Consider the following 72089-nt stretch of genomic DNA (forward strand, 5'->3'; position numbering starts at 1 on the left):
AGCTATTGCAGCTGTTGGTGACTTCTAGTAGTAGTTTGCTTGATGCTCTAAGAGACCTTTTGGCTGAGTGATGTTGTACTAGGTTTTTGAGGGCAGGACACTTATTGGGGAGGTAATAGATAGAATGACAGAGGCAGACCTGATTGTAGGTTAGGAGGTTGGGCAGTTCATGCCAGTGGAGTTGTCTCAAAGCAGTACAGTGATGAGTTCTATATGAGTGATTTGCAGCAAAGCAGGCAATTCTGTTATAGCAGGCTTCCATTTTGCTTAGTTCAGTTTTGTTGAGATTAGTCAAAATGGGAGATGCATAGAGTAAGGTAGATAGAAGTTGGGAGGAAGCAATGGCTGATCTTGTGTTGTTGGTAAGAAATGGTTTGATATGGTAGAGTGATCCCAGTTTGGCATGTGCTTTTTTAATAGTTAAGTTGAGATGACTATCAAATTTTAGGTGGGAGTCTATGGTTATTCCCAATAGCTTAGCCTGTGCCACTGGAGTGATTGGAGTAGCATTTTGGAGTAGATAGTGAATTGACTGTTATAAGTGTTTTTGTTAGAACTGGTTATAATCATAAGCTGAGTTTTCTTTGGACTGAGGATAAGTTGGGCTTTGGTAAGGTAGTTTCCAATGTCAGAGAATGCTAGTTGAGTTGTTTGCAGGAGGGTGGGAATGTTTTGTGCAGCACAGATTAAGGTAGTATCATCTGCTTACTGAATGATAGATGCATGCTGTGTGGTGGTATGGAGGTCACTTGTGAAGACTGTGAATAGTAGTGGTCCTAAGATAGAACCCTGTGGGACTCCTATAGTTATGGGCAGCTGAGAAGAGAGAGAATTTTCCCATTTCACAACTAGGTACCTGTCAGTTAAGTAGCTTTGGAACCAGGTAAGAGTGGAATTTGATAGGTGATATTGGTTTAGTTTGTTTAGCAGGATTTGGTGTGAGACTGTGTCAAATGCTTTGGACATATCCAAAAAAAAAGAGTTGTCACATGCAGGCCTTCATTTTTGAGACAGTTTACTGTGTCTGTGAAGGAGAGGAGGGCTGTAGTGGTACTATGGGCAGGTCTGAAACCATGCTGAGTAGGTGACAGGATGTTGCTGTCTAGGAGATATTTTAGCACCTCGGTACGGATGTATTTTTCTAGGATTTTGGCCTGGGTGGGAGAGTAAAGCAATGGGTCTGTAGTTATTAAGTTCAGTGGAGGTCCTGCCTTTATGTATGGGTGTAACATAGGATATTTTCCAGAGTTTCAGCACATAGTTTTCAACAACTGATCTGTTTATGAGAGTGGAGATTGGGATAGCAATAGCATCTGCTGCTAGTTTCAAGAAATAGCTGGGGAGTAGGTCAGCTGCTGTTGATGAGGTTTTTAGTTTGGAGAGCATACTTTTGATTGAAGTGGTGGAAACTGTTTTGAGGGTAAAGCTTGTATTAGTGTTATTTGTGTTGGGGGGATAGTGAGGTAGGAACTGTCCTGTGATACTAAGGATAGAATTGAGTTCACAAAGTGGGAGTTGAATTGTGTTTCGATGGTAACTTTAGTGTCAGGGGTAGTTGGTTTGGGGGTAGTCTTTTGGGTGGGATTTAGTAGCTGGTTTACATTTTTCCAAAATTTTTGGGAGTTGTGTTGGTAATTAGTTTGTAATGTCATGTAGTAGGATTTTTTGTCCAGCCTAATGCATTTGTACAGTTGCACAGTTCTTGGTACTTAGTTAGGCTTTGTGTTTCTTTGATTTTTTGATAGTAAAGCCAGGCTGTGTCTCTGGACTTGAGGATTTGTTTGGTTTCTTTACTGAGCCAGGGGTTTATAGAGGTTCTAACCTTGATTTTGCGCAATGGAGTGACAGTGTCTAGGTGTTGTAGAAATGTTTTGTTGAAATTTGCTACAGCCTGGTCAAGTGGGAGGGTTTTAAGGGGCTCCAGTCACAGTTACAGAGTAAAGTACTGAGGACCTCAGCAGAAATTTTTTTTTTTTGTGTTTCTAGTGGATTTATAGTTAGTGGTTTTGCATATGCTTGCTCTACTACATATAAGGTATATTATGCTGTGGTCACTTAAGGTGTCTGGGAGACTGCCTGTGCGGGGGTACAATGTGGGGTTGTTAGTTAGGACCCAGTCAAGGATGGATTCCCTTTTAGATTTTTTTCATCACATCTAGGTGGAATTTGGACTAGCTGTTGATAGCCATTGAGATTTATTAGATTACTTGGTGGTTCTGATCTACAGGTGAACCAATCTAGGTTGTAATCCCCCAGAATAAGAGTTTTTTGTGAGCATGTGGAATAACACCAGGATAAGAAGTCTTCAAGGCTATCAGGTGTATTACCACGTGGAATATAGATCACAATTGTGGTGATGACCTTTTCAGGGTGAAGTTGAAGTTATGAGATAAGTATGTCCCAATTATTGGGGGAGGGATAGGAGTTTGGTAATTGATGTACAGTTAAGTTGGACTTATACAGTAAGGCAGTTCCACCCCCTTTACAAAGTGATCTGTCTTGTCTAATGATATTGTAGCCGGTAGAGAGAACTTCTGAGTTAGCTATGTTTTTATTTAGCCAGGTTTCTGTTAAAGCAACTATGTCTGGGGAGTAATATGCTATTGTGGCCTGGAGTTCAGGTATTTTATCTTTGATACTTCTAATATTAATATTTAGCATTAAAAGATGGTTGGTTTTGCTGCTGTTGTTGATTTGCCCAGGGATGAAGATAGTGGGAGTGTTATGTTCTGACATTTGTGTTGGAGCAGTTTGTGTTGGACAGGATGGATATGGACCTGTGTTGGGGTGGATATCTTCACTTATAGTGAGCCTGGTGTTAAAATGGTGATACAGATGTTGGAGTTTGGTGATGAGTGTGAGAAGGCATTGTTTTTGTTTTGGAGTAGGAATGAGAGCATATGTGTTTAGTTCTGAATTGGTCTGTTATGTAGTTCTTGAACAGTTGTGGGCAGATATTATTATAATGTGTGGTGTCTGTATATGAGAGTGCATAATATAGTGTTGTGCTACTATGTTTAGGGATATTGCTAGAGTGATAACTTGTGGAGTTACAAAGAATTATGAGAAGACAGACTAGACTTAGTTGTGTGATAGTCATCACTATAAAGTTTAGGTTGGTTCTAGGTGGAGGTCTGGATAGGAATTATAGGGTTGCACTATATGTGGATGGGTAAGTAGTGTGGGGTGATGTAAATAATGCCTACTGGGAATGAGAGTGGTTGGGAGTATGTTGTGGTGGAGCAAGTTGGTGTCTTGTAATGTGATCTGACTTGAGGAGCTGTGATTGGTGAAGGTAATGTGAGGTTGAGCTGTGGGTGTGGCTGTGATTACTATAAATGTAGAGGTAGCTGGGGCGGGAGGAAATTGGGGGCAGGGTAGGGGAACAGAGTGGGGCACAGCCCACCAAGACAAGAGTAATGAGAGTAGTGAGCAGCAAAAAGTAAGTGTTACTTTACAAATCTGAACACTTTAAACAAATTCCTGAGGTCTAATGGCTTACCAGCAAGCAGAATTCAATTGCTGAAGAGCACATGTGTCCTGGTGGGGGACTAGTAATTTAAAGATGGCTCCATGCTCAGCAGGATTCTAATATAGACTTAGACTTAGTATTGGGGGAGGGAGATAGCACAAAGGGTGTAAACCAGGTGAAATGCAAAGAAACCAGCTAAACTCAAGAGGCAATCAGTGGAAATCTATCAGTGAAGGCCTCAGAGGGGGTAAGTAATAATTTAAACTCTACTTGTAAAGTGAAGGAGAGAAGAGACAGCAAAGTTTATTAAGGTTGGAAGTGTCTCTTCACATTGACTTGCTTATTAGTAGCCAGTTTGTGCACAGATTAGAGTAGGGAGATACATTAGCAATGAAGGGGAATGTATACAGATGCAAATAAACAGGTGGGGCTCAAGTGATACAAACTAAGGCAGAAAGCGCTGAGATCTCTGCACTAGCTGGGGGGGGGACACAAGGCTACAACAGTCAGTTTTATTAGCATGCTGAGAACTACTAAGAAATACTGCTAATGTTATAGCTTCACTCTCATAAAACATACAAGTAGAATGCCTGGGTGGACTGACCCTGCTCTTGAGGGTCAAAATGTATATCCTTGTTTAGTTTTGCAGTACTGATTCCTTCTTATACTGTATGGGTGGGGTGGTAGCCACAGACTGCAGAGTTGCTTGAGTGTGCTCCTGCTCTTGAGGTTCAAAATGTATATCCTTGTTTAGTTTTGCAGTATCAATTCCTTCTTATACTGTATGGGTGGGGTGGTAGCCGCAGACTGCAGAGTTGCTTGAGCAAGCAGAATTCAATTGCAGAAGAGCACTTGTGTCCTGCAAGTACATAACTTCTTTATGTGAAGTTGTTCTATCTCGCCATTCATTCTTACAGATGGGTACCGTCCCAAGCACCATCTATCTCGGGTGTCTCACGGGAGTATGTTTTCCAGGACAGTAGACCCAAAGGAGGCCCTGTCAACTTTGTAATGAGTGATAAAGTTATGAGGTCTTGACCAGGTGGCTGCTGCACAAATGTTGTCTATAGGAAGTCTAGCAGAAAATGCAGATGATGTAGACACTGCTCTGGTAGAATGAGCCTTAGGTTTGTGTTGTAAGGGCATATTAGCAGCTGAATAAACAAATAAGATACAATCGAATAACCACTTAGACAGAGTTGTTTTAGCCACTGGCATACCTTTTCTGGAATCTGAAAAGGAAACAAAAAGCTGTTCTGATTTCCTAAACTCTTTTGTCCTATTCAAGTAAAATCTGAGCTGTCTATGAACATCAAGCTTGTGCATCATATACTCTGAAGTTGTTGGAGTGTTTGGGGAAGAACACTGGCAAATCAATAATTTGGTTAAGGTTACTTTCAGAACAAACTTTAGGCAAAAAAGAGGGATTAGTTCATAGTGAGACTCTGTCAGCATAGAAAATCAAATAAGGAGGCTTTATGGACAAGGCTTGAAGCTCTGGCACTCTGCGGGCAGAAGTGATAGCTACTAAAATGATAGTCTTCCATGACAAATATTTCAAATCGCATGAGGAAGCTGGTTTGAAAGGAGGGAGAATAATGCAAGAAAGCATAACATTTAGATTCCATAGGGTATAAGGGGATTTCACAGGTGGTCTGAGATGAAAAGTCCCTTTAAGAAATGCTTTGGATAGTCTCTGTGACATTATGTTCAATCCTTCAAATCCAAGGTGAAAATTAGAGATAGCAGCAAGTTGAACCTGAACTGTTGCTGCCGCAGCTCCTTGGTTGAAAATCATGGTCAATAACTCTAATATGGAGGCCATAGGGGCTTGGTAGGGATCAATGTTATTTTGAGAGGCCCATATAGAAAATCTTTTCCATTTGCTAAGGTATAGCTTCCTCATAGAGGATTTATGAGAGGATATTAGAATGTGCTGTGTTTCATTTGAAAGGTTATGGAACCTGGCTATGTTGGGAATTGGGGGCAGGGCAGGGCTGTAAGCTTCAGGGACTGAAGAGAAGTATGAAGTTCCCCCGATGAGTGCGTCAGAAGATCTGGAACTGGGTCCAGAATCCAAGAGTCCTCCAATTGATGAAGTCGAAGGAAGGGGAACCAAATCTGACAAGGCCAATAAGGGGCTATTAAAATGATGGTCCTTCCCAGGGCTTTTGCTTTCTGTAGTACTTTGGGTATCAAGGGAATTGGTGGGAATGCATAGAGGAGACCCGGAGGCCAATCATGTACAACTGTGTCCCTTGGGGCTTCTCCCAGAGGGGGAATCAGGGCAAAGTAGCTTCTGCATTTAGTGTTCATGTGGTTGGCGAAAAGGTTGCAGCAAGGCTGGCCCCACCTGCAGAATATCTTGTCTGCTATTTCTTTCTTGAGGGACTACTCGTGAAGCAACAAAATTGCTCTGCTCAGCTTGTCTGCTATGATGTTGGATTTCCCTGGGATGTGTGTTGCTAACAGAAAATGCTGGGTGGATGTAGCCCATTGCCATACTCTTAGGGTCTCATGACAAAGGGGGTGGGACCTGGTTACTCCTTGTTTGTTCAAGTACCAGACCACTGACATGTTATCCATCTGAATCGCAATTGTTCCCAGAGGAAGTACTGCAATGCTAAAAGTGCTGCTCTCATCTCCAGGACATTGATATGCAGATGTGTCTCCTGATCGGTCCATGTGCCTTGGGCTGTTCTTCCCTGAAAATGCCCCCCCATCCTATCGGGGAAGCGTCCATGGTCACTGTGGCCACTGGTGGGGGTAGAAAAAAAGGACGACCTATCGTAACATGAAGAGTGGTCACCACCACTGAAGATCCTTTTTGCATGTGTTTGTGATAATTATAAGATGAGACATTGGGAGCTCTTGGTAAGACCATTGAGTGAACAACAGCCATTGCAGAATCTGCATGTGCATGCGACCCAACGGTATGGCTAATATTGCAGCTGCCATCATGCCTAACAATTTTAGTACTTCTGATGCTGGAGCCTTGTTTTTGGATATGATATTGTGGACCTGCTGATGGAGTATTAAGACTCTTTCTGCTGGAAATCTTAAAGTGGTGGTGGTGGTGTCCAATTCTGCTCTGATAAAAATGGTATGTTGCGATGGTGACAAGGCAGATTTTTCTGTGTTTATTGTAATGCTCAGATGACTGCATAGTGAAAGAGTGGTGTCCCTGGCTTGTATGAGCTGATGCCTGGTGGTTGCGGTGAAGAGCCAATCATCTAGGTACGGAAACACTTGGAATCCTAAACATTTCAGGTGAGCTGTGACTACTGCCATACATTTGGTGAACACTCTGGGCGCTGTAGTGAGACCTAAGTTCAGGGCTCAAAACTGGTAATGATTGGCTCCCAGCCAGAAGCTCAGATGATCCCTGGGTGGTTTGCCCATTTTTATGTGATAGTACACATCCTGAAGATCTATAGAACACATCCAATTGTCTTTCCCTAAAAAGGGAAGTATCAACTGAAGCATGACCATCCGGAACTTCTCTTTCTTGCCAGATCTGTTTAGTCTGCTGAGGTCAAAAATAGGTCTCCAGTCCCCTGTCTTTTTTGGAACTAAAAAGAATTTTGAGTAAGTTCCAGATCCTATCTGGTCTTCTGGGACTGGTTGGATGACTCTTTTTCTTAGCAACGTTTGGACCTCTATTGTTGCCTGTTCCCTGTAACTGGGTGGAACATCTGGGATTTTTCTTGTCAGTGGAGGGGGTGTGGTGAAAGGAATGAAATATCCTCTGGAAATGATACTTTGTACCCAGTTGTCGTTTGTTATTTTGAGCCAGGCATCTGGATACAAAGATAAGCAACCCCTGACTGCCTCCAGACTAGGACAGTCGGGCCTCCTTTCAGGAGAGCTGGTAGGGCTTCCCAAAGAACTGATCTCTGTCGCTCTGGTTTTGCGGACCCCCTCTGCCGTGAGGGTGGCATCTTCCATTATTGCCCCTCCTCTGCCCCTGGAGGAGGGTTCATCACGTGTGTCCTGAAAGGCTCCTTGGGCTTTACGGAACCACATCTTTCCTCCCTTTTGACCTTGGGGTAGGGTCTGGTAGGGATGGAAAAACAGACTCCGATGGCAGACAGAGTCTTTCCTTCCTGTTCACACCTGGTCAAAGTTTCCTTAACATTGGGCCCGAAAAGGAATGAGCCATCAAAAGGGGTGTTGACAAAGGATGACTTAAAGGGCTCCATGAAGGAACACAAGTGCATCCAGGAGTGTCTCCTAAGAGCAATTCCTGTACCCGCTGCTATGCTCGCTCCATCAGCTGCATATGAAATGAGGCGCATGGATGAGTTTACTATAGAATTGAGGGTAGCAAGCTGGGAGGCAACTTTATCTGAAGCTCCTGCAGCTACTGTACCCTGAAGAGTATCTCTGAGCTCTTTTAGGAGATCTCCTTGCAGTCTAGTAAAATGGGTGATATAGTTGAGCGAACAGAGTGCAAAAGTCGCTGAACTGTACATGTGCTTCCCGTATCTATCCATGATCCTAGAATCTCTGTTAGGAGGATGGATAGAGGAAGAAGTTTCCAAAATTTCCTTTTTGGTGACTACCGCCACCACCATTGCATCAACTGGCACTCCCTTGGTAAGAAAAGATTTTTCCTGGGGGGCAGAAATAAATTTATTAGGCCTCCTGGGGACAGGCTCCATGGTATCCAGAGACTCCCAATCCCTTCGTGAAACCAGCTCCATAAGCTCATTGAAGGGCAGAGAGATGGAGGGCTGAGACTCGAAAGCCTTCAGGAGAACCGACTCATCTTCAGTAGGGTTGTTGGACTGCCAGTCACCCCACTGCCTAAGGATTTCTAATATCTCAGCAAAAGAGATATCCTCAGAGGGGAACTGTGGGGACCCTTCTGATTCATCCAAGTCGGTATCAGATGTCAGAGACTCCTGCGGGGAGTCTAAATGCTTCCTCTTACAGATTCTCTTCCTGGAAACCTCATCAGTGGGAACTTTTGGTGAGGTCTCGGAAGATCAGGGACCACTCAATGGGGCTTCCTGAGGCTCTGGGTCTCTACACTTAGCAAGCATCTGTGAAGCAGAAGCAGACACAGGCGCTTTTGGGGAGGAGGTAGCTGGACCTGAAGTCGAAGATGTCTTAGGAGACATAACTCTCCTCATGGCTTCGAAGGCACCTCTTCTCCAATGAGAAGGGACCGACAGATCCGAGGAAACCCTTTTGATAAAAACTCAGTACCCATGAACTACCACATAGGTGGTAGTCTACTTAACACCGAAAGTGTGATGAGACCTTGGGACACAGGTGGACAGTGGTCTCTCCTTTGATAATCACATCGCCACAGTAGTCAGGAAATCCTTCTATGTGGCACACCTCATCACAAAAGGTTTCTCATCTAGGAAAAAAAAAGGTCATTGTTCCCCTCTACTCGTCACTCATTAGACCCATTATAGAGTACAATGCCCCTTTTGGTATGTACCTCACAAGACATCTACAACAACTGGAAAGGCCACAGAAATACCTCACAAAGAGGATTACCGGCCTCAAAGAGATGCCCTATGCAGACCGTCTCAAAAAACTGCATCTTTACTCCATTGCATATCACCTACTCATAGGCGATCTCTGCCTAACACACAAAGCTATGTCAAACCCAGATCTTTTAGACATGCTCCACTTAAAGAAATCCCAATCCCTATGAGCTACATGCTCTAGGGACCTAAACCTCGTCACCACAATAAACAGAACATGCTGGAGGGATAGATTCCTGTCCTAGAGACTTCCCATACTCTGGAACAAACTACCTATCTATATCAAACAAAGCTCCTCATTAGCACTCTTCAAGAAAAATCTTGATGATTGGATGGGAGATAGGAAATTCACCCCGGGGATCACTTCTGTGGCTCTGCTCGACAGTGGCACAGGAAAATAATTTTCTTGGGAGGCAAAAGCCAGGGTACCATTGGCTAGGCTTATATAGGCCCTAGGGCCAATAGCCTAGTACCTACCTATGAACCTATGAACCCCCAGCACTGGGACTGGGACCGTGGGCTTCGAGCCAGAGGTAGGAGCCAAGCTCATTCGAGCCGAAGCCCCAAGAGGCAGAGTCGGAACCAACAAGTCGGTCCGACTATCCTCCCCGGACCTGACCAGAGAGTGTCATCTCCTAGATTCTTCCATCTGCGCCGAGGACGTTAAAGTAAATGGAGCCAAGGACACTGGAGCAGGCGTCGGCTCCGAAAGCTCAATGATCATCAAGTCCGACTCCTCTGGCTCCAAAGGACCGGTATGGCTCGGAGGAGGAAAAGTAGTAGATGGTAAAAATGTATTCAGTTCCGAAACCGTATGGGTCAGAGCTGATAAAAATTTAGCAAAGGCCGGTGCCTGTGAAAGCTTCTGCACCACACAATCCACATCCAAATCGGAAAGGCTTATCGATGACCGAGATGAGTGGATAGAAGGCAGTACAGATTGCAGGAGTGGAGAATTAGGCACTTCAGATACCGGTTCCAGGACTGGGGACCAGCTCCGAAAGGACAAGACAGTCGGCTCTGAGGGCTGTGGAGCCGATGTCAATGTTTTTTTAGATTTTTTTACTTCAGAAGAAGTAGAAGACTTTGAGGAGTTGCTAGACCTGTCCTGGTCGCTCAAAGTTTCTTGAAAATATGGTTTGACTAAACCTCTGTCTATTAACTTTCTCTTTCTCTTCTGAAGAACCCTAGAAGGGAATGAATGACAAATGGAGCAGCTTTCCTGAAGGTGCAATGTTCCCAAACAGTATACACAATTTACATGGCTGTCAGTAACAGACATTTTCTGTCCACATTTTGGACATTTCTTAAACCCTGATTTAGGGTGCCTATTCTTATCCTGGTCAGCCATACTGGAACACACAATCTCAAGAGAGGGTACTGTAATGAGTAAGAGACACCCAAAAAATTATCAAACAAGCCCTTTAAAACTATAGACTAAAAATACTATAAAGCACAAACACACACTATTTATCTAAGCACTTTAATATCTATATATCTAAATATCTAAATATATTCAAAAGCTGTGACAGAAAAGTCACTATTCCAAGGCACACAACTACTATTTAAACTACAGTAAAGATTTAACAAGGCCTAAAATAAAACAAGGCCAAGAGAGCTAATAACTAGTCAAGAAAAGGCACACCAAGAAAAGAGAATCTACACAATAATCCTTAGGAGCTTAAGCTAAGTCTAATAGAGATATATAAAAAAAATTTCTATAAATTTGTAGAAAAAAAGTTTTGTACTGGCCTGAGCTATACGAGGAACCTCCAATCTATTGCAGTGGCAAACTAGATCTGAGGTAACTCGAGGTGCATTATGGGATAGGGACTTGGCCTTGAGCTGTCTGAAAACCTTGAGCTTTGTAGTAGGTCGACTCGGAGCCGAGGATCAGCTCCGAACCCATCTGTAAGAATGAATGGCAAGATAGAACAACTTCACATCTAACCTTTCCCTCATAGCAGTCTATGGCAGAGTCTGAGTAAGCTTTTCTAATAAAGCTGTCATGGGGTATAGCCAGAAAACTGACAAAAGTTGTTGCAAAAGTTAGAATAAGCCCTGAAAATATATCAGCAAACAGATCATCCGACGATAGCAAACAGGCAGAAAACAGAATCCGATGTGGAGACCCTACAACCAGGGACACTAACTGCAGTAGAGACAAAAATAGACCAAGTCTTTACTGAATTACATAAAACAAACAATGCCCTTATACCATATGTTGCATCAAATAATAGAAGGCTTTTGGAAATTGAGGCTACCCTTTTGGAACATGCAGATCAGATCAATACACTCCATGCTTCAAAAAAGGAATTGAAAGAGTGAATGAAGGAAAATTAAGTGAATCAATATATGCTTCTTCAGAAAATCTCCTAGCTATACCTGAAAATGTGAAGAGTAGTGACTGTATGGACTTAAGCAAAAATGCTTAGTCCAGAAACTGGCATCACTGCCGAAACCTTAAAGCTTGAAAGGGTACACCAAATAATCCTTCCGCACACAGGACTATTAAGAGCTCCGAAACTCTTCTTAGTTAAATTAGGACCATTTGCACAAAAAGATGACATCCTATCTCTTCTATGAAAAAAGGGAGAATATACAAATTGGGAGATGCAAGGGTCTATGCAAACAGTGATTACTCATTACAAACTTAAATAAAAAGAACTGCATTCAAACTAGCCATGAGGCTATGCTAAGAAATCAATTTAAGATTTAAAATGATTTATCCAGAGGTAGTCCAAGTGTTTTATCCAACTGAACTTATCAGAATTCAGGACACGTGGTGAGAGATCTGGAAAGGCATTGTGATGAATGTGGGAGGATTGGCACATCTAATCTAACATCAGATGAGAAGAATAAGGACATGCAGCAGATGAGAATACCTTAGAGACTACTAGCTAAGCCATTTCCTATGTTCCAAAGGAAAATATCAGATAAATCAAGGTAAGTTAATAAACATTCTAGGAAAGCTGCAGAGACAGTGGCAGAAGAAACAGCTGAGAAGCAAGGAGCTGCCAAGGACTAAAAATAGTACAGAAGAACTCTGAATCATTCATAGTTGTATATTTTTCTGTTTCTTTTATCATACTGTGTTGGGTTCAGTGTTTGGTAAGTCACCTAAGAACAAGCTCCATGATACTTGTAAGAACTCTGAAAGTACCTTGTCTCTTATACTTAAATATAGTTTTGAATGTAGTTTTCAAACTCAGGTATAATTTAACCACACACTTTTACAGCAGCATGAGCAGAACACACTACTTTAGTAAATCTACTAATCCAGGTACCTGACTTTTTGGCTGTAAAAGTATCACTGTACACTGCATGGAAGCTCTACATACCAGAAATAACTAAATAGATGATGTTTAATAAAACACAAAATGATCACATCATTTAAAGTTCAACTCTTCATGAAGGAGATATATTAACACCCCTTACTCACAATTGAATCTTTGTCTAGACGATATCTGACAAGGCCTCTTAGAAACTTCATGGGGAGTCAAGGCAGAAAGTAAACAACGATTTATAGCAAATCATTGTATGAAATGCACCCAGGGGCTCGATAAAATACTATACAAAGCCTTTTTTGGGAGTGAGTGGGAGGTAAGTTGTACTGGTGTCTTTTTTTTCATTGCTTCTCGTCATAGCTTTCAATCTGTTAGAGGAAAAAGTCTGGACAAAGACATAAATAATGTGGGGACAAAGGCCCAAAAATAGGGACAATTGTTAAATACTGCACTTACAAATTTAGAAAGTTGATAGAATAGCAAATTTTGCACTAGCATTAATTTTCTGAAGGGTATGAATTCAGAATCTCAAATGTCTGTCATTCTTTTCTGACTTCAGTCCTCAAAGAATTGGCAATGATTTGCCAGAAAATCACAATTTTATGAGTAACAGGCCAAAAAAATATATAAGGCAAAAATCTGGACATTCTGCGAAAATCTGTACAGTTGAGAGGTATGCTCCTCGTGTTATTAGCTAGCGTGTAGCATTTGTGGTTTTAGTGGACATTAGATTGACTATGATTGTTGTTGGTGGCCAGTTTGCTGTAAATTTCTATAATAGGTTCATAGGTTCATACTAGGCTATCTGCCCGAGGGCATTTACAAGCCTAGCCCATAGTTTTGTGGCTTACGCCACCCCTTTAGTATGGGGAACTATACCCATTATTTTGCTGTGCCTCTGTTGAGCAGTGACACTGAGGTAATCCCTGGGGTATATCTGCGATCTCCCATCCATTGGTCAAGATTTCTCTTGAACAAGGCCAGCGAGGTGCTCTGCCTCACATATACCGGGATTTTATTCCACAGCATAGGGAGTCTTTGGGTGATGAATCTATCCCTCCAGCACGTCCTATTAATAGCCGTGTCGAGGTTTAAGTCTCCGCCCTTGTGGCTCTGACGGATCTAGATTATTGAGGTGAAGCATATTCATCAAATCTGGGTTTGACATGGCCTTGTATGTTAGGCAAAGGTCACCTCTGAGCAAGCGGTAAGCGACTGAATAGAGCTGGAGTTCTTTCAGTCGGGCAGCATAGGACAGATGTTTGAGACCCTTTATCCTTTTGGTGAGGAACTTTTGTGGCCTCTCCAGCTGCTGCAAGTGTCGGGTCAGATACATTCCGAATGGGGCATTGTACTCAGTCATTGGTCTGATGAGTGATGAGTATAGGGAGACTATGACCTCCCTTGATCTAGATGAGAATCCCTTCATGATAAGGTGGGCAATGTAGAAGGTCTTCCTAACTACTTTAGCTACATGGGTGTCGAATGACAGACTACTATCAACCTGGGTCCCCAGGTCCCTGATAACTTCTTCTGTACTCAGTGGATTGCCACCTATTTGGTAGCTAGGGGTAACCTTGTTTTTCCCGAAGGGTATGACTATGCATTTTTTGGCATTTAACTTTAGGCCATGGCTCTGGCACCAGTTATCCGTTTCTGTGAGACCCTTCTGAAGGATATTTGTGTCAGATGTGTTTTCTACTATGGCGCCCAGTTTGCAGTCATCTGCAAACTTTGTCAGCCATAACCGTCCTGTGTTTGCTTGTACTGCGGAAAAGTAGATGCCAAACAAGAGTGGGCCCAGGACTGAGCCCTGTGGTACACCACTTGTGACAGGCTTTGAGTCTGACATGGCGCCAGCAACTCTGACCCTGTGGGTTCTGTCACTCAGCCAGTTTTCAACCCATCTTGTGATGTATGGGTTAACATTTAAGCTGATGAGTTTTTCAATGATACCCGAGTGGGGTATTGTATCAAAGGCCTTCGCCAGATCGAGGTAGGCTGTATGGACTGCCTTTCCTCATCAATGGCTTTGGTGACTGTTTCAAAAGTCAACCAAGTTTAGAAGGCATGATCTGCCTTTGACAAAGCCAAACTGGGATGGATCCAAAGTCTGCAAATTCCCTATGTCTTTATTTATGAGGTCCATTATGATCCTCTCCATGGCTTTGCAGATAAGGCTTGTCAAGCTAATGGGCCGGTAATTTCCAGGGTCGGTGGAGGCACCGCCTTTGTGAAGTGGGACCACAGTTGCAGTGCGCCACTCCTGGGTGCGTATCCAGAGGTAAGACTATGATTAAACAGCTGTCCTAGCTGTGGGTTTAATTCCTCATTGAGTTCGTGGAGCACACAGCCGGGGACACCATCAGGTCCCATGGATGCTGTGTTTTTGCTTTGGAGAGAGCAGTTCTCACTTGGGCGTTGGAGATGTTTGGGGGCTGCAATCGCTGGTATAGATATCTCTCCTTTTGGGGAGGGGAGAAGTTTGCACTGAACCTGTCAGCCAGTATGTTGGCAATGTCTGTAGGATCAGTAATCTTCACATCATTTTGAACTAGTTCTGAGCATATCTGGGAGTTTCCTCCCAGGTTTCTAACATAGCTAAAGAAGGCCTTATGATTGTCTTTTGAGTCTTTAGCTATTTTTCTCTCAAAATTTGCTTTGGATGATTTTATGAGAGCTCTTAGTTTTTACTTATAGTGATCAAGGGTGTCTTACCTTTTAAGGATTTTGCTCTATCTTGTAGTAGCTTCCTCCTTTTGTTGTAGAGTTTGTTTATGGCTGGGGTCCACCAGAGTGGATGCTTGCCTTTGGTACAAAGAGTCTTTGTTTTGCTTGGGATTGCCTTATCCATGCAGTCCTGCAGGTGCTGGTAGAAGGCATTTGTAAGTGATTCAGCGGCTTGAGTACTGTTTTCCGTCGGCTCGGGGCCTTAAAGGAGACCACACTAGTCTTTAGAAGTGTGAAGTCGGCTTCGAGAAGTTCTTTACTGTGGTCTTTTTTTTTCAGGTGGGGGTGGGAGGAGGACCTCCAGCGAGATTAGTTTGTGATCTGATCTCACCAGTGAGGGGTATACTTCGGTGTTGAACATTGTGCTCCCATGTTCGTGATGATGAGATCAAGTATGTTTTCTCCTCTTGTGGGATGGTGACTAGTTGTTCCATGGCATTTGAGTTTATGAATTCCAGGAACTTTTGGGCTAGGGTGTTTGGGCTTGAGTAGTGTTCCCAGTCTATATTAGGGTAATTGAAGTCACCTAGTATGATGGTGTTTGGTGATACATTTATCCCCTCTAGTGTTTTCAGGAAGGCCATGTGAGGTTCCTGAGTTTGTGAGGGTGGCCTGTAACATGCTACAATTTGCAGAGCAGTCTTGCCTATGGTTAATTGCACCTGGATGGTCTCCGATGCATCGTGCGTTGCCACCAGTCTTGAGGTGTGGGTGTCTTTGATGAATATGGATACCCCCTCCTTTCTTGGTATTGTCCGGATTTTGGGGCCGGAACGCATGATAAGAGGTAAAACCTGATAGTGCTGGGGTGCTCTCAGGAGCCTTGAACCAGGTTTCTGTCACTGCACAGACATCGATGTTCTCCATACTGAGAAGGGCCTCGAGTGCGTGCATTTTGAGATTTAGACTTCTGGCATTGAGCAGCATTACCCTTAGTTTTTTCCTTTTTTGTGTTCTAGGGTGGTAGGTTTAGAATTTGGGCCTTGCCTAAAAAAGGCACTATGGGGGTGGCAAGAGCCTTTGCCAATATCCGGAATCCCAGGGGTGACAGGTGCAAGCCGTCCCTTGCGAAGCAGCGTGGCTTGTCCAGCATGTCATCCCAGGCAGACAGACATTGGATCCCCTTTGAATGACACCAGAGTTTAAGCCAATTGTTAAAGCTGATCATCTTATCTCTGTATTGTGGCATCATTCTTGGTGAAGGTAGGATACTGCTCAAGGTCAGGGTCATACCTGCCTGGGCTACATAATCAGAGAGCTCCTCAATGTCTCTTTTCATGTAGTCCAAGGAGGTACGCCTCAGGTCGTTTACACCAGCGTGGACAATGACTGAGTCATATTTGTACCTGCTGTTGAGAGACCTGAGTGCTTGCGTTATGTGGCGGATTCTAGCGCCCGACAGGCAGCTTACTGTGACCTTCTCCTTACTCAGTCTGGTGAGCGGGACGTCAGTGTGCCTGACTATGGAGTCACCAATGACTAGTGTGTCTGGCATTGTGTTTGGCCTTAAGGGCTGTGACTGTTTGACACTCTGACTGTGAAGTCTATGTGTTGCAGGTGTTGTGTTCTGAGGTGGTGGTTGTTTGGGTGTCTGCTTTGGTGGCCTCTGCTGTTTTGGTAGATTTTTGATCAGAGCCGGCGAGTATGTCTTTGTGTGTTTATGTGTATGATTTGAGGTTGTGATGGTACTATGTGAGACTGGGTCTATAGTGTGTGTGGTAACCTTCTTCTCCTGACTGGTCTTGCCAGTCCTATGTTGAGAGAGCTCAGCCTCCAGTTTGGCCGTATAGTTGCATCTCTCGCATGTATTTGTGTTTTGTGGGAGGAGGAGAGGGTTGTCTGTGTACATGAGGCAATTGTAACATTGCCTCAATATTCCCAGGTTCACCAGCTGAGCAGGAGAGGACACTAGCAACTGATCCCTTGACATGCTAGAAGGACTAGACAAAAAACTTTAAAAGAGATTCCGGGGACGGAGTGACCGAGAAATGGGGGTTTGCCTTTTGGGGTGCTATCTATAAGAGTGCCGTATCAAGGTAATAAGTACTGTAGGAGCAAGTGCTAGGTTTAACAGATAGAGAAAAGTCTACTTGGAGTCAAGTAGAGATGATCTTTTAGGTATTAGAGAAAGTGCTAGTAACAGGGATGCTTAAAGGTAAGATTGAAAAGAATGCACTCTGCAGTGTGCACTAGAGAAGTTAGATATGAAAGTAGGTAACTTGAGTTTTACCTGTTTAAAAGTTAAGGTTTAGTGGAGAGTTACTATTTTTAAAACAGCAAGATGGACTGAAAGGGGTGGTTACTTTTGTATTTTGGTACTATGAAATACTGTAGGATGGCCAATAAATTTAAATAATTGAAGGGTGGGATTTCAAAAGTGATGGTTTTGTGATTACTCACATAAGCCAGTGAAAGTAGAGAGAAATGAGATATATGGTCAGATTAACATAAGAGGCGGGCAACTAGAAAGACAGTGGTATTTAACAAGACAACTTAAATGGGTGGGAGGGAGGGAAAAATTCTGCCTGACTCAGAACAGAGAGAGCTGTGGTCTCTTTTGAAGTTTTAATATGCTGTTAAACAGAATGCAAGCAAAACACAAGGTAAAGAAAACAAACTACAGTATTCAAAATATAGAAAGGCAATACAGAAATACAAAAAATAACAGCAAACTAACCTTTCCTTCACAGCAAAGTGTAGCAGAGTCTGGATGAGCCTTTCTGGTAAAGCTCTGAAATGTTTTAGTTTACTCCTTAAATAGAAATTTTAGTTCCTAGCTCCACCCCCTCTGACTCAGAACAGAGAGAGCTGTGGTCTCTTTTGAAGTTTTAATAGGCTGTTAAACAGAATGCAAGCAAAACACAAGGTAAAGAAAACAAACTACAGTATTCAAAATATAGAAAGGCAATACAGAAATACAAAAAATAACAGCAAACTAACCTTTCCTTCACAGCAAAGTGTAGCAGAGTCTGGATGAGCCTTTCTGGTAAAGCTCTGAAATGTTTTAGTTTACTCCTTAAATAGAAATTTTAGTTCCTAGCTCCACCCCCTCTGTTAACAAGTGATTAACCTTAAGTGACCTTTTCTGTCTTATGAATGAGTCCTTAATTAATCAGTTCTTATTTCTGCCTGACTCAGAACAGAGAGAGCTGTGGTCTCTTTTGAAGTTTTAATATGCTGTTAAACATAATTAGCAATCAAGGTGGGATTAATACACATTTCTGAACAGACAGACATACAGCAATCACCTGATTATAAATCAAAGTTAAGATGATAAAGGAAGTGCTATTCATTCTCAGTTTTCTTTTTCTTTTTAACTAAAACAAGCAGCATTAGCTCCTATGGCAGATAAATGGCAACAATGCTTGCAATTGTATATAGTTTATTTTAGAATGGGAGAAGAGTGTGTGCATATATATATATATATATATATTTTTTTTGTTTGTTTTTTTTTTTTTTTGTTTTTTTTGAGTTTGCACATATATATAGAAGCCTGTGGGAAAAGCTATTTGCTTTAAGCATGGATCGTCTAGTCTAAGTTCTGCAATTTGGTACAAAAGAAAGAGGAGATGTCTAAATTAACAATATAATGCACAGGGGTACAATAATAAAATGTTAAGTATAGCATGCAATTTCAACAGAACTAACGCTGACTTTGTTAAGTTGGAATATCAGTGGAACAGGCAAAGGAAAAAGCAGATGCAATAATCAGGTATACAGAGTGTTGCAGAGCGTAGGTAGTGGTACTACTAGAAATACATTTAACTAAGAAGGAACATGACTCCTTAGTAAGCAAAAGTAAGATAGAGGGTTACCAAGCCAGCATATCCAATAAGAAGAAAAGAGGGGTCCTCTTATTAATAAACAAAAGAGGTGGAGTCTCCATAGACGAAACATATAGTGATAATCAGGGCTGCTGTGTAATGGTCAAAGGCTTTTGGGAAGGCAGATAAATTATTATAATAGGTATTCATATGCTGCTGAAGGCTAGAATAAATAATTTGCCTTAATTACCACCAGACTCAGTAGAATGGATGAGAAGGATGAAATGGATGCTATAGTTGAGTTGGACAGTGACTCTAATGTTCCATGCACTATTGGTAAGATACTTGACAACTTTTTGCTTGGGTTCAAGTTTAAAGTGAATCCTTTGATTAATTGTGCTATGTCTGAAGATAATGACCCTGATGAGACAGTGGACATAACAACTTTGAAAACACAACTGTTTGCTTTGGAAAAAGATTTATATAAACTTAAACAAAATGAATATCAAAGGTTCCATCTAGAAGCATGCCTGACTGAGAGCATAGTGACACGAGGGTTACGGATTTTGAAAATGCCCTCTCACATTAATGGTGACAATGTTTTACTGCTGGAATGGCAGAAAGTTAATTTGCAGGTGAGCTTCAATTACTTGAAACTTTTAGTTGCAGCTGAGCAAAGGGAAATGGGCACTTTAGTTCAATCTGTTAACTCCAAATATGAGGAGTTATTAAAGAACTATCCAGATACTGTACTTGATCCATAATATTTACATGATTTGTTGAACTCACTGCAGGTATATGAAAACAAATCGCAGAAAGGAAAGATCTCCAAAATATGTAGAGGTCGGAGAGATTTCCAATTGGGTAATGTCTTCACTTGGCTGAGATCCGAAGATTCTGTAGTTGAGAATTCCACCAGAGCAGTTTCCCTGCAGAATGCTGCAAGTGTTTCTATGACAACCAAGCCAACGTCAAGCAACATCAATGTAAATGATAAAGAGAAACCAAATGGAAGTGATGTTTCGCAAGTTTCGGCTGGCGAAACAACAGAGTCCAATTGTTCCTACTAAACAGTTGGGAGCACATAGGAAGGTGGTCGTTACCACGACCCTGATACATTCTGAGTGTAATAGGAATCAAATAGAGAGCAAACCTGTGAATGTGTCTCCGGAACCGGAGTCCCCTTTAGGCCAGTATCCTTTACATTTTCCATTACCAATAAAGGAACAGAGCCTGAGGTATCTCATGGAGTGTGTACGGAGTCGGAGCAGGAAAAATGCCAAAAGGAAATGGGAAGGTACTGTAACGCAACAAAAAACAATAAAGAAACCCTTTTTAAATGTGAAAAGGGTTTAGTATACATCCTTTCAAGTACTATACTAACTGAATCTGGGCTTAATGTATTATGTAAGGGTTTATCCTTTATACCTTGTGTAGCATCTGATTTTACGGATGTAATCTTTGACATTAAAAAGTTTTCTAGAAATGTAATGTTGAAATTAATGTATAAAGACGGCAATGTAAATAATGAAAATTCTTTATCCACCAATGACACTGTTTTCATGAAACCTAGTGCATTTGTACCAAAAATGAATTCTCTTATAACTGCTTTTGAAAAATTATGTGTGCAGGATGTTTATGATTTTCATTTCAAACAAGCTGAGGTACATTATGGTAGGAGTTCTAATTTGAGTAGGCAGGAAAGGATGGCTTTAAGAAGTTTGGAAATGAACTCTGATATCATTATTTGGCCAGCCGATAAAGGTGGCCCCTTAGTAGTTTTAGATAGGTCTTGGTATGTAGAAAAAATGTCTAGTATGCTGAATGATGCTTCGTTTTATAAGAGGGTCACTGTTGAACAGATGAAAGCCATTATTTATGATGTACAAAATCTTTTAAAATGTTTGTTGGAAATGAACTTGATTGATAATTTATTTGCATACTTTTTTGTTAGTAAGCCTACTATACCTCTTATACAAGGCTTACCCAAGCTCCCTAAGGATAAACTGGATCCACCATTGAGACCTATAGTCTCAGGTAGAAATTGGAGCACTGAGACTGTTTTTATATATGTAGAAAAGAATTTGCGACCCCTCCTGGACAATTTAGAGCATGTCCTTAGGAACACTGAACATTTTTTGGGAGACCTATATAGTTATATCAACGATGGCAACTGTAATGAATGTATGTTTGTCACCATGGATGTGGTCTCATTATTCACGGTGATACCTAAATATGAGGGGATTTTGAGTGTACAAAATTTTTTGAAATCTTACTCTAATTTTGACCAACAGAAAACTGATTTATTGATTAAGCTATTGGAAATAGTCTTGGAGCACAATATTTTTGTATTTGGCCAACAATATTTTAAGCAATGCAATGGCGTGGCTATGGGCACAGCGTGTGCTAATAGTTGCGCCAATGCTGTGATGGTTGCTTGGGAGTTGCAGCATATATTGCAGGGTCCATACAAGAACTTTATTTTATTTTATAAAAGATTCGTAGATGATCTTTTTATTTTGTGGGGAAGTACATATGAACTTACGGAGTTTCAAGCTTATTTGAATAGCACCACACGTTATTTGCGATTTACATATAAGCATTCTGTGTCTGAAATTGATTTTTTGGATGTCAAAGTAGCTAGAGATCACACAGGTGAAATATATACCAAATTATGCAGGAAAGAACGCTATGTCAATCATCTTTTACATAGGGATAGTTCACATCCTCCCTATGTTTTTAAAAATGTTGTGCACAATGAAATTTATAGGGCTTCTAGGCTCAATGTTAGGGATGTAGATTTTGTTGATCAAGTTGACGTAGCTATCAGTAACTGGCAGGATAGGGGCTATGATGATCAGGTAATTTTACCTAATGTTTCAGATGTTGCAGGAAAAAGATGTACTCAAGCTCAACCTAATTTTTCTGCAAGGGATGGAGCTATAAGGGATAGGACTAAAAAGAAGGATATGACTGGCACCAAACTTAAAGTTCCTCTGTGTTACACTTCTGATGTAGATACGTATATGAAAATAATAAGAAAACATTTGAATATTCTTACTACAGATGCTGATGTGGCCAGTCTTATTGATTCTGAACCTAAATTTATGTTTAGAAACAGCAAATCTCTCAGAAGGAGATTGTGTTATCCAAAAGATGGCTCACAGAGTATAGAACGTACAGGCACTGTACGTTGTATAGAACGTACAGGCACTGTCCCTTGTGGTAGATGCAACTATTGCCAGTATTTGGATACTGGAGGTAGCTTTTACCATCCCAATCAAAAGAAGACTTATAATTTTAATATTCCAGCTACTTGTACAACAGAACATGTAATATATCTTGCCCACTGCACACAGTGCAGCAAATTTTATATTGGCAAAACGGATAGGCCCTTTAAGGATCATATAAGGGAGCACATGTATAGTATTAGTAAGATAAATTGTGTTAATGCTGTTGCTAAACATGTTAAAAATACAGATTTCACACATCATTTTAAGTTTTTAGTAATAGGAAGGATATACGGAAATGTTAGATTAGGTGACATATGTTTAAGAACAGAGGAACTAGAATCTACATGGATAGTCAGGATGAGAGCTGATGCAGGGAGTAGATTAAATGAATGTGCACCCCTTAGATCTAAATTAAAGTCCAGACCTCTTAGGAGGTAGCTTTCATTTAGGTTTTAATTTATCTGATATGAATGTTTTTTTCTTTTGTTTTAATATAACTTTGTTGCAATGTATATACATATTTTTTACTGGTGTAGTTCTTCTTTAATTTTGTTAATTGGAAGATGTCATGTGATTTTTAGAGAATGTTTAAAAGGTGTGAATTTTGACATGTGCTTTTATTACACCTGATGAAGCAAGTTTGTGAAAGCGCTTGTGTATTTTGTGCACTTGTAAAGTTTTTCTATACTGGAAGCAGCAGCCGTGGTCGTGTCCTTATTGGTTTATGTTTTTGAATTTTTCGATTTTTTTGGACGCACTTACTGGGTTTTTGGTGGTATTGTTTCTGTTTTTGATATAAAAAAGTTTGGCTATATTGATGCAGTACTGGAAATGCAGGCTGAGGTAGAGTATACTTACTACTCCTTCACATCATGATATGGCAAGATTTGACAGATGCTATATTACTACAGAACATTCACTTTTTTCTCTGAGTTACATACATACCTGATTTCTTTGTCATGTCATGCCACAATACAAATACAGCTGTGAATAGGGACAAACGCATTGGCAGTTTCTTGTATAACTATTGACAAAACCAGTGTGGGAAGCTCAGATAGAAAGAACTCCATCAGGACTCAAGGAAACAAAGGTACAAGTCAAAGGTTTGCCTTTGGCATGGGATAAATATAAATCACAAATAAAACAACTAGCCAAGTTAAAGGCAGAGAAGATATGGCAGTGTTGTCAAAATAAGTACGTACAAGCCTTAGCTAAGATTAAAAGACTCAATATTCAAAGAATAAAGAAAATGTTATTGTCATTTAGGAAACATAAGTGCAACCTAAACTAAATTTCGGGTATCAGCTCATCATCAGAGTACAGAGGCAATTTAAGTAAAAAAGAATAAGACATGATGTATACACAACTATTCTAATAAATAATACACATAAAAAATACTCCTAATAACCTATTACTAGTCAGGTAAAACTACCCATACATATAAACCTAAACATATGAACAAATAGTACTATACACAGAAAAAGAGAAGAAAAGGCAGTTTGTTACTACTGCACATGAAGAATTATTCATTGCACTTTTAAGAGAAAGATATTGCACTTCTGTAAGAATATATTAACTATAGCGAATTAAATAATGTATCACTTTCAGTAAAATATTACTAGTGAGATCACGTTTGGAGGTTAGAGACATCCAAGTTGATGTCAGAGTTTATGAGCCTTATTACTGTTGAATAGAAGCTGTTCAAGAGCCTGGAGGTCCTACAGCAGATGCTGCGGTTCCTCTTGCCAGATGAAAGTCTAACAAACCAGCCAAATGCTGGGTGTGATGCATCACTAAGTATCTTGCATGCCCTCTTTATGCTTCTTGTTGTAAACAGTTCTTGCACGGTTGGAAGATTTGTGCCCATTATCGTCTCCACAATCCTCACCACTCTTTGATGCTTCTTGCTCTCTGCCATAGTACTATTTCCATACCACACAGTAAAGTTACAGGTGAACATACTTTCAATAGCTCCTTTATAGATAGAGCACTCAGAAGAAGCTTTGTCCTTTTCAGCCTTCTCAGGAAGTGCAGGCAATAGTGAGCTTTTTTAATTATCTGGCCAGTGTTCACGGCCTAACAGAGGCCTTCTGAGATGTGTACCCCCCACAACTTTGTAGACTGAACTCTCTCTACCACCTCACTGTTGATCTCAAGTGGCAAGTGAATGGCTGGCCTTTTTCTGAAGTCAATGATAATTTGTTTAGTTTTGTTGATATTCAGATCCAAGTAGTTATTTTCACACCATTCGATCAGAGAGCTGACTTTGTTCCTGTATTCCGTGTCGTCATCATTCCTTACGAGACCTACTGCAGTGGTATTGTCTGCGAATTTGATGAAATGGTTAATGGGAGATTACACAGAGCAGTCATGGGTAAGGATAGTAAATACTATTGGACTAAGTACACACCCTTGAGGCACACCAGTGTTGAGTGCAATGATACCTGATGTGTTGTTACCGGCACATGTCTTCTGTGGTCTTCCAATCAAGATGTCAAGGACCCAGTTGCAGAGGTTCTTGATGATGCCAAGGTTAATTAATTTGCCTAGGAGCTGCATTGTATAAAATGTATAAATTGTAGGTCAGAAAAGCTAATGGGAAGAAGTGGCAGGAAGAATTACTAGCAGAAAGATGCGATATGAGAGACTATTTGGGTATTATCAATGAGTGTATTGCAACAGCAGTGAAATAACATTATTGTGCCACAACAAAGTCACTAAATACTTAGCAGAAAGACTAAGACAGCAAAAAGTAGAATGCATGATATTGAGACTAAGAAACCCAATTATGGGTAAGCTTGTAAATGACCTAGAGGATATAAGAAATATGCAAACCTACTATGATACATTTTTATCAAGAAGATGGGGAGATGAAAACAAGAAATATAGAGAGGTGGAATTATTTATACACTTTAAACCTGCAGGATACACAGAAAACAGCACTACTGGGTGATATTACTATGGAGAAAGCATAGGAGGCAAGCACAGAAAGAGGGTAAAGCACAGGGTAAAGATGGCACTCCAACTGAAATCTGGAAACTAGAAACCAGTGAAGTCTTCGATGGGGCTAAACTGAACATTTTGGTTTACCTGGTTTATTTTTTTATCTTTTTTTATTTTTACTTATTCTTTGTTGACCAGATGTCCTGTAGGCTAGTGGCCTCTTTTCAGGAGAGACTCGAGGAGGTATTTGTATTGCAGAGGAAATTTGGCCAGGGTGTTAGGAAACTTCCCCTACTTTTTTTGATAGGTGCCATGGGATAATTTACATCCCAATAAACATTAGATGCCACCACCAAAAACAGGAACAGGAACACCACTCCAAGGACAAGTATTTTATTCATACAAAACATTCTGGTACCTCGGCTTCTTGCCTTCTAATGGAACTAATTGGCATCTTATGTTTATTGAGATTTTTTCGTGAAGGTGTCTTTTTTTTTTGGGATCTTTTACATCCACCTGAGCTACCACCAACTCAGAAGATGAGACCTCGGTTTTACATCTCATCTGAAGGACAATACATTCAGGAATGCAGCACCCCTTTATTGTTGCACTGAGGCTTTCATTACAACTTTCTACATGAAAAGAAAGGTGGAAATGCAATAACTGTATGTTATTCCAGTCTACAGGAAAGTCATCTCTCAGAGAAGGAACCGGCTTTTTCGAAAGTGCACTTTCGATCTAGTGTACTTTCACTTTAATGGGTCTCAATGTTGCTTGTTCGAGATAGTGTAATTTCGATCAAGCAACTTCAACCCATATATATATATATATATACACATACATACATACATACACACACGCATATGTATGTGTATATATATATATATATATATATATATATATATATATATATAAAATATATATATATATATATATATATATATAGAGAGAGAGAGACACACACACACACACACACACACACACACACACACATATATATATATATATATATATATATATATATATGGGTCTATATTAGAACATCGACTTTTTAAAACGTCGAATGTTCTAATATCGACCCCTATTCAGCGAACTCTGACAATATCGAATATGCAGAACAGTTCTGACACACATACACACAACACAAGCACACCAAACAAACAGCAATCCACACACATACACCTAAAATCCTACATCTAACCCTACACTAAACTGTACATACACCACTAGTTATCCACTTACCCAAACCCTAACCCTAAGGTCCGTCACTATCAGATACTCACCTCACCCGTGCCCTAACCCTAACTCATCTACCCCGTGCCCTAACCCTCACATCCACACAATTGCACACTTACCTGATCCCGACCCGTAACTTTCCACCACAGTGCTGAAAATAGTGAAGCCACAGGAACGGCCAACCAAATTCCTTCCCTAGGAAGAAATTTGGTGTTCCACAGCTTCGCTGTTTTCAGCGTTCACTGAATAGGGGTCGATATTAGGACATTCGAAGTTGTGAAACTTCGATGTTCTAATATAGACCCATATATATATATATATATATATATATATATATATATATATATATTTGTGTCTTTCGGCTTTTCCCGGTTAGGGGTCGCCACAGGGGAACTCCGGTCCACTAATGATTGGTAGTTGATTTTTACATACCAGCTTGCCAGGCCTGATGCACAACCTTCAACGAAGGTACGCCCATTCACGCATGTCTCCATGCAGAAGACGCTCTAGCAGAGAATCGAACCGGACAGCGTCTTACTGTGAGGCGACAACGCTACCGCAACACCACCACCGTGTGTATATGTATATATATATATATATATATATATATATATAGGTCTACTTCAAATGAGCTCATTTGAACAAAACCCATATTACCGAGTCCACTTACCAGAAAGTCCACAATACCGACACCTGAAAACAACAAAACTTAAATAATCAACAAACACTCACTGCATAACCCTCACCTTCCACTAACATAAACAATAAAAATAAAATCACCACATATCACTACACAAACATCCCACAGCTCACCCTTCCCATAAGTCTACACTACCTGAAAGGAACACTACAAAAAACTACACATAACTAAAACACCACAATGAACCAAACGAAAAATGAACGCTCCAAAACTAACCACAATACAAGATCAAATGTCCGGTATGCAGTAACCACCAACAGGAAAATGAATTGTAAGCAGCTCACAATAAGGTTTCAAGTACAGATGACTCCAAAATTATTTTGTAGTTTTATTTAACGCCACAAACTGAATACACGTTTTCGTCAACCATATGACTTCATCAGAAGAATGCATGTATAGTGTTCCACAGGTTTAAATACTAAAACAATCAATGAACAATTAACAAGGGAATAGAATAATTACTCACATTTAAAGCAACAAGTTTGTATTTTAAACTATGTATTATATAAAATTCATAAATAACTAAATGATAAACAAAACAGCAAGGTTCTAAGGTAATAGATGGTATACTAAACCTCATAAACCAATAAATTTCATTTTTGTAAATGAATAACTTAAAATTTTTTTTTAAAAGGTCATACATAAATAAGAAAATATAAATGTATGTATAATGTAATAAACTGATACCATAATTACAAAAATTGTGTTAAAATACTTCAAATTCTTTGTGATTTAAGCTTTAGATATGGTGTTATAGATATAAAATCATTAAGACCTGGAAATCGGTTAGATTCCAAAAAAATCTGCCAGTAGGTTTCTCTATGGGATAATCTAACTTCCCAAGGTCCACCCCTAACATCTTTAGAAACAGAATCCAAAATAAAAAACAAAAAAAACGCTCCAATACATATGGTGGTGTGCCTATAAAGTGCATTATTTGTGTTACATTTCTGTATATCATAATAATGTTCGTACACCCGTTTACGAAGTTGTCTTTCAGTCTTGCCAACATAAAATGCCTGGCAAGACTGGCACACTGCCAAATAAATAACTCCGAAAGAGTAACAATTATAAAATCTAACAGAAGTTAATTTTCTATTTCTACCTTCCAGATATACATTTTCTTTATTTAAAATATATTTACATTGGGAACACCACCCACACTTATAGGTCCCCTTTCTATGGTCTCTCAAATGAAAATGTTGTGTGTCCTGTTCTAATATTCTTTTAATGTTAAAACCCTTTCTGTAAACAGTTTTGAATGTTTTATCCTTGAGGCCACTTAAATCCGTTAGGTCCTGTAAAGATTTAAATTCCCTATCAATAATGTTGATGACATTATCAACATTAGCACTGTATTCAGTGATAAAAAGTAAATGACTACTGTCAAAAGCCGGGGTAATTATACCCTGATTAGTCTGTACTTCTAAATGCCCTTGCCCCAAAATGGGCATAAACCTGGTAGACCTTCCTTTGGTAACTTCATCCTTAACAGAATTAATCATGGACATAGGATAGCCCCTCTCAAGGAACATAGAAGAAAGTTTGTCACACTCAATGTTAAACTGTGTGTCCTGGGATGTCATACGCGACACCCTAACAAACTGTCCTTTAATGATTCCTCTGTTTTGAAACCCAGGATGGGAACTTCGAAAGTGTAAATAACTGTTTGAAAAAGTGGGCTTCCGATATACTGTGGAGGTAAACCCAGATGGACTTTTACTAAGAGTAACGTCCAAATAATTGACAGATTTTTCAGATATCTGGTGTGTAAACTTTAAAAATGTAGTAGTACCATTGATGTAGGAAAGGAATAGATCAATGGTCTCAATGGGGCCGACCCAAAAAATATAAATATCATCCAGGAACCTTGAGTAGTGAATCCAGTTATTAACAAAGTCACTGTTGTGGACGAATTTTTTCTCCCAAACTGCCATAATAATGTCTGCGTATGTTGGGGCACAGTTGGCTCCCATAGATACCCCGGTGGTCTGTTGAAAATATTCGCCACCATAAAACACATAATTGTTTTTCAATACCAATTCCAATAGCCCAATAACCATACTAACATCATTGTGGGTAATCCCTGGACAATCCCATAGTGCCTCCTCCATCCATTCTAACCCTGTTTCCGTAGGAATTACGGAAAACAGGTCTACCACATCAATGGTCAAAAAGATTAAATTTGGCCTATACAAATCATGAGTAACCTTGCGTAAAAATTCCCAGGAGTCCTTTAATAGATAGGATTCCTTCCCCCAGATCTGCTTGAGTTTCCAATCTAAGAATTTTGAAATAGAATGGGTCTTGGAACCCTGTGCTGCCACTATAGGTCGAAGGGGTGGGTCCTCCACACATTTGTGTACTTTAGGTACCCCAAAGATAGTGGGTACCTTAGGAAAGGGGGTTTCTAAAAAGGAATAAGTGTCAAATTCGATGACCTCCTGGTCAAGTAAATCCTTTATGGTCAGATCAATTTTTTTGTATGAAAGATTAATCTCATTGATAGAAGTCAAAGAGTATTTATTAGTATCATACAGAATGTCACACATTTTACTTTCATACAAAATCTGACTCATAAAAACAGTACCCCCATCCTTATCAGGTTGCATAACCCTTAGAGAATAGTTATGTGCTAAATCATATAATAAATTGGATTCTTCGTAACTTAAATTATGATCGAAACTAACCTGAGTTAATTCCTTACGGATTTCTTTTTCAATTCTATTTTCTAAGTTGCTGAGCTGAGGGTGTAAGGGTGGATGGAAAGTACTAGACTTCTTAAGAAATAAACTGGGAGCCACTGGACTGTTACCAAACAGATGTTCAAGATTTAATTTTCGGATGAACATTTTAAGGTCTAAGATAGTATTTACTAAGTGGCTACCTCTAGTCGGAACAAATTTAAATCCCTTGGTAAGCAGGTCAAAGCAAGTGTCGGTTACCTGGACTTCACTATAGTTGAATAATAGTTGTAGTAATAGTAATAGTTGTAAATAGTTGTATAAAACACCACAATGCATTACTAACATCGTTTTTCTGTCCCCCACACCACCTGGAAATTAAATATACCAACTCTGAGATCCCACTAACTTGTGCAAAAGAGCATATATTCATCTATTTTGCTACTCCAACAACTGACTGCATGTCAGTAACTGTTTGTCGATGTTCTGTTCTTCGTTCTTTTCAACTTTCGATATTCTGGACTTTCAGGTAAGTAGTCTCGGTAATATAGGTTGTGTTCAAATGAGTATTTGCTCATCTTAAGGAAACATACATATATATATATATATATATATATATATATATATATATATATATATATATATATATATATATACACACACACACACACACACACACACACACACACATATATATATATATATATATATATGTATACACACACACACACACACACACACACACACACACACACACACACACACACACATATATATATATATATATATGTATATACACACACACACACACATATATATATATATATATATATATATATATATATATATATATATATATATATATATATATATATATACACACACACATATATATATATATATAGATATATATAAAAAGACTGTCACTTCATTATATTCAGGATGTGATGAGAGCAATGAATACCATGCAGTCTGAACACAATGAATCACTAACAAAGTGACCTGCCAGTATGTTCAGCCACACTGCCTTGCCCATTTCTTTAATGGCTTTTTATTTCCTACTTAATTTCCTCATCTCTGGTGAGATACATAGCAGCTAATGGGAAAGGTAAAGCAGAACGGATAACCTGACTAGCTGCAGCAAGGAAAAGCGTCAGCATGAGATCAAGAAAAGAAAAGGAAAAAAGATGGATAACATTTCATTAGTCCACTGCAATTTATTCTTCTTGCTTTAGTAAATGTGTGGGGGAAAGAGCTGAAAAATTCAAATCCCCACCAAAATGAATGATTTAGTATAAATGAGAGAATGCTGCAGGTAATTGCTTCTTGGTGGCCGGTATCCTTACTTATTTGTATCAGTAAAGTTCTAGTGGAAAAACAGTATTTGGTTCAACTATCCTACTCACGTCCAGTGATCTGTTATTCAGGTTATGCAAATAGCTCATTCCTGGTGGGCAGTATTCATCAGATAGGGGGGCTGAGGAATGGCTAGATACACACGTTATTTGTGTTCAAGCTCAAAGATACAGCTGGTCAAAGCACTTTGCAGATGTACCAGGCTGCAGACCTTGCTGCGCAATTCTCACAGCTACGTACTCAAGCAATAATTCAAGATATGGGGCTGAAAGCAGGAGGTTTATGAAAAATAAACTAGAGCTGACAACACACATGCTCCCTTGAGATGATGCCATTATTGGATCTCAATTCGTGACTAGCTTGCTTTTTTCAGCACTCAGCCCAGACTGCATCCACGTCTGAGCAGCTCTGCAGAAAACAAGCAGCCTTAATGGTCTGTGACAAATCCTCTTGGACCTAACGCTACCTGCAGGTTACAAAGGAATGCAGTTCATTCTGATGTGTGTGGGTGTTGTCATGTAATGTGCAACCCACCCTTCTTATTTTGCTGTCTGATCACTTTGTCATCTTTTGTAGCATACAGAAGTTTCCTAAAATTAATGCACTGCCTTGAATATTCTACCCCAAGGCAAGTCAGTCATCATTTTGTGAAGGCTGTCCCAGTATATTTTTTATTTAATGCAGGAATCTGCATCTCATTTTTTTGGAAACTATTTTCTAAAAATATCTCTGGTGTGCCCTAAAGTCAAATGATTCATTCCAGCGTGCATACACACCACAAAAACACCCTCACTGGTCTGGTTGCTATGCCAGGGAGAATGCCAGCATTCCGGATACAAAGAGGCAGCCAATCAGAAGTGAAGATGGGGGATGGATGGCTCACAGCTCTAAGGTCTGTGTCAGACTACTCTGTTCGTGCTATTCCAGTTTCCGCAGCACCTGCCTGCACAAAGCCGAGCTATTGATTCCGTTTATACATATTTCCCAACAGGCCATGCATCAAATACAAGCCTTATCAGTTTCTGTGAGCAACTGTCTCTCTCCTATTTCACGATTAGGGCTGTCTTTTGCATGTTTATTCCTCAGGATTAGACAACAGCTGCCCACCAGCAATAGATGGATTAATGCCAGGTTGTTCTGAATCCTTCCTGTTCCAAAAGCACAGTCTTGTGTCTGTGCAGCACCTGAATCCTTCCAAAAATCCTTGTGTTTGTGAACATTACCTAATAACCACTGGTCTGCCAGTCAGCAGTACAGAACACACTGCCTGGTCAGTAAACTGGCCTAGTATTTATACTGGTAAATGAGGCATTTTGCCAGTGAACAGCACTGCACAAAGAAAGACTAAAGCTCTGCAGATACTGTCAGAGTTCATATACAATAAGATTTCTGCTGCCTTCCTTATCCTGCAACAGACACACACTGTCTCACGGGGCATTATAAGGCATCTTGAAACTTGAAAAGCTTCTGTATCACATTATGTCTGGACTTCATTAAGAAATCTACTTAAAACTTAAGTGTTTGCTGCATTTCTGTTGCTCTGAAATGCCAACAATATAGCTTGCACACACAAATTTGCATGCATTCAGTTATGATATCTATTTAACAGAATTTTGTCTTGCTGGGAGATTCTACTGGAGCCCATACTAACAAACAGGCATAAGCAGGAACAATCGCAGCTCCCAGTCATAATTTTAAGTCTCCTTTCTTCAAATGCTGACAACTGTAAAGGTTGTGGGGTTTTTTTGTTTTGTTTTGTTTTTTTAACTCTTGTTTTTAAACTCTTTCACCAAAGTGCAGTGGTAACTTTGGAGTTTATTTATACAGAGAGACAGAATGGATGGGGAAAAGCCAGTTTTTGAGAGGGAAAGTGTTTAAAAAAACTAACTTTTGCAATTCCCAGATGCAGCCACCAATTCTAGATGGCATGTCAGTCCATCACACGATGCATACATACTGACATGGACCAGGACAACAAGCACACATGCACACCTGGAGGAATCTTACCCATGCTTCTTGCTTCTCATTGGTGCACTCAACATCTACTCTATTCATATTAGTCAGTATTTAAAGGGCTGAGCATCTCAGTGTGTGTGTGTGTGTGTGTGTGTGTGTGTGTGTGTGTGTGTGTGTGTGTTTAATCTAAAGAAAATTATTACTTTAGTATGTACCTGTTGTATTATGTTTCAAGTCCATTTGTATTACCATATGAAATATGTGTAACAGACAACAAGCTGACACTAGCAAGAGACAAGTTTATCAATCCTGCTATCATCTGTGCTATATAACTGACAACTGAAAAAAACTCCTTCTGCAGTATGCAAGACAGCCTATAAAGAAATGTTTTTTATTATTTTTGTTATTATTATTATTATTCTACAGCCTTTGAAATATGTAGTTAGTTTACAAAGGATTTCCTTCACGCAATGTAGCCAGTGGTTACAATAAATAAGCAGGGATGGAGAAAAAGCTAACATCCTGGATTTGATTTCGCCGACCTTTTCAGCAAAAGCTATACAGCATCACATCAGATTTAGAACAAGAATTTTACTTGATACATTTTTTATCATGGATAAACTGTCTCAGTAAACAACAGAATATCTCAGCCGTGTAAATGATAAATAAAATATCCACATTAACTAGGTTACAAATACTTTCAGTTTTAAAATGACCCCAGAACAGTTTGACAAAGCACAGTTTGGTAAAATAAGAATTAGTTAAGAATACTTCCTTAATGTTTAGACACTACAAGAACTCCTGAGTATGGGGTTCAAGGTAAACCCTTGACACTCCTCGCCAAATGTTGCTTAATTAATGCAGGTTTTATTTTTATAAGATTTAATTAGTGTCTGAACAGCATGCATCTCAACCTTCAGACATTGAAAGTAGATACAAAAGCTCTTGAAAAGTATGTATCTCACCTAATTAGCATAAAATGTGAATACAAAATATCACACATCACTTACCACTTCCAGTAGAATTGTTGGATGCTACTCAGAAACACAAGTTAAAAAAATTGAGACTGGCAAAATGGTGCAGAAATATAAACATATTGTTAGTCAGTGTAAAAAGCAAACTTTATTGAATGATATTGAAAAACCTACCTCACAAAGTCATTTATTTTTTGCTTCTGAAACAGGGAAATGCAACATCTGGGTCCTCTTACTTTAACTTATTGGTGGTATTGCAGTACTTGTCATGCAGTTTGGTTTCCTATTTACTAAACAGCATCAACATTGTCCAATGGGAGAGGGGATTCAGGAAGTCATAATAGGGGGTAAAGCAAGCCTTAAAATATGAACATACTTCTAAATATAGGTTCACCATATGAAGGGGTAAATCAAGCCTGAGCATAGGTACAAATCTCCAAAACAGGTGCAGTTGAGAGGTCTGTTGAACAGTCTGACAATTTTCAGCAAACTGCGAATTCACTAAGCTGTAACTTAGACATTCATTACGCTTCCTTCTAAAATAACATGAAGAGCTACATGTGTATTACAGTATATTACATAAAATACAAGGGAAAAGGTGACTGTCAGCCTGTCTCATCATCCAGGTTGTTGTAGCTAGCCAAAGGCAGGTGAGGCCCATTCTGATTCATTCTTCCAGAAATCCCACTATTTTAAAAGCCCCAGTTGTTTTACCATCTAAAATTCATTCTAATGAGTGAGGCTACATAGCAACCGCCCTTTCTTATAAAAAATGTTATCTTGTAACAAGGTTAAATTGCACCCCTCCCCACCCAACACACACAAAACTGCAGGTCCTTTTCAACACCATGAATCCTTTTAATCCTATCATAACTATAACATTTATACCTATGCCAAGCCTCCCTTCTATCCTTTTCTCAGTGAAATTTGTTTTAAATAACTGATGCTTTTTTAATTAAACTGGGTAGATTAACTGGTCTGAAAATCATTTTCAGTCATGACCCAAACCAGTTAGACAGAAACAGCATATATAACATCAATTTGCAACAATATAGGGACACTTTAAAAAGGTAAACATGAAAACAGACTAACAGTAAAGGTGATATGAAGCATTTACAATGTTATTTTTGTTTAAAGCCATCACTTTCAAGAATCATAAATTCTTCATAAAAATATTCAGAGGGCACGTGGATAGTACAGGTGAATCATTTGCAGTCTGTTGTTATAGATGTTGCTTAGATTTTATATGGCACATGAAATAAGAGGGTATGACAGCAGTCAGTATTTAAAGGTGTTAAGTGGAAGAGAAGACCAGAAGAAAAGCAGAATGCATGCTTTACCTTCTCGGTATATAGGTTAGAAATATGCAGTTGTAGCTTGTTGAGAGTTTATTAAATGCAAATACTTGCAGTACCTGCACACAGTATTTACACAGAATTAAATAGTCCTAGGGTAAGTTGTGAGATTTGAGTGCATCTGATTAAATATATACTGTCAGAAGGTAATGCAATTAGTTTTGGCTAGTAACTTCACTTTACCTTACCTTCAGATTATTAACTATATTCACCCGACTGCATATTAAACTCTTCATCTGTCATTCTGCAGGTGCACTGCTTCACACATAGGTAAGTTAACATGAAGCTCCCCCCATCTTTTAGTCTATCATTACTACCTGCTTAGGATTCTTTGTAAGTTTGTACCCTCAATTTGCTACAACCCAACACTGTGTAAGTGACTCTACATAGCAAACAACCTTTCTGTAAGTTTGCACCCTCCATTTGCTAAAACCCAACACTGTGTGAGTGATTCTACACAGCAAACAACCTTTATGTGGAAAAAAGTACTAATTTAGATTGAGTAAATTGTGACCCCCTAATCTGCAGGTTCTCTTTTCTGCAGTATCTACCCTTTTGATCCCATCACAGTTGTTGCTTGGTGACCTTTTATACCCATGCCAAGACCTCTTATCAGTAACCTTTTGAAATATTGGGACTTGGAATGTTGAGAACTGTAATGTGGAGACCAAATAGTCAAAAATTCAGACTTATATATATATTAAATATGAGACTGCCATTTCTTAATAAAAGAGTAAACAGGACATACAGTCAAAGCAATTAGTAAAAACAACAAGAAAATCCTAGTAAAGCAAGAGTTTTCACTAGATGATTCCTTAAAACCTCTTGTAAAAAAGGATAATGGGATATATGCAAATGACCCTTTAAGGACATCAGGTGTTTCAGCTATATGGCAGTTCTGAATGCCCATGACTTTTTCTAAGTCTAATGGGCAAAATAAAGCCAAACCCCATTAGCTGTGGACATGCATGTTCAGGTGTTCTTATGACCTCGTCAGCACAGCATAACATTCATGCTATGCTGACGAGGTCGTAAGAAGACTGAAACATGCATGTCCACAGCTAGTGGGGTTTGGCTTTATTGGCCTGAATCTATCTATTAACAGATTCCTTCATCCATTAACAGAATGTTAGTTGAATGTTGACCAGTGCTGATTCATACCAGCACCAAAATCATCTGGATCACCAGTAAATAGTGTGGCCCTTGCTAATCTCACTCTCTTAAGTGCACTGATGCATTCTGAATAAGAAATGGAACAGAAGAAATTTTGCATGGCCATTATATGGGACGTAGTGTACTCACGTTTGTATAGTTGCCTGTGCTACTTCAATTAATTAATAAATTCACAAGTTAGCAGAAGCCAAATTTTAGACTGTAGTAGTTGTAGGTACAGATAGATTGTGGTAAGTATCTCTCTAAAGATAACCATTCAACAATTATTTTAATTTCCCTTTATAACAGTTCCTGTATATTTATCAATGTGTTTTACATAACTTTAAGTAAAGTGTTTTATTATTTAAATACAAAAGCTTGTGGCTTGCTGATCACTGATGTGCATAATGGTAATTGCACAAAACTGGTTCATAGGTTCATAGGTTCATACTAGGCTATCTGCCCGAGGGCATTTACAAGCCTAGCCCATAGTTTTGTGGCTTACGCCACCCCTTTAGTGTGGGGAACTATACCCATTATTTTGCTGTGCCTCTGTCGAGCAGTGACACCGAGGTAATCCCTGGGGTATATCTGCGATCTCCCATCCATTGGTCAAGATTTCTCTTGAACAAGGCCAGCGAGGTGCTCTGCCTCACATATACCGGGATTTTGTTCCACAGCATAGGGAGTCTCTGGGTGATGAATCTATCCCTCCAGCACGTCCTATTAATAGCCGTGTCGAGGTTTAAGTCTCCCGCCCTTGTGGCTCTGATGGATCTAGATTTTTTGAGGTGAAGCATATTCATCAAATCTGGGTTTGACATGGCCTTGTATGTCAGGCAAAGGTCACCTCTGAGCAAGCGGTAAGCGACTGAATAGAGCTGGAGTTCTTTCAGTCGGGCAGCATAGGACAGATCCTTGAGACCCTTTATCCTTTTGGTGAGGAACTTTTGTGGCCTCTCCAGCTGCTGCAAGTGTCGGGTCAGATACATTCCGAATGGGGCATTGTACTCAATCATTGGTCTGATGAGTGATGAGTATAGGGAGACTATGACCTCCCTTGATCTAGATGTGAATCCCTTCATGATAAGGTGGGCAATGTAGAAGGTCTTCCTAACTACTTTAGCTACATGGGTGTCGAATGACAGGCTACTGTCAACCTGGGTCCCCAGGTCCCTGATAACTTCTTCTGTGCTCAGTGGATTGCCACCTATATGGTAGCTAGGGGTAACCTTGTTTTTCCCGAAGGGTATGACTATGCATTTTTGGCATTTAACTTTAGGCCATGGCTCTGGCACCAGTTATCCGTTTCTGTGAGACCCTTCTGAAGGATATCTGTGTCAGATGTGTTTTCGACTATGGCTCCCAGTTTGCAGTCATCTGCAAACTTTGTCAGCCATAACCCTCCTGTGTTTGCTTGTACTGGAAAAGTAGATGCCAAACAAGAGTGGGCCCAGGACTGAGCCCTGTGGGACACCACTTGTGACAGGCTTTGAGTCTGACATGGCGCCAGCAACTCTGACCCTGTGGGTTCTGTCACTCAGCCAGTTTGCAACCCATCTTGTGATGTATGGGTTAACATTTAAGCTGATGAGTTTTTCAATGATACCTGAGTGGGGTATTGTATCGAAGGCCTTCACCAGATCGAGGTAGGCTGTATGGACTGCCTTTCCCTCATCAATGGCTTTGGTGACTGTTTCGAAAAAGTCAACCAAGTTTAAAAGGCATGATCTGCCTTTGACAAAGCCAAACTGGGTTTGATCCAAAGTCTGCAAATTCCCTATGTCTTTATTTATGAGGTCCATTATGATCCTTTCCATGGCTTTGCAGATAAGGCTTGTCAAGCTAATGGGCCGGTAATTTCCAGGGTCGGTGGAGGCACCGCCTTTGTGAAGTGGGACCACAGTTGCAGTGCGCCACTCCTGGGCGTATCCAGAGGTGAGACTATGATTAAACAGCTGTCCTAGCTGTGGGTTTAGTTCCTCGTTGAGTTCATGGAGCACACAGCCGGGGACACCATCAGGTCCCATGGATGCTGTGTTTTTTGCTTTGGAGAGAGCAGTTCTCACTTGGGCGTTAGAGATGCTTGGGGGGCTGCAATTGTTTGGTATAGATATCTCTCCTTTTGGGGGGGAGGGGGGAGAGAAGTTTGCACTGAACCTGTCAGCCAGTATGTTGGCAATGTCTGTAGGATCAGTGATCTTCACATCATTTTGAACTAGTTCTGAGCATATCTGGGAGTTTCCTCCCAGGTTTCTAACATAGCTAAAGAAGGCCTTATGATTGTCTTTTGAGTCTTTAGCTATTTTTCTCTCAAAATTTGCTTTGGATGATTTTATGAGAGCTCTTAGTTTTTTACTTATAGTGATTAAAGGTGTCTTACCTTTTAAGGATTTTGCTCTATCTTGTAGTAGCTTCCTCCTTTTGTTGTAAAGTTTGTTTATGGCTGGGGTCCACCAGACTGGACGCTTGCCTTTGGTACAAAGAGTCTTTGTTTTGCTTGGGATTGCCTTATCCATGCAGTCCTGCAGGTGCTGGTAGAAGGCATTTGTAAGTGATTCAGCGGCTTGAGTACTGTTTTCTGCCGGCTCGGGGGCCTTAAAGGAGACCACACTATTCTTTAGAAGTGTGAAGTCGGCTTTCGAGAAGTTCTTCACTGTGGTCTTTTTTATTTCAGGTGGGGGTGGGATGAGGACCTCCAGCAAGATTAGTTTGTGATCTGATCTCACCAGTGAGGGGTATACTTCCGGTGTTGAACATTGTGCTCCCATGTTCGTGATGATGAGATCAAGTATGTTATCTCCTCTTGTGGGATGGTGACTAGTTGTTCCATGGCATTTGAGTTTATGAATTCCAGGAACTTTTGGGCTAGGGTGTTTGGGCTTGAGTAGTGTTCCCAGTCTATATTAGGGTAATTGAAGTCACCTAGTATGATGGTGTTTGGTGATACATTTATCCCTCTAGTGTTTTCAGGAAGGCCATGTGAGGTTCCTGAGTTTGTGAGGGTGGCCTGTAACATGCTACAATTTGCAGAGCAGTCTTGCCAATGGTTAATTGCACCTGGATGGTCTCCGATGCATCGTGCATTGCCACCAGTCTTGAGGTGTGAGTGTCCTTGATGAATATGGATACCCCCCCTCCTTTCTTGGTATTGTCCGGATTTTGGGGCCGGAACACATGATATGAGGTAAAACCTGATAGTGCTGGGGTGCTCTCAGGAGCCTTGAACCAGGTTTCTGTCACAGCACAGACATCGATGTTCTCCATACTGAGAAGGGCCTCGAGTGCGTGCATTTTGAGATTTACACTTCTGGCATTGAGCAGCATTACCCTTAGTTTTTTTCCTTGTTTGTGTTCTAGGGTGGTAGGTTTAGAATTTGAGCCTTGCCTAAAAAAGGCACTATGGGGTGGCAAGAGCCTTTGCCAATATCCGAATCCCAGGGTGACAGGTGCAAGCCGTCCCTTGGTAAGCAGCGTGGCTTGTCCAGCATGTCATCCCAGGCAGACAGACACTGGATCCCCTTTGAATGACACCAGTGTTTAAGCCAATTGTTAAAGCTGATCATCTTATCTCTGTATTGTGGCATCATTCTTGGCGAAGGTAGGATACTGCTCAAGGTCAGGGTCATACCCGCCTGGGCTACATAATCAGACAGCTCCTCAATGTCTCTTTTCATGTAGTCCAAGGAGGTACGTCTCAGGTCGTTTACACCAGCGTGGACAATGACTGAGTCATATTTGTACCTGCTGTTGAGAGACCTGAGTGCTTGCGTTATGTGGCGGATTCTAGCGCCCGACAGGCAGCTTACTGTGACCTTCTCCTTACTCAGTCTGGTGAGCGGGACGTCAGTGTGTCTGACTATGGAGTCACCAATGACTAGTGTGTCTGGCATTGTGTTTGGCCTTAAGGGCTGTGACTGTTTGACACTCTGACTGTGAGGTCTATGTGTTGCAGGTGTTGTGTTCTGAGGTGGTGGTTGTTTGGGTGTCTGCTTTGGTGGCCTCTGCTGTTTTGGTAGATTTTTGATCAGAGCCTCCGAGTATGTCTTTGTGTGTTTATGTGTATGATTTGAGGTTGTGATGGTACTATGTGAGACTGGGTCTATAGTGTGTGTGGTAACCTTCTCCTCCTGACTGGTCTTGCCAGTCCTATGTTGAGAGAGCTCAGCCTCCAGTTTGGCTGTATAGTAGCATCTCTCGCATGTATTTGTGTTTTGTGGGAGGAGGAGAGGGTTGTCTGTGTACATGAGGCAATTGTAACATTGCCTCAATATTCCCAGGTTCACCAGCTGAGCAGGAGAGGACACTAGCAACTGATCCCTCGACATGCTAGAAGGAATAGACAAAAAAACTTTAAAGAAGATTCCGGGGGACGTGGGTGACCGAGAAATGGGGGGTTGCCTTTTTGGGGTACTATCTATGACAAGAGTGCCGTATCAAGGTAATAAGTACTGTAGGAGCAAGTGTTACGTTTAACAGATAGAGAATAGTCAACTTGGAGTCAAGTAGAGATGATCTTTTTAGTTATAGGATACACTGATTAGATCAGTAGTATAGTTCGAGGAAGGTAGTTTTAAGGGAAAATTTGAAGAGTGGACTTTAGGTAGCCCGAATAGTTTAAACCTGCTTAACCGGCGCTGCCCTAGTGTGCAACAGTGGCAGCTCCGCGCTAATTCGCGTTAAAGCGCGCTAAAACGTGCTTTATAGCAGGGGTCTGGAAAAGACAGGAAATGACCCAAAATGGCCAATAGACTACAAGTTACTGCCTTAAACCACTCCTCTAAGGACAAACAGGCAGCTCAGTACTCCCCACTCTCACTGGTGAGTAAAGAAACTTCCCCCTGACCAAACAAGGAAAATGGAGAAACACAGGAACCAAGACAAAGCCCAGGGATCAGCAAAATCTGGTCTCTGGAACACTAGTTAGGAAAGTATGGAAAACAAGGATATTTGTTTTTTTTTTAGTTTTTTTACAGAAAAGCAGAAAACACAATAAATGCTATGATTTTCGAATAAATGCTATCAAAAGCTAGTACACTTGAGTGTATTAGCCTGTAGTTTAACTTTTAGGCAAAACTTAAACTAGCAAGTGCAGTAAACAGATTTAGCTTATGAACACAGTAAAAACAGTGCAAACTTTGATAAAACAAGCAGAAACAGTGGTCGAAAGGAAAAAAAAGCCGAAAAAGCCAAGAAAATACTTAAAATCTGGAAAGGTAGTCTTTTCTGGTCTCTGCTGCTAGAGGAACACTGCTGGCCACCACGAGGAGCTGTGCTGAGTTCTCAATAGCTGGAAAAGCCCGCCAAAACGTGCTTTATAGCAGGGGGCTGGAAAAGACAGGAAATGACCCAAAATGGCCAATAGACTACAAGTTACTGCCTTAAACCACTCCTCTAAGGACAAACAGGCAGCTCAGTACTCCCCACTCTCACTGGTGAGTAAAGAAACTTCCCCCTGACCAAACAAGGAAAATGGAGAAACACAGGAACCAAGACAAAGCCCAGGGATCAGCAAAATCTGGTCTCTGGAACACTAGTTAGGAAAGTATGGAAAACAAGGATATTTTTTTGTTTTTTTTTTTAAGTTTTTTTACAGAAAAGCAGAAAACACAATAAATGCTATGATGTCTATAGCAAGCGCAGCCTCATTTTAAGGACTGATACCAAAAGATATCAGTCCTTAAAATGAGGCTGCGCTTGCTATAGACACCATAAACGTATGTTACATATGGCTTATTTTAAGAGTGCTGAGTATTTCTGACACTGGAGTACCACACTGGTCTGACTAAAAATAGGAAGGAATGTGGCACTGAAAAAGTATCAGGTCCTCCATTAGATCACTGTATATGTGTTTGTGAAATAGTATAAGCCAAGATACAGTTATAGCTGGTAAGGTAACTCTACAAGGAACTGAACTGAGTAAAGAGGGTTTATCCATGAAGGACAGTGGTCATAACTCTGCTCTCCAGCCATAAAGTGTAATGTTTATTGAGTGCAGCGGTTACTGGTTATGGTTCAAGGTCATCCCTGAGATTAAAAATGCATTGGGTAGATCCTAAATATAATGATATTTGGAAAGCTGTCCACTTAACTTTATAATAAGAATTTTAAACACGTACATTCTCCAGATAATTATATTAAGAGCAAAATAATTTCTGTGTTATCAAAACTGTTTTCATTTATCTCGCTGTTCTCCTACAGAATCCAAATAAATCAATGCAGTCCTAAAATGTTTTACATTTTATATTTATAAAAAAAAAAATCTCCTTGAAGTACTGGATATTTCCAATTTTTTACTTTTAGTAATGTTATGGGATGTATTTTCACAATTACAGAAACTAAAACACTAAAAGAGAATTATGTTAATTTAGACTACCCACTTATTGACTTTAATCCTCCCTTTCTAACCACCAGTCTCTATTGGATCAACCAATCTGTCACCACTCCCACTAAAACTTACAAGCATATTAACAGGCAGTCAATCTTAGACATGATCCTAAACTCTTCCCCCTACAAAATCAACACTTCAGGTTGTCTTCCAGACATCAGCAGTGATCACCAACCCACTTTCGCTGTCAAAACAGGCTAATCAAACTCCTAACTGCATAGTCTTTAAACAAGTTCATAAACTCAACTCCTTCCACAAAGATGTCTTTACTTTCAACCTCCACAAATACAACTGGAATACTCTGAAATATTTACTTCCAAAATATTCTCTACCATTCTTAATGTGCTAGCTCTAATTAGAAGTAAAAGAGTAAAAACCACCCCCCCCCAGCTCACAAAAGAAACCAGGCTGTTCATGATAATCAGACACAAAGCCTGGGAAACATGGACAAATGATAAAACCGAAGAAAACTGGCAAAAATTCAGAAAAGTTAGAAATCAATCTAAGCAAAAAAATCAAATCAGATAAAACCAACTACTTTCAAAAGCTCCAAAATAACTATAAAAAACAAACAAATCGATTCAGGTCAGCTGTTAAAAAGCCTGCTGTACCTTGGACAATCCACCATTCTATCACCAACCACCACCAACAACACTGACCCCCTGGAAAACAAAGCACCCACTTCCCTCACTATCCTCACTTCCCACTCTCAACGTATCTCTTTCTCCCTACCACCAGTACCAATCTGTACTATCAAAAAGCATCTCCAAAAACCAAAATCTCTGCAGCTGATAACTTACCACCAGAGTATCTCAAAATTGCAGCCAGCACCATTGCTTATCATGTCTTCATACTGATAAATAGTTCTATTATTGAAAAATACATCATCTTTATCCAAAAACAAATATATCACATCATGCCTCTACATAAAGGAGGGACTGACAAAGACCTCTCCAACTACCAATCAACTGCTATCTTACCTCCCCTATCCAAAATACTAAAAAATGTATACATGCACAACTCCTGACCTATCTTCTCTCCTCCACATAACACAGTTTCTGCCTACACCAAAGCAAAATTTCAAAAAGAAATAACAGCAACACAGTATCTCCCTGTTCTTGGACATGTCAAAAGTGTTTGATACTATCTCACCAACATCTAATAAATTAACTATCCTCCCTCTCTCTTTCCCGATCAGTCTTTTCCCAGTTTCACAGTTATCTCTCTAACAGACCACAGGCCATAAAATGGAAACTAGATGTCTCTCCTACCTGTCTACATTGGAGAACTGCAAGGCAAAATTCTAAACCTATTACTTTTCAACACTTTCGCAATCTTCACAAAGTCTGCAAACATGCCTCCATAGTCTAATATGCTAATGATGAACCCCTCAGGCTCTGCCCCAAACCTTCCACTACTCCAAAAAATTACACAAGAATCTTTCTTCTCCATTGAGGAATAGCTGTGAGACCATCATCTACTCCTAAATGCAAAAAGGGATCTGAATTGAGAGACAATAAGTCAGCAAGCAAAGGAGAGTAGTATTGCTGAAACTGAATTCATCCTCAATTCTTGGAGAGTACCTTCATGAGGTGGACCCTGCTTTTCACAAAATCTCACCAAAATGACAGTGATATATAGACTGTATTTATAAAGCATAAATCATGGACAGAAGTCAGTTAAAATTAAAAAAAAAAAAAAAGATAGATGGCTGCACAAGACCCAGGATAAAAAGTGCCCAATCCTGCGCACTGGTGCCAGGACTGGAAAAACTGACAGTGTATAATCCTCAAAATATGGAAACATTCCTACAACAATAGGGCCAGGGCAGGCTCAGGGGGAGGATGCCCCCCTGTTGTAGAAGAAAGTAAGAGTCCACAAAAATCACAAAACCTGATAGGCCAAAGAAAAGCCATAAAGCCAACAGAGTGGACTACTGAGAATAAGAAAGAAATTATGCATTGTTACTATTATGCAAAAAGCCCAGAATTTCCAGACACTATATATACAAAAAGATTAAGACAGAAAATAGAGGAAAGAAAAATACTTCCACAAGAAAAACTGTCATAAGCTTCAAATAAAAATTTGTGTTCATTAATACAACAGATTTGTGAAAAACAGTATACAGACCAAGAAACTTTGATCTGTTTGGAAAAAGAAGCATCTAAGGAAGTGCAAAAATATAAACAACAAAACCTAGAGATTTTTGAAAAGTATAAAAAAGAAATACGGGCATGGGAAGAAAGACAGATTTGATATGTTACAATATTTATGCAAAAGCGAAAGCTACATTAATCAATATAAAGAAGGCAGCCCCAATGATATTTGAAGAGAAATACAGGCAAAGGCATCCAGATATGGAAAATTTCACAATAAAAAAATAATATCACAAAGAGGGAATGTAGAAAAGATTAGTAAAATAGAAGTTAAAAAATAGAAACTGAAGTTATGGAGTGCCTGCGAATTGAAGGATTTGGTGCAGATGGTCTAACACAGATACAGATTACATCACAGCATGATGGAACAAGTCCCCAAAGTAAGGAGAAACTGGAAGATCAGGAGGCATCTGAAGAAGAAATATGGACATGGGAAAGAAAGATTCAATATGGTGTAATATCTATGCAAAGGAGAAAGCAAAACTAATAAATACAAAAACAGCAGCACCAAACATATTTGAAGAGAAATACAGGCAAAGGAATCCAGACATGGAAAACTTTACAGTACAAAAAATAAGAAGACAAAGAGGAAAAGTAGAAAAGGAGATTGGTAATGAAGAAGTTAAAGAAATAGAAGCTGAGGTTACGGAGTACCTGAAAAGTGAAGGTTCAGTGTAGAAAATCTAATTCAAAAAGCAGCACAACAGGATAGAGCATTGGAATTCCAAATTAAGGGGAAACCAGTGGAACAGAAAGCAATTGGTCAGGTGCCATATAAAGATATTTAGGAGCCTTCCACATGAAACCGGTATAAATGTTTACTTAAAGTTGGACAGCAAGGGAGGGAACAGGAAAATGTGGAAACTCTGATGCAGTCAATGTTGAGGAGTGATAGCCAGTGAGTTCCCATATAACAGAAGAGCAGATGGCAAAGGATGAAACCGAAGAGAAGGTACCACAGGAAGATGCTATAGAACTTTCTATAGAATGTGCAAGAAATGGAAAACAAAAGATGTGCTCTCAGTTTAGAAGAAAATGAGAAAGGTTGCTTGATTTAATACAGACAGATAGACATATTAAGATCAATGAAAGAAACAGACTGCAGAAGGTCAATAAAACCCAAAAAGACAGAAGTTTGATAAAACAAATGAATACAGTAATTAGGACTGTTCATAGAAATCTATCAATATAACAGAAGACATAGGATATATTACTGTGCAGCTAAATTAATAACTGATGAAGTTCTACCACAAGAACACAGGGTAGTAAGGGAAAGGAAGGGGAGAAATCGAATACCATCATAGAAGTATCGAATAGAGAAAATTATAAAGCAATTAAGATAAGAAGTGTCACTGTTAGAACAGTATAGAAGAGGGAACAGATCAACAAAAATACTAAGAAAGATAGATGTGATAAAAGCAAAGTGCAGTATTAGAACAGATCAGGATCTATCATGCACTATCACAAATAAACTAAAACTCTTAGCACAGGTGGAAAAAACTTAGAAGATACACAGATAAATATAAAGGAAAAGTACAAAATAAGCAATTTATTGATAACCCAGAAAAAATTTATAGAGAATTGGGAAACAAGGTAAAAGGAATTGAAAGAACACCAAAAAAGAAGAAATAGATACATTTTGGAGAAGTATTTATGAAGATCCTATAGAATATAACAAAGATGCTAAATGGATAGACAAAGTAAAAGAAAGAATAAGAAGTTTAAAGGTACAGGATATGAAATGGGATGAAGTAACAGCCAGAGAAATTGAAACAAAGTTAAGAAAAGCCTCTAATTGTAAAACCCCAGACCCAGATGCAGTACCTAACTTCTGGTTAAAAGTATTAACATCTTTGTATAAAGATTTAACCATGAGTAAGAACTATTTATATGCACACCCCAAACAGACACCAACCTGGCTAACAACAGGAAAAACAATGCTCCTTCTTAAGATTGAACCTGCAAGCTACCCTAAAAATTATAGACAAATAATGTGATTTCTGATAAACTATACACTGGAATTGATGCCAACAGAGTTTATAGTCATTTAGAAGAAAACTCAATTAGGGCAATAGAACAAAAGCATAACAAAAGAAGGTCATATGGAACAGGATCATTTGTTGTTAAATAAAATCATAGTGGAGAGCTGTAAAAAGGGGAAGAATCTAATTATGGCATGGATTGACTACAAAAAAGCATGTGATAGCATCCCACATTCATGGATAAAAGAGTGCTTAAAATGTATAAGATACATCCTACACTGATCGACTACATTACAGTGACCATGAAACAGTGGCAGACTACTTTCCAATTAAGCCATGATAAAGGATAAATTATTATTCTAGGGATAAAAATTCAAAGAGGGATATTCCAGGGTGACTCTGTCACTGCTGCTATTCTGTCTTGCCCTTAACCCATTAAGCTATCTACTTAACAGCTTAGGCCATGGCTAAAATTTGGATCCTGGAAAACAACAAAGTGTAAAGACTTCTTATCTTCTCTTTGTCGATGATTTAAAACTGCATAACTCATCAGATGAGGAATTGAAAGCACAACTGCAAGTTGTCAAAACTTTTTCAGATGATATAAGAATGTCATTTGGTCTTGATAAATGTGCAAAAGCTACCTTTAAAGCAGGAAAAATACAGCACCAAGAAAACATCAGTTTGGGACAGGAATGTGATATAAAAGAACTTGAGCAAGAGGGAGTGTATAAATATTTAGGAATTGATGAAGGATCATCAATAAAACATGAACAAATGCAAATAAAATGTAGTAAGGAATACTTTAGAAGACTTAAATTAATCCTGAAAACAGCGTTGACATCTAGGAACAAAATCCAAGCTATAAACCAATTTGATCTTCCTGTCCTAACTTACATTTTTGGAGTGATTGGCCCTAAAACATGCTTGATAGATTAGACAGGAAAACAAGAAGGATGATTCATGCTCACCAAATGATTTATAAAAATCATTGCATACCAAGATTACATATTCCTTGTTCCAAAGGAGGTATGGGCCTCCTTGAAATTGATTACATATATAGATCTGCAATCGTGGGATTGCACACATATTTGCTGACCTCACAAGACCCAAATATAGTGAAAGTTTTGAAATATAAGGAAAATAAATCTAAGATGACTTCCCTGCTTAGTCTAGCAGAAGGATATCGGTGTCAAGCAGGAATGGAAATCAAACCACAAGTAAATAAAGATCAGGCAGCAAATGAATGTGCCAAAAAAACAAAAGAAAGAATATAAGGCAAAGAACCAGATGAAAGGGCAAGAACTGTGGAAAATGTATAAATATAGTTGCAAGTATAGAAAACTTCGGGAAGAACCTCATGTTGATCAGGATTAAGCACAGAAATGGTTAAGGAGTGGCAAAATCAAACCAAGAGATGAAAGGTTAATTAATATTGGCCACCCAAGATAGTGGACTACGTACACATTGGTTTACAAAGTCCATTGAACATGTGGGAGAAACACATAAATGTAGGTTTTGTAAAACAGAATTGGAAACAGTTGCATACATCGTTGTTGGTTGTGACATACTAATGGCAGAAGGACTGTATACTGAAAGGCATAATAATGTGGCAAGACTGTTGCACTGGAGATTGTGCAAACATTATGGTATGGAAGTGGCTGAAAAACATTGGAAACATGAGCCACAAAGCATCATGGAAAATGATGAAGTCTACATCACATGAGATCATCCATTACCAACAGTTGAAAAGATAGATGCTAGAAAACCAGATCCATGAAAAGAAGACAAAAGTAGCATTGATCATTGAAATCGCCACACCCAGTGAATACAGTGTCTTGCATACAGAGAGAGAGACATAAAGTCAAAAAATATCAGGATTTGCAGGCAGAAACGAGAGCAATGTGGAAGAAAGATACCCAGACAGTTCTAGTAGTAGTAGGAGCTACGGGTCTTATAAAAAAGAATCTACAATTGTATTTAGATATGTTATTAATATGTGTAATTTCATACGAATTGCAGGAGTCATTACTGGGCACATTGCGGGTGCTGCCTGTGAAGACCACTTCTGGCTGTCATCAACAATTGAAACAATACTAATTTCATGAACTTTAATCATACCTTGACTTGGGAATGGGATCCATTCCCATTATGGTATTAGAAACCCAAAAGATTTGGTGAAATTCAAAAATAAATAAATAAATATCGAAAGCACTTTACACCAAAGTCATTAAATAACCTCAAATCATCCTTTAACATCATCTCAGCAAACAACACCATCATAAATACAATGCAATACAAAACTTAAAATGTGACTTACACATGTCCCACTGTATCCAAAATAAATCAGTAAAAACTGTGATTTCTCATCTGTAACACTCTTTACCTCACAAACTCCTTCTTAAGATCACTAGCAGTTTCCTATATTCTCCCCTCTCTATGTTATGCATCATCTATCCTAAACAATTTTCATTCCACCCTATAAAATAAAACTTGAAACCTGTTTCAACAAAACAAACAGCTTCAAATTCATCTTACTGTGCTCATCACTGCCTAGCACCAAAGAACCTAAAATGGCTGAAGCTTCCTAATCTTACCTGCATCCAGCTACTTAACACACCAACATAATTCACAAACCAGATAAACACACTCAAACACTACTCCCCACCAAGACCCCTCCAATCATGCAATAAAAGCCTCTTATCTACCTCCAAATGACGCAGCTCAGCAGGAGCATCACTTTACTCATCCTATGTTACAAAAAAGTGGATTCCATCCTCATTTCTGTAAAATAGCACAGTAATATATCAAGATTTAAAGACAAATTAAAACACCTAACATTATCACGGCTGTGTGCATGTTCCCACACTGGCTAATCCCCCCCCCCAAGATAATCTCGCTCCCTCCCAACTCCTTTGTGCACGCCTATCCCACCTTAGCTCATCTACATCTCACTGAGCTACTTTCACGTTCTACCCAAATCTCAGTACTCCATGTCCTCATCTTCTAGACAATCTCACTGTTTGTCCTTTCTAATATATCCCTCCTACCTCCCATTTATTTTACAAACATGTAATATAAAGAGTAACTCAACTCTTGATGGTTAATACTGTATATAATGAATACTCACATTTTACATCCAATTGTTTGCATCCTAACAATGTAACAAGGTATGCCCTGTAAAATGGAGCATTTCTCCTCAGGGCCTCCACTGAAAATGGGATTGTTAAGCCCAGTCACACTCTCCTGGTAAACAATTGGCAGTAAATAAATAAATAAATGTTGGTGTTATACTTGGTCTAACTGTTTAATTAATTTTAATGTTGTAAATTGACTAGACATTTTAAATACATTTAATCTGCATAATCGGCAATGGTGGTCCCGCTACACAAGGGTGGGGCCACAACTGACCCTGGGAACTACTGACCAATAAGCCTGACCAGTCTGATCTGTAAGGCTATGGTGCGAATCATTATGGAACTCATAAATGGAGAGATTGGGAACCTCCAGTCGCTGGACCCCACACAGTTCGGCTTCGTCAAGGGCAGATCATGCCTCCTGAACCTGGTGGATTTCTTTGAGACAGTTACTCAGGCTATAGATAAGGGAAAGGAGGTACACACAGCTTACCTTGACCTTGCTAAAGCATTTGACACCATTCCCCATTCAGGTATTATTGATAAGCTCACCAGCCTGGGCATAAACCCTTATGTCACAAGATGGATCCAAACTGGCTCTCAGACAGATCCCATAAAGTAAGAGTAGCGGGATCTATGTCCGAATCCAGACCAGTAATAAGTGGTGTGCCTCAGGGCTCTGTCCTGGGGCCCCTCCTGTTTGGCATATACTTCTCAGAAGTACAGGCAAGCACGGAAGGGCTGTGGCTGACTAAGTTTGCGAACGACTGCAAACTGGGTGCTATAATAGAGTCTCCGGCTGACATGGAGATCCTCCAGAAGGGCCTAAATGAGACTGATGCATGGTGTCAAAGCCATGGTCTCAAGTTAAATGCAAAAAAATGCGTAGTAATCCCCTTTGGAAAAAACAGAGTACCCGCAAACTACAACATAGGAGGTAATCCCTGAAATCTGAAGAAGAAATAAGGGATCTAGGGACCCAAGTAGATAGTCAGCTTTCCTTTGATAACCACGTTGCCAAAGTGGTTAGAAAATCCTTCTATGTGACCCATCTGATCACGAAAGGGTTCGCATCAAGATCTAACGATGTAATGGTGCCCCTCTACTCTTCCCTCATCAGACCCATTATTGAGTACAATGCACCAACTGGAATGTACCTGGCTAGACATCTCCAGCAGCTGGAGAGACCACAAAGGTACCTAACCAAGAGGATTACTGGCCTTAAACAGTTGCCCTATGCAGCACGATTGAAAAAGCTAAGACTGTTCTCTGTTGCATACCGCTTTCTCAGAGGCGATCTCTGTCTAACGTACAGAGCCATGTCCAACCCAGAATTGTTGAACATGCTCCATCTTAGCAAAACCAAATCTACTCGAGCTACACGCTGTAGGGATATAAACCTCAACACAACAATGAATAGAACATGCTGGAGGGATAGATTCCCTTCGCAGAGACTTCCCTTACTATGGAACAGGGTCCGGATCTACATAAGACAGAGCCCCTCACTATCACTCTTCAAGAGGAACCTTGATGAGTGGATGGGTAACAGAAAGATCATACCGGGGATCACACCAACAGCACTCCTAGATAGGGGCCAAGGGTACTAGCTGCTAGTACAAGGGTCTAGGGAACTACTAAAGGGGTGGTGAATACCGCACAATGTGGCTGGGCTAATATAGCCTTCGGGCAGATAGCCCAGTACCAACCTATGAACCTATAAGGAAGGCAACACCAAAGAATATTTAATACAAACAATTCATATAATTCCTGTATCTGTTGAAAAGGGATACCCTAAATTATTATTTCCCTTAACCTCAATGTCTGATACAAGCAGCATAAGTAAATTTCAGATTTCAGTTCTTTATACATTTTTTTCTTGCACATATCCAAGTTTTATAATAAACACTTCTTTTCCCAGATATGAATTATAAGCAGAAGTTAATTTTATTGAAATCTCCTACTCTAACAAACTCTATCTTATTTTGAAAACATTTACTTGGAAATTCATTTACAGAGCATTTCTTGTTCCTCATAAGATTTGTAATTAAAAGTAATCATAGTATATGTTGAGGATATATATATATATATATATATATATATATATATATAGAGAGAGAGAGAGAGAGAGAGAAAGTTAAAAACTGACACAGTAACACATATTTTATGAGGACCTAAAAAGTATTGAAAAAAATTAATGGATTTACTCTATCCCTGTGGTCTAATAAATCTGAATTAACTAAATGTTTAGTTCTGCTTAATGTCTCCATTCCCAGTTGTGTGGATTCTTCACACAGACCTTTGTTGTGGTGTCTACCAGCTGTGACAAGAACAATAAACTGTGAACTAGAAAAATCTCTGGAACTCTTTAATATGTGTTTACGATAAAGATACAAATATACATATATGTGCTATCAATGACAGGACAAAGTTCTAATTTTGGCAAAAGTTCTGATAACTTCGTTGAAAGTTGTGTGTCAGGGCCAGCAACTCGGCACATAAAAATCTACTACCAGTCATTAGCGGACCGGAGTTCCGCAGTGGCGACCCCTAACTGGGAAAAGCTGAAAGACACAACAACAACTGACAAAACAATGAAGACACTCTGAGAATTTAAATCTTTTTTTTTCTATTCTGTGACCCTTACTATTGATTCTTAGTAGTAAGCAACTTATTCATATATACATTTAACATTTTGATGCTTGATAGCTATTATGTTCATGTACACTGTTAGTCTTTTGTTTTTACTTAGTTCATTCATCTATATCAATTTTCTTTCTTTAGTTTGCCATTTCACTCTGTACTATCTTGCAGTTTTTTTACCTAATTCCCAACTTCCATTTAATCTTTTAACACCATTCCTAAATACATTTCTGCCTCCCATACTGCTTTGCTCTTTATACATTCATAGCCACACTCCTCCCTACAGCACCTACACATTCTACATTGTATCTTCTGCTTTTTCCCAAATAAACCCTCACATCTTCCTATTTTACCTACATGCTCATACTCCAGCCTTTTAAACACCATATTCCTTACATTCCAGAGAAGATACTAGACAACCTAACTCTCTTCCTTCATAGAAAATACTTCTTTCCTACCTACCCTCTATCAGCTTTCAGACTCCACCATCACTAAATATCCTTCTAACCTACAACTTCTTTTGCCTTCTTGATCCCTACTTCCCAACTACCTGCCAGCTACAACATACAGATCCCTTTACCTAATCATGCTACTACTCAGCTTATCCTCTATTCTTCTCCTGCTACTGGACTATCTTTCATCCTACCATAACTGTATAATAGCTCTCAACATCTCTCCAACTCTGTCCCAACACCTATTCATACTTCATCCCTACACACATTGCACCAAGCTTATTTAATGACGCTCCTTACCATTACTCCAAATATAGACTGATTAATCCATTTCAACTCAAAGTAAAACAAAATTAGGTGGAAAATACTCTCCATATAATAAGTATCAATAATTCCCCAATATACTCAAATCCTTCTAGGAAAAGACATTCACCCTAATCCTGACCCCCACCTAGAAATAAAACTGCTGGTCTACATGCCTGGATTACCCAATATAAGCCTGATATTTTGCTGTAACTGAAACTTGGCTTAAACTCAGCATAAATGACTCTGAAAGTATACCTCCCAGCTATAATATCATCTGTAATGACCATATAAAGAGGAAAGGTGGTGGTATTGCTTTAATATTTCCAAATAACTACCACATTTCCCCTTATAACAAGCCAATACCAAAATTCAATTCATCAAAGCTTCTTATAACTTTCTTGAAATTACACAATTATAAAGAAATAGGTATTATTGTTCTTTACATCCCTCCTGGTGACAGTGGAAGATATCCTACATTGGATAGCCATAACATCCCCATAAGAAATAATACTACTAGGTGATATGGATATCAATTGGTAGAACATAGACTCTAACTCTCCTACATCTACTATGAACTCATTTGGTTTCAGACAACTAATTAATAACCCACACATTATAGCAAGACATCAAATTCCCTATTAGACTGGATCCTAGTATCAGGCCCTAGCAAATACACCACCTCAGGTACAATGTCTGACCATCTCAGTGATTATCTCCCAGTCTATACAACCAGACATTTCACACATTCATCCACTTAAACAGCATGTTTATAAATCAGCACACAACCTTTCCAAGTTTAAGCCACAAATGTTCATTACTAACCTATCATCTATTAACTGAAATAGCCTAAAAATCCTCCCCTTAGATGATGCTGTAAATTAATTCAGTACAACTTTCCTGAATATCCTAAATAGCCTTACTCCTCCTGGAAGGAAGACATTAAAAAACAATAGTGCAATCTGACTACCAAAAAGAGTAGAATGCTAACTCAGGATAGAGAAAAAGAATGGCAAAATATAAAACACCACAATATCTTCAAAACTTCAGAATGTTTCACACTCGTACTAAAAAGCAAATTAATGAAGACAAAAACTGTACTACGATACCTTTCAGAATAATAGTAAACGCAACTCTAAAAATTTCTGGACAGCCATTAAAGAAATCTTGCATCCTGGCCATAAACTCAACCTTAATCCCTCTCCCACTAACTCAACACTCAAAACCACAATTCAGTTCAACTCTTTTTTTATGGACAGTGTGGCATCTCTAATCAAGGATTTCCGGACATCTAATCCTAACCTTGTCCTGCAGCCATGAATTACCACGTCTATTTTTACCTTCAAACTTGTGCCCACATCCTATATAAAACTCTTAAACGCAAACCATGCTTTCTTGCAGCTGATGACCTTCCAGCAAACACCTTAAATGTCGGTAGCATTACCTACCCTGTCTCAATCCTTATAAATAGGTCAGTCCAGGAATCCCACATCCCCTATCTCTGCAAACAGGTCACACATTATCCCCTTGCACAAAGGAGGAAATTCAACAGACATTACTAACTTTAGACCTATAGCAATCTTGCCCCTACTCTTCAAAACTGTATTAAAAAAAAACAATTGCTAAACTATCTCCTGCAGGAAGAACTGCTATCCCCCATACAACATGGCTTCCATCCTTCCCATAGTACTAACTTTGCACTTCTAACCTATATAGATAACAGCAAACTAGTCTCCTCCTTATTTCAAATTTGTCTAAAGCCTTGAACACAGTTTATCACAGCAAGGTTCTACTTCAAATATTCTCATTAAATCGGTCTCAGCCCCACCTTCTCTGGTTCAAATACTACCTATCCAATAGGTATCAGTCAGTAAAATGGCACATCATCCTCTCTCTATACCTCCCAGTCATCACTAGTGTACCATAAGGCTCTATACTTGCCCCCTCCTCTTTAACATTCTCACCAACACCGTCCACATATTCACACAACAGGCATCCCTAATACAGTGAGAAAATGATTCCACACTCATCTGCACATCTTACAACAAACACACCTCCAAAATATTACTCGGGAAGCTTTAACAGCAACTGAAAAAAAGTTATGTATTCACCATAATTTTCCATCTTTATTGTCCATTTTCACTCTTCCACAACTTTTGGGTTTGGATCCAATCCTTGGATCTGACTTGGATGCTTCTTCCACCTTATGAAACACTGAACTCTCAAGCTCCTCCCTTTACTCATAATGCAATAGTGACCTGACATAACTCAGATCTTGTTTGCTGCCCCTTATACCTGCTGAGCAGGAGAAATGACAAAAGAAACAGAATCTGGAACTCAATCAAGGAACAGTAGCTCCTCCAGCATATTTTGATCCTTCCAAGAGTTAAACAAGAAGGGGGGTGTTGGGAGGGAAGTTGAGGAAGAATGAAAATGGACAACACAGACAGAACGTCATGGTGAGTACATAACTCTTTTATCTACTGTCATCGTTTTCATTCATTCCTCAACATATGGAACAGAATCTCCAGCTACCTAAATCCCAGGATATTCCTGAGCACTCCTGACCCAAAAGCTGCTCTTTTCATAGAGACCAGATCCAATTTGTAATGAGCAATAAAGGTATGAGGATTAGCCCAAGTTGTCACTGCACAAATATCATCTAATGAAGATCTAGATAAAAAGGATGAAGATGTTGCCGCAGACCTGGTGGAATGAGCCTTTGGTTTGGTAAAGACACCCCAAATTTTCGTAAAGAAATCTAATACAATCAGTTAACCATTTGGCTAAAAACACTTTATAAATTGGTTTGCCTAATTTTGATTCCGAAAAAGAAACAAATAATTGTTCTGATTTCCTCAAGTGTTTGGTTCAATGTATATAAAATCATAATCGTCTGTGAACATTCAAAAGGTGTAACATATACTCTCCTTTATTTGAGAAATTTGGAAAGAAGACTAGATGGCTGACAACTTGATTTAATATTGGATTCTGACACAACTTATAAAGAAAGGAAGGCTTGGTCTGTAAGGATAGTCTATCCTTATGAAAAAAATCAAATAAGGAGGTTTAGATGACAGAACCTGCAATTCTGATACTCCTCTAGCAGCATACCTCTCAACCTCTTATAGCAAGAAATCTGGACAAAGCCATAAATAATGGAAGGACAAAGGCCCCAAAATAGGGACACTAAATATTGCTCTTACAAACTTAGAAAGTTGATAGAATAACATGTTTTAAATTAGCATGAATTTTCTGAAGGGTATAAAGTCTGAAACTCAAATGTCTGCCATTATTTTCTGACTTCAACCCTCAATAATTTACCACAGATTTGTCAGAAAACCATACATTTATAAGAAACAGACCAAAAATATGAGGCAGAAATCTGAACATTCTGCGAAAATTTATACAGTTAAGAGGTATGTCTAGCAGTTTTTTTCATCTTCTTTTTCTTTCAGCTGTTCCCATTAGAGGTCACCACAGCGGATCATCTGTTTCCATTTCTTCCTGTCCTCTGCATCTTTCTCTGTCACACCAACCACCTGCATGTCCTCTCTCACCACATCCATAAACCTTAACTTAACCCTTCCTCTTTTCCTCTTACCTGGCAGCTTCATCCTTCGCATCCTTTTCCCAATATACCGAGCAACCCTCCTTAGCACATGTCCAAACCAATGTAATCTCATCTCGCTGGCTTTGTCTCCAAACCTTCCAACCTGGGCTGACCCTCTAATATACTTTTTCCTAATCCTGTCCACCCTCGTCATACCCGGTGTAAATCTTAAACATCTTTAACTCTGCCACGTCCAGCTCTGACTCCTGCCTTTTTGTCAATGCCACTGTCTCCAACCCATATAACATAGCTGGTCTCACTACCCTCTTGTAGACCTTTCCTTTCACTCTTACTGGTACTCGTCTGTTACAAATCACTCCTGATACTCTTCCCCACCCACTCCATCCTGCCTGTACTCTCTTCCACACTCGCCAGTACTCTGAACTGTTGATCCCAAGTATTTAAACTCATCCATGTTCGCCAACTCTACTCCCTGCATCCTCATCATGATTCTATCCTCCCTTTCATTCACACACATATATTCTGTCTTAGTCCTGCTGACCTTCATTTCTCTCCTCTCTAGAGCATATCTCCACCTCTCCAAGGTCTCCTCAACCTGCGCCCTACTCTCACTGCAGACCACAATGTCATCTGCAAACATCATAGTCCATGGGGACTCCTGTCTGATCTCGTCTGTCAACCTGTCCATCACCATTGCAAATAAGAAAGGGCTCAGAGCTGATCCTTGATTTAATCCCACTTTCACCTTAAACGCATCTGTCACTACCACCACAGACCTCACTGCTGTCACACTACCCTTGTACATATCCTGTACCACTCTTACATACTTCTCTGCCACTCCTGACTTCCTCATGCAATACCACAACTCCTCTCTGGGCACCCTGTCATATGCTTTCTCTAAGTCCACAAAGACACAATGCAACTCCTTCTGACCTTCTCTGTACTTCTCCATCAACACTCTCGGAGCAAACATCACATCTGTAGTGCTCTTTCCTGGCATGAAACCATACTGCTGTTCACTAATCATCACCTCCCTTCTTAACCTAGCTTCCACTACTCTTTCCCATAACTTCATGCTGTGAGTGATTAGTTTTATCCCTCTGTAGTTACTACAGCTTTGCACATCACCCTTATTCTTAAGAATCAGTACCAAAACACTTTTTCTCCACTCCTCATATCTGTCTAGCAGAGGTAATAGCCACTAAAAAGATAGTTTTCCAGGTCAAGAATTTTAGTTCACACTTAGCTGCTGATTCAGACGACAGAGGTTGTGTTAAAGTTTGCAAAATAATGTTCAAGAAGGAGTGGGATCTTTTAATGGAGGTCCAAGTAGGAAGGTTCCTCTTAGAATTGCTTTGCAATGTTTGGTGGATGCTAAAGATGAGTTATTTACTCCTATGTGAAAATTGGAAATGCAGCTAATTGTACTTTTACAGTAGAGGAGCTAGCCCCTTCATTGAAAATGTTAGCTAAAAACTCAAAAACCTTAGGTATCAGTGCTGAAAAGGGATCTAAATTCTTTTACTGTGTCCAAATAACACATCCTTTCCACTTACTTTTGTAATGTTCCCTGGTGGAAGCTTTATGTGGTGATAAATAATGTGACAGATAGGGGAGGAGGGCCTGGGCTGTCTAGCAATCAAATGTCTGGATGAATCATGTCTGCCAGGTGAGACAATAGATCTGGAGTTGGATCCAGGAAGGACAAAGGAGATAAGGCCAAAGAATGATAAACCAGATCTCACAAGGCCAGTAAGGGTCAATGAGAATAACTGTGTTCTTTATATGAGATGCTTTCTGAAGAAATTTGGGGATTAGGCGCAAAGGAGACTGGGGGTCAATCGTGAAGTAGAATGTCCTTCAGTGACTCCGCCATAGAGGAGATCAGGGCAAACAGCCTGCTGCATTTGTGGTTGAGAGGAGATGCAAAGAGGTTGGAGCATGGCTGCCATCATCATCAATGGAAAATCCTTTCCTCAACCTTCATATTGAGGGAACACTCATGAGGCATTAGAATAGCCCTGCTTAACTTGTCTGCAATCAATTTAGATTTCCCCGGAATGTGCATTGCTATCAGAAAATGATTGGATGAGATTGCCCATTACCACACTCTCATAGCTTCTCAACAAAGGGGGGTAAGTTTTGGTTTCCCCCTTGTTTGCTGATGTACCAGACTGCTCACATATTGTCTGTCTGAATCACAATAGTCTCGGTGGGGAGAGTGTCTAGAAAGGCCTCAACTCTAGGAGGACTGCTCTCATTTCTAGGACACTGATATGTGTGTTGGCCTTTTCAGGGGATCATGTGCATTGGACTGTCTTTCCCAAGAAGTCCACCCCGCCCGATCTGGGAGGCATCCATGGTCACTGTGGCCTGGGTTGGGGAAGAACAAAGGGATGACCCTCTTGTACTTGACAGGAGTGTATCCACCAAAGAAGATAATTTTTTCAAGCTTGTGTTATTTTGATCTGACTGGATAATGGTTGACAGAGAATGGACCACTGAGTTGCAAGTGTCCAGTAAAGAAGCTTCATATGGTACTTTGCCAAATGGTATTAGAATGATTGCCACTGACGTGGAACCTAAAGTTTTTTTTTTGTCTAAAGGTAGATTAGAAGAAAATGCCAGCTACAGTAAAAAAAGAGGTACTAATAAGTACAGAAAAGTGGAATGCGAACAATGGTATTCAAGATATACACAAGTATACAGGGATAATATGAACTAAGGGAGAAAAGGGGGTAGAAATATAACAATAATACAAAATTCAATAAAAGATTAATAAGAAGGGAGGAAGCTCTGGAAAGGCTGTAATACTATAAGGTAATAACTCATAAAAAAAGTTGCTAGCTCGATAGTATGCAGTAACCAAGTCCATACGCTAAGGCGGTAAACGAGATCTGAGGTATGTTAGGTGACTAGGACATTATGAGTAAAGGGAGGAGCTTAAGAGCTTCAGTGTTCCATGAGCTGGAAGAAGTGGCTGAGTCGGATCCATGGATTACTTCCAAAACCAACAGTCAAGAACTGAACGAAAATGACAACATCAGATCATGGCTTTGTAACTCACAATTCATGCACAACCCTTAAAAAAATAAACTACTACCTTTTTCCTCAAATCTCTCTGCCACAAAAAAAGAAAATGTAAAGTCTTCTTTCTTGAAAATACATCTATTGAAGTCACTTCTTATAGCAACTTATTAGGGATAATAATGAATGATAATCTTAAATTTGACATGTATATACACAGCTGCATAAGAAAAACTCATCAAAAACAAGGGATGATTTACAGAGCCAAAAACCTTTGCACTGACACAACTACAGCAACATTTGCCACAACCTATCTCCTCTCCAAACTTCTTTATGGTGCTCCAATCCTTACTAACCTTCATACATCACAAAAATCAAAACTTTAACAATGCTATAACAAAGTTGCTAAATTTGCAGCAAATACTCCTTTCAGAACCCACTACTGTACAGAACTAAAAAGCCTAAATTGGTTAGAACTACCCCCATCAACTAACATATACACAGCTTATCATCTATAAAATTATCCAGAATCATCTGTTTGTCCAGCACTAAATAACATTTTACACAACTATGTTCCTAGTCGGTCATGACGATCTAATGACCAAAAACTATCATCCGTCTACAAACCTATCATATCTGCTGGGCATTGTCTGTACTCATACCATGTTGCTAAGGCCTGTAACCCCTTATCTCTAGCCTCCCTCCCATCTTTCAAAACCATTCTGAAAGACTTCCTAGTCAAAAGTTGGCTCTGTTCTTGCTCCACACCAGGATAAACTATATCCCTAAATGTGAACAAATACCTTTTCATACCTTACATCTCCTTAATCTTCCTTCTTCACTTACTTCCTTACCTCTAGCAATTTCTCCACCCCCAACTTTCTGTCTACATATACTAGAAGCCTACTTTTGTCTCACTTCATATTGCAATTCCTGTTTGCGTTATACTAACTTACCTTAAAATTAATTTCTCTCTAAACTGGCTAAAATTTTTTTCTAACTATTAAATCTTTGTCATAAAATTTGTATCTATTCTTAATCAAAGTTTTCATATTATGCCTAATTTGGCATAATTATTTAAAGTGTATTTGTTTTTTGTGTTATCTTTCAAGACTGTAAAATTATTATTCTTAAAATGTTTTGCAATACTTAGAAGCTTTTCTCCCCGGGCCTCCACTGAAAATGGGCTCATACCCAGTCAGACTTTCCCAGTAATCAAATGTCAATAAATAAATAAAAAAATATATAAATTATAGCTGATAAGTATTAGACCGTATTTCATATACGTACACCTTAAATTTTAAAGTATGATGTTATTTTCAATGATATGTTTTAGTCTCTTGTAGCAAAAGTTTTCATAAGTTTTCAAGAAAAAATAGTCAATTACTGATGTTGGTAAGACAAGTATAGAGAACTCTAAAAGGGATATTAGGACCTTACCTTAAGTAAGAAGAAACAATGTTCTGTCCCACTTTGACATAATACCTGAATGAATTCTAGGGCATGCAAATTTAAACACTGCAGTATGATGAGTATGCTATGCAGTGCTTTTTTGTACAAGGTGTGTTTAACATTTACCTGTGGGAAGGAATGGTTGGAAGACAAAAATTATTTGAAAAGTACATCACTCACAACCACAAGGAAAATAAAACAAGTAACAGCATAACTGGGTGGTTATAGCTCTTTTACGGGAAAGAAACAGTAGCAATCTCACATTACCTTCTACATATGTAATGCCAGAAGTTTGAATAACACATTATTTGATTTGGAAGAACAACTGATTTTAGAGAACTATGATAGCCTACTCATTATAAACTTGTCTCAACCTTTTAAGCTTCCTGGATATCAAGGTGCCATAACTGTAGACCAGACAGAATAATTGGTGGGGTGTTTCAATATATGTGAAGAATATCCTCCAGGTACTAGATGGGCAAACAGACTTGTGAAATGCGTTAGACTAGAACTGGAACACAAAACAGAAGTACATTTTTTTTTACTTTTATATAGGCCTCCTGGTCAAGATCAACAAGCACTACAGATATTTAAAGACCTCTCTAGAGCATTAATCAAAGTCCTATCATAACAGGACATGTAAATGCAGCTCACATTTGTTGGAACTCCTTATACAAGAGTAACAAACAAAGATTCTGGACCATAGTCAGACTCTTAAATTGTTACTAAGGCTACTAGATTAGGCAAGATTTTGGTGTGGTTAACTCAGGATGCATTGTCAAAAGCAAGACTATAGAACTAGACTTAGGAACTTCAGAATATGCAAGTGTTTTTTAAGGGAGGTTACTTCACTAGTCTAAAAACCACCAGTGAATAAGATGCAAACATTAGACTCCTATAAGTTGAATTACAACTCAATAAATAATTTAATAAATGTGACTGGATATAAAAACTAGGATGTGAAAACACAGAAATAGTTCAGAAAGAAATGTAAAAATGTGATCTTCCCTACCCCAGTGTTGGACTAAGAACTTCACCTAGCTAACAATAAAAAAAAAAAACATTTCTAGTCACCAAAGGTAAAATGTACAAATGAAAATAAATTAAGATACACAGAACTCAGATTTTTATTTATTTATTTTAATAATTTTTCTAGGTATGGGATACAGTTGGGTCATGCACAACAAAGAGCTGAATTTAGCCAAGCTCATTCATGTGAAAAAGTCATAAGTATCTGAGATAATATGGTATAGGTTACCCAGGGAAAAATCACCCTAAATGTTATTAATGTCATCATTTGCAACAAAAAAGAACTGGTAGAAATTTTTATAACATATTTTCTGGGTGTTATGTTTGGAATGGAATACCACCACTAAACTGAATACGCTACACCCAAATATTGATAGCTGCCCTATAATATTTACTATTGATGTAGCTACAGTATTGGGGTATTAGGACAGATGCAGTAGCAGTCTGGATGAGTTTAATGGGTACTTTCTGGGAAAAACAGATGCAAAGCTAGTGGTAAGCTTGGCTTACATGTTTCAACAAAGCCTGTATTATGGGTATTTTCTTGAAATATGGAATGAGTTCACAATGGTTTCAGTTCCACAATGCAACAATGATAATACTGCAAGGCCATTATAAGCCTATCAGTTTAACAAACTTACTCAAGAAGTGCTTCCTATGAAAAAACTCTAGGCCTAGATTTAAATCAACATGGGTTTTTGGTTGGATCCTATTATCAGACCAATTTGTTACACTTCTATGCTAACTGGTCTGAAGCCTTGGATTTGGCAATGATTTTTTCATAGACATTATATTTCTGGATTCTACACAATGTTATATTAATTATAATGGAAAAACTGAATATAAATGGTTACATAAATGGTTGGGTTTATTTAATCAATATATAAAAGAAAAAGCAGGGTTATGATTACAGATGCCTTTTCAGACAGAATGGTCTTTAACAGGAGGGATGACATGTGTCTGTTTGGGAGCCTTTTTAGCCAATATATTTGCAACTGTGATGCTCCTGCGCTGGCTCAGTAATCAAGGAGCCTCACTCCTCACCACTGGAAAAAGTGGGGGACGTACACACTGGGAGGATAACAAGTACACACACAGTAAAGTGCAATTTCCCTTAAGAGCACACAGAGACCACAGTCAGTCTGGGGTTGGTTTCTCCCTCTTTGTCCAGATACCCAAAAAGACTCGCCACTGGCAGAGATACAGAGTTGAGTCTTTAGCCAGGGTTCCAAGCCAAGTCCTCCAACACTCTCTCTGTCCAACCAGTGCTTCAGATCCCTGCCCAAGCAGATGCACACACACTTGGAGATTTGTTCTACACATACACACACACCTGGGCAAGGCTGGCACAGGTTTACTAGCTATGCCCCCCATCTGCCCAGAATATAAGGCAGTTATCACTGCCACTAGAACCCCTTATCAGCTACTTTAAGGCCCTTAACAAAGGGTGTCCATTCCTACTGTGTAATGTTACTATTAATCCAAATGGTAGTTTGACCAAGAGGCAAACTATTAGGAGTGGACTGTACAGTGTCACCAAATAGGTATGCAAGTACTTTAAGAGCTTAAATATGTCTCACAAATATCAGCCACAAAGATAAGTTTAAATATATTTAATAATAAATAATAAAAGAACAAGAAAATACTCAATAAATCACCACAGTCACTTCACAGTTCAAAATCACAGGAAATATTTAAAACAACACAGCAGAACAGTCTCAGATAAATAAAGAAAACATCTAAGCTAATCTTTACTATATTCCTTACTGAATCTAAAAGAAATTACTGTACCCTAGTTAACTTACTTACAGCAAGGCAGGTGCAGAGGTGGTGAGTGGATGTTCTTGTTAGGTCAAAGACAAAATACAAAAATGTCCTCTCTCTCTCTCTCTCTCTCTCTCTCTCACTCTCTCTCTGAGAGTTCTTAAATAATATCAAATATTACTGCTGGGTTAGCTTGGATGACATCACTTTTTGTCACCTAACTTTAACTCCCAAGCTGAACCCCCATTGTCATAAACTGCCAGCATTTAGCATCTCCCTGTGAAAAATACATACATAAATTATTTTTGCCAGATGTTTTCAGATCCTGGAAGTCCTAAAACAATAAAACACTTGTGCCTCTCAAGCCTAGTAATTATCTTTCTTTCAAGGCAACACAGAGAGTCCCTTAGTATAGACATCCTGTCTCCTGTTGACTGAAATGGAAAGATAACATCTCTTGTTTATGGCCCAGCAATAAAGTACTTCAATCTCAACTATTCTTATGTTTTGCAAGTTAATATTCTATGTTCCAGTAGGGTACACTGTGGATACAGCTTTTAAGATCAGTACTATACAAACCCTGTTCAATACATACGTCTGTACCAGCAGTTTAATATACACATAATGTACAGTTCTAATACATTTGTAAGACAATCATATGAATCATGTTGACATTCACAAATGACATATGATTATTTACAAAATTCCAGATAGCTGTGCTGGCAGCATCTCCTTCTGTCACACTTCTATATAAATCATAGTAATATTCACAAATGACATATAATTATTTACAAAATTCCAGATAACTGGTCTGGCAGTACTTCCTTTTGTGACAACAGTGCTGACAAGTAAGCGTTGTAACTAATGGAGATGAACATTCAAGATTGGAGCACTACCTCGATTCCCCATCTGGAAAGTCGGAGCATAACAGAGCCCTCTTCAACACAAAAAAAATTGTGTCTTGCACTTACATACCAAAAATCATAAATATCCAAGTGCCTATGGTAAAAGACTTGGGTATAGTTATTGATAGCTCATTCACATTTAATTCCAGTATTTCTGTTATTGTGAGAAGATGCTATGGCATCCTGAAAGACATGCTACATATAACTATTTGTAGAAAGAAAGAGGTTCTGGTACCATTGTATACGGCCTACCATTAACTACTGTGGTACTGCCTGTACTTATAATCAATTCCAACTATGGAAAGTCATCAGAATCAAAAAACTTTCACTAGACAAATTACTGGTATATGGGAACTCAGCTCTGGAATCAGACTAAGAAAAAAATGGGATTATATTCTATCAGTTATAGGTTTCTTAGAGGATATTTAGTACTGGTGTATAAAGGCTTTGCTAATTATGGGAATCCAGGGTCTGAGTGACCTTTATTTCCTCATCAAATTGAGACAAGAAGCAACCATCTCACATATGTCACAAGTTTTCAGGCTTCCATCAAAAAAAAAAAGATTTTCTTAGTCAGTGCAGGGATAGTATTGAACATAATACCTATGGTTGTCGAACTACCACTAAAATTTAAAATGTTTGATAAACAGGTCAACTCATAGGCTGGAAAGTGGTACATGAACCAGAGGTCAGTATCAGCAAGCTCCTTAATAGCTTCAGCTGAATCTGTGAGACTGTTTAATTATATACCACATTGTGCCTCTTATAAATGTTAGATGATGCTAGACAAAAGGCGAGAAAGGCTGTTCTTTTTCTTTTCTTATCCCCATAAATATCGTAAAGTGACCATCTAAACAATATGCATGCCTAAGTTAAATGAATAAAAATTTCAGTGCTGGTAAGGAGGCTATGACCACAACATTTAGATTCAAAGAGGTGACAATTTCTTATACATCATAGAAACTGAACTGGAAGATTAATGTAATAAAGGGGTGAAATAAGGAAGAGAAGAGAACAATGGAAATAACAATGGGGAGAAGGTAAACTACAATACGGCAAATTTATTTGCCATAAAAAAATAAAGACTTATGACCCAAATGACTTGAGATCGACTAGTAATTTGGAAGCTGGAGTACCAGGTGTAGGAAAGGTGAGAATGAGCAGATGACACTAGTAACCCAACCAAAGGGCTGGGAGGCAGTCTAACCCACAGCAATGTCAGCTTCTACTGAACAGAGAGCTATAAAGTATGCAGAATACGGGCTACAATTGTGCAGTTGCCTCTGGCAAACTGCACTTATATGACAGCCTTCATGTAGAGCATAAGGGAAGGCACTGCAGGACTTGATGTCCACAAATGTGCATGTCAACCACCAGGGAGGGTTAGGACCAAATAATAAAAAATCTTGACAGCTGGCTGGATGTTGGGCTTCCATGATCAGCTCTTGTTCCATTGGAGACTCAAATAGGCTGGCTGCTTCACGATGGCAGATGGTTGACAGGCAGCAAGAGATAAAAAAATCACATAGAAAAAAAAAAACTTCTGCAATACTAGTACTAAGGGGGAGCACTGAATGAAACCAATGGTTGATTTCAATACTAGGCTGAAGTTAAATCAAAGTAAAAGGGAGAAGAAGGACAATTTTTATTCTTCTGATGTTATTCCCCTACAACACTGTAATGACTGAATATAAATAACATGGCCTGCCACATGTTTAGTAAATAAAATGTTTATTGTTGGGGTTGTGTTTCTTAAGACTAAGAAGTACACAACACCAGTTTAAAAATGCAACATTAATGTACAGGAGTTATGAATGCTACCTTGCCTGACAGGGAGAGGGTTTTTTTGAAAGATAACAACTCAGGTATCCTCTAACTATGATTGAACATAAATAAAAGAGGTTGTCATGTGTTTAAAAATATATATTATTGTTGGGAAAGAGCTTATTTTGTGATTGGGTACACAGCACCAATTTAAAGATGTAACATTAATGTACAGTAGCAGAATGAATGTAGCCTTCTCTGACAGGAGTAGGGCTTTTGAAAGATAACAACTCAGCTATTCTCTATGTATCTTACAGAATGTACATGATATAGGGTTTTGTTGGAGTATTAGTACATTCTATTAGCCAACTATCAAAAAGAAGCAAGGATAATGTATTGAGTGTCCGTGAGCAAGGTATATATGTATTTTACACATTATGCTTTTGAGTCAGTCATTTCACCTTGATAGTGGGTCTTCATGAGTTGATTTGTGAAACAACTCATTCTGAGGAAATCAAGGAAGAGGTCAAACAGGACAGAAAATAAATTTACTATTCTGGACAGGAAAAAAATAATTCTTTCATAGTGCCCTGGATCTGAAATATTTCAAAAATTCAGTTGAAGCACAAATGTCATTGGGCTTAAGATTATTGCGAGTTCATAGGTATTTACTGTGCTATTGACCACAAGAGCCTTTTTAAACCCAGCCATGCATCTGACAAGTTCTGGTACCCTTGGGAAGTGTAAGCAGGGGCTTGGGAGATGAAGCATTTACAAGAAGAGACCTGGTAGACAAACCATTTACAGGCTGCCTGTGTCCGTTAGAGACATAGGTGCCACACCAGGGATGAATTTCCTGTTAAAAGTTAATATGACAGTTTCTAGGCTTCAGGTTAAAAAGGTCAATGCTCCTACGAGGAACCCCAGTGGCATATTGGAAAGTGTCAAATGGTATTAGACTCAACTATACAGACAGGTTGGGAATTCTAAGACACACTACATACAGGAAGGTTTGAAATGGTATTATACTCAACAGCACTGAAGAGTGAGAAATTCTGAGGCATATGAACATGACTTTCAAAGATTTCTTAGGAAATTACTTGCTTTAACTAAGGATCAGGCAGAGTGACTTATGAAGCCAGTTATGCTGAAACAGCTTGAAGTTGTATTTACAAAATAGGTGAGGGTGCTCAGCCTGAATGATCTACACTTAGACCTGATTGATCTGGTTAAACATAAGGTATTCATGAATTGGTCAGTATGATGAACTGGTACTGGAAACAGCATTCATCTCAAAATCTTGGAGGAGCAATAATTTATATTGAAGACAAAGCACTGTAATGTAATTCTTCCAACACAAACACAAGTTATCTTGTTACTCCCAAAACTGGTCAGTGTGAACCAGCACAGGTTTAAGTGGAAGGACGACAGATGTTTTATAAATAATTAGCTAGCTCTGATTCAGGATGCCCAGTCAATAAATGTGCCTATATTAACTGTAGCCTGTGATGCAGAAAAATGTATTTGACAGGGTTATGCCCCTCTTCTTGGTTCTAAGGAAATTTGGCTTTAATGTAAAATGTATGCAACTGCTCAGAAATATATATGAACATTACACTGCTAAAGTAAAAGTGCTGCTAGGCCTACCTGTTAATCTTCAGAGGAATGAGTGCAACCTTCCCCAGTTACTGTTTTTGGTACTTCTAAAATATTTGGTGAAGCACCCAATGACTGCAGAAATTAGAGGTTTATAGATGGCTGAAGACTAAGGCAAAACTCTGACTCTGTTGCTATTCTTCTGGTTTATGTCACTATGCCTAAAAGTTATCCGAAATTGGTGTTACTTGGGAAGTAAATGAGTTTTCAGATAAACTAAGGACTGGAGATTCGACTATCAGCTTTTTGGCCTTTCCCTAGTTGATTCAAAAAATTTTGTGCATGTGTCAACACAAATCTTTTAAATATTTAAGAAAGTGACTCACTCATTTGCACTAGAAAATAGCTGAACTCATAAGGGGAAGACTTTAAAGAAGTATAAGGCAGGTGTTTTGAAACAGAAGCCCTTTCTCCTGGGCCTCCGTTTGAATTGTAGTACCAGCAGGGACTGATTGAGGTTGGACAGGTGTAGAATAGGGCACCAAGAACCTTCCTTTCTGGGAACCAGGAATAGTTTGAGCCTTGAAGTAGATCCCTTTGCCTTTTTGAAGACCTGACACTGGTTACTCTGAGCCCTGTGAGCATAGGTTGTGAATCTGAGAAAGGGCCTCTGCTCTGATTTTGTGGAACATCCGGGTAACCCAAGTACCTTAATGGCCCTTTGAAAGTGAGCTTGTACCCATATGAGATAACTTTCAGAACCACATGTCTGAAGTAACAAGGAACCAGTTTTCTTTGAACAGAGACAGCCTTCCTCCTAGTCTTTGTCATACCTGTTCTGGAGGGAGTTGGGGGGGTAGGGGAAATGAATCATTGCTGCTTTGTACCAGGGCCCTGTGGCCTAGAACTCCCCAGCCTGGAGGTTCCTGAGGATTACTGCCTGGTCCTTAGTGATTGCTGCTGCCTTTAAGGCCTTTCCTTTCAAGGCTTCTTCTGGCTGCTTTTAGTTTGAGAGGGAAAGGACCAGTATTTAATGGGAACATTTCTATGAAACCTAGGAGGCTGAACTTGGAGGAAGTCATCGACAGTTTGCATAGATTTTGCTTTATCTTCCATTTTTTTTAGCACAGCCTCAGCCTTTAGGCTAAAAAGGAAGTCCTTATCCAGGGGTGCATCTAAAAGTTTGGATATGACATAGTCTGATAGGGTCTGTTCCCTAAGCCAAGCATACCATCTAATGATCTAGCCAGATACAGCAGCTCAACTAGAAGCCTCCATAACATCATAGCCACAGTGTAACAAGTGCCTAGCCACTCGGGAGCTGGAATGGCAAAGGTCCAACAATTCCTTAGAAATGGTCTTGTCCTCCAGGGAGGATATCTTTTGTTCCATTTTACCTAAAATACTTTGTTGATATTTTATCATATGAAACTGGCAATTAAGGTTCCTCATGGCTAGAGTAGCAGAAGTATACAGTTTTTTTTTACCAAACCTATCAAGGGCCCTGCTTCCTTTGTCATTAGGCAAAGGGTTCTTTGAAGAGCTGGCTCTTGCTCCCTTGGGACCTGGAGTGACAACCTCTGGGTCAGCAGAGGGGTTTTTGAAGAGGAATTTATGTGAGTCCAGCACCCTGTAAAACCTGTCTGGTTTTCAAGAGGCTGGAGATAGAGAATCTGGATTCAGGGAAGAGTCCATAAAAACATCCTCTGCCACCTCCAATACAGGAAAAATAGCCAAAGATTTGTGTTCTGAGAGGGAACTCCCTAACCCTCTTTTTAGATTGTGGGTATTCCTGTACCTCCCACTGAAAATGCTCCCTCATGGCATGGACTGTTTCCCTAAAAGTGATGTCTTCAGGAGGGGAAGCTGAAGGCAGATTCTTCACAGAATCTGAATCTTCAAAAGAAGTAAGAAAAGGTCCCATCTCAAGGAAATACTCTTCCTGGTCAGAATACTCATCTGAATCAGGAGGTTCAGAGAAAACTTCAGTTGTAGGATCCCTCTTCCTTTTCCCTGGGGAAGAGTCCAAAGAGGGTGCCTCATTCTTACTAAGGAGATATGGTCCTCAGCTAACCTGAACACGTCTTGCTGATAACCTGCTGATGGAGAGCAGGTAGGCCTAGGTCTATGACCCAAGGTAGAACCCTTATTAGGTGTAGCTTTGGTCTTGGGCCTAGGTACAATTGCCATCCTGATAGCAGTATCTTTATAAGGCAGAACTGATGTAGGTTAATGCCTTGAAGGAATGTTGCCGGTACAAGATCGCTCGTTGGAAGCTGAGGTCTGTTGAACAGCATGTCGGACTCCATAAGGGTCTCAACAGAGGCCTGTGCCACCACTTTGGTAGCAAAAGGGGGCTGCAAAAGTGCCTCACCTTCCTAAGTGATAATTAGCCTTGGGGGACTGGCAGATAGTGAATGGTTGTCATTCGAGGCTCTATACATGGGTCTTTTTTCCTTGTCCTTCTTACACTTAGGGGATCTCAACCTGGGGACAACTGGTGGATGCCATCAAATAAAGCAAAGAAGATGTCAAAGTAAGATACCTAGCTAAGATTTTGGCCCTACACCTTATAGCCCTAAACTTGAAACAGGCACAAAAACAGTAATTAGGGAAATCATGATCTAGGCCTAGACAGGTGACAGATAAAGTATGAAAGTCTCGGTGTGGGAATTGCTTACTAAAATGGAGACAATTGTTAACTTTATCTGACATGAAATAAAGCAAGAAAAACAGTTTCCCAATGGGGTACTTAGCTTCTCTCTTGTGTGGACTGACCAACATGCTGAAACACTGCTTCAGGCTCCGACGGCAAGAAAAGACTGATGTCATGGCATCAGCTGGTTCCCTTTATACCCAAGCATACTGATGTCAGGGAAGGGTGTCCATCAGCCTTAGGAGGAGGGAAATTTTTACTTTGGTAGTCGGGCTGGCCAAGGGCTTAGACAACAGGAAATCCTACAAGTCAGGACTGTGACAGTGAAACATGAAGAACATCTGCTTATACTGTCATTGGTGCTATAGGCATTTTTCAGGCCATTGTAATGGAATCCCCCACATTGTTTCAGGAGTACAAATAATTAAATATCTTTGTGGGAAAATAGAAAAGCATGAGCAACACCTTAACAGTTATCATGAATGACACAGACTTATTGGATAAAAGACTATAAAAATTAACACTTACACACCTCAGGTTGTCCTGTCTCTTGCAGCCAGATATTCCTAGAAAGAATTTGTGCACCTATTGGCTAACAAAGTTAGATTCTTATTCTGGTGCTAATTCTGCTATATGGGTCATTTTCCCCCCTTGCTGACCACACTAGGTGATCATGTCCGTTGGTCATTACCCAGATTTGATCCTCATAGGATTTCAAAGGGAAAGATGGAAGGGAAGGGGAAATCTGAAAATGTGTCTGAAGTGCTAACATACAGATAATGGGAGCAGCTTTTAAAAGATAGGATTATTATTGCCTTGGCCACACTACAGTCAATACTTTATTACAGTGACATTATTTGGAATACATTCAATTGATTGAAAACATAAAACATTGAAAATCTATTTAAAGAAGATCTC

Source organism: Protopterus annectens, chromosome 12.part0, assembly GCF_019279795.1.
Source record: "Protopterus annectens isolate FY-2018-M chromosome 12.part0, PAN1.0, whole genome shotgun sequence".
In the NCBI taxonomy this organism is placed as follows: domain Eukaryota; kingdom Metazoa; phylum Chordata; order Ceratodontiformes; family Protopteridae; genus Protopterus; species Protopterus annectens.